General features: G+C 43.2%; 2 protein-coding genes across 4 annotated transcripts; both read left to right on the forward strand.

Annotated features, from left to right (window-relative positions):
- The first annotated feature begins 1,382 nt into the window (after positions 1 to 1,382).
- LOC129810983 (dual specificity protein phosphatase CDC14AB-like) lies at positions 1,383 to 46,699 on the forward strand. Of its 3 annotated transcripts, XM_055862033.1 has the most exons (16): positions 1,383 to 1,867; positions 2,329 to 2,419; positions 2,846 to 2,921; positions 6,755 to 6,847; positions 16,256 to 16,335; positions 24,937 to 25,003; positions 30,198 to 30,260; positions 30,833 to 30,920; positions 31,279 to 31,509; positions 32,054 to 32,192; positions 33,159 to 33,336; positions 35,605 to 35,708; positions 36,710 to 36,757; positions 39,969 to 40,103; positions 41,058 to 41,460; positions 46,170 to 46,699. In XM_055862033.1, the coding sequence occupies exons 1-16, from the start codon at positions 1,771 to 1,773 to the stop codon at positions 46,197 to 46,199; spliced, it is 1,923 nt and encodes a 640-aa protein (XP_055718008.1). In that variant the 5' UTR covers positions 1,383 to 1,770; the 3' UTR covers positions 46,200 to 46,699. The 3 variants fall into 3 exon arrangements, with proteins under 3 accessions (XP_055718008.1, XP_055718009.1, XP_055718010.1); XM_055862034.1 differs by lacking the exon at positions 41,058 to 41,460; XM_055862035.1 differs by lacking the exon at positions 46,170 to 46,699 and having other exon boundaries at positions 40,216 to 41,146.
- Positions 46,700 to 52,119: 5,420 nt separating this feature from the next.
- On the forward strand, positions 52,120 to 53,792 carry LOC129810984 (probable G-protein coupled receptor 88). Its single transcript, XM_055862036.1, has one exon. It carries the CDS (start codon positions 52,349 to 52,351, stop codon positions 53,393 to 53,395), a length of 1,047 nt encoding a protein of 348 aa, XP_055718011.1. The 5' UTR covers positions 52,120 to 52,348; the 3' UTR covers positions 53,396 to 53,792.
- Positions 53,793 to 72,089: the final 18,297 nt, after the last annotated feature.

The raw sequence follows: 72,089 nt of genomic DNA on the forward strand, positions 1-72,089 counted from the left end.
TCTGGGGTTTGTGATATATGGCTAATATATCACTGCTAAGGGCTGTGTCCTAGCACTCCGTCATGCCTAAGCACAGACCTTAGCCGTGGTATATTGGCCATATACCACACCCCCTCGGGCCATGTTGCTTAATTAATCTCTGTTAACTCACAAGTAAAATATTGTGTAATTTTGTCAGTTGCATGCAGAATCTGCTCACGGGAGATTTAATAGCATCTCATTCGCCGCCAAACTTACCCTAGTAAAACTGACTATCCTACCGATCCTCGACTTCGGCGATGTCATCTACAAAATAGCTTCCAATACTCTACTCAGCAAACTGAATGCAGTTTATCACAGTGCCATCCGTTTTGTTACTAAAGCACCTTATACAACCCACCACTGCGACCTGTATGCCCTAGTCGGCTGGCCCTCGCTACATGTTCGTCGTCAGACCCACTGGCTCCAGGTCATCTACAAGGCTATGCTAGGTAAAGTGCCGCCTTATCTCAGTTCACTGGTCACGATGGCTACACCCACCCGTAGCACGCGCTCCAGCAGGTGTATCTCACTGATCATCCCTAAAGCCAAAACCTCATTTGGACGCCTTTCCTTCCAGTTCTCTGCTGCCTGCGACTGGAACGAATTGCAAAAATCTCTGAAGTTGGAGACTTTTATCTCCCTCAACAACTTTAAAAATCTGCTATCCGAGCAGCTAACCGATCGCTGCAGCTGTACATAGTCCATCTGTAAACTACCCACCCAATTTACCTACCTCACCCCCCATACTGCTTTTATTTATTTACTTTTCTGCTCTTTTGCACACCAGTATCTCTTCTTGCACATGATCATCTGATGATTTATCACTCCAGTGTTAATCTGCTAAATTGTAATTACTCGATTTATTGCCTACCTCATGCCTTTTGCACACATTGTATATAGATTCTCTTTTTTTCTACCATGTTATTGACTTGTTTATTGTTTACTCCATGTGTAACTCTGTGTTGTTGTCTGTTCACACTGCTATGCTTTATCTTGGCCAGGTCGCAGTTGCAAATGAGAACTTGTTCTCAACTAGCCTACCTGGTTAAATAAAGGTGAAATAAAAAAAAATAAAAAAAATTCTCATGATGTTATTTTGCATTTCCTATCAGCTATAACTTTGTTAACAATTCACTAATTCACTGGGCCATGCTAAACAGGCATACAAAGTGTCTTACTCATATAGGCCTGTTTATACAGTGTTACTTACACATACTGTTATAGAGGTTTTATTATACTATTTACTGTGCCCTTAACTCCATTGTTGAGTATAGGCACAGTGATTCTGATCGCTGATTGGTTGAGCTAGACATGACCTGGAAACGTGCCTTTGTGTGGTGATTGGATGGTTACCATGTGACGTCCCTATCCGCAATCATGGCAGGGAAAAGATTTGTGCGGTGTCGGAAATAAGTCTGTTGTTCGTAATGCATTGATATTTTCCTCAGTTAACGCAACGCGGAATGAAACCAAGAGGCATGCAAATATTTTTTTTGCTGCAGGGCTTCACTTTATCCTTGGGCATGGATTTCGAATTGGAATGTCCAAATGACGTCTAATTTATTCTTTCAGCCTAGATAGAGTAGAGCAAAGTGCGTGGCTAGCAACTAGGATAGCTTCTGTCTATCCAGCTAACTTAATTACTGTACTTAAAAAAAAAAATATATATATATAGATAGTCTGATACCGTTATCTAGCTAACGTTAACTTTTTCCCAGTTTAGTCGGTATTTGCAACTTGTCTGTGTCGATGCCTCTCGACAGTCTTAAACATTCTGCTATTCTTTCAACTTTGTTTAAAATGGCAGACGACATAGAATTGATAGGAGCTTCTGAATTTATAAAAGGTAAGTGGAAATTAGGTAGTTGTGTAAACTTGCTAACGTTAACTAACAGTTATCAAGCTAGCCAACTCAATAACGTTAGTATTTCGCCAACCTGGCTACTAACTAGTTAGCGCGAGCGAGCCTTTGCACCTCGCGAGCCAATGTACTGGTCAAGCTCCTCTCTGTCTGTGATTTACACATGCGTTCGAGAACTGCTAACTTGATTACTCATATTTTCAAAGTAAATTTAACTAGCGAATTAATCTGCCATTTTGAGTTTAAATTTACATTTGATTGAACGTAGCAAGCTTTGTACGGCAAGTCAGCTACTTTTTAATGACAGCTTGCGGGAAGCAAGAGAGACAGTCGCATGAGTAAACAATGTTGCTATAAACGCCTTCTTCCTTTGTAAAGTGTGTTGTGGATGGAGGTTTTTATGGTCCCGCAATGTTTGTTGTTAAGAGTATCCATGTTTTTTTCAGATCGATTATATTTTGCTACCCTAAGAAGCAAACCAAAAAGCACTGCAAACACGCACTACTTCTGCACGGATGACGAATTTATCTATGAAAAGTAAGATTTGTTCTCCCTCCCAGAATCTCTTCTCACTTCCATTCGCTTCAGTGCATTTGATTAGCTACACTTTATTGGACAGCGGCAACAAGTCGCTTGGGCTGTTGAGGAGCTTTCATTGCAATTATGTAACAGCTTTTCATTATACGTTTTCCAATTCAGATTAATAAAACCGTTGTGTTCCACTCGGCTTGGGGATGAACAATGGTTTGCTTAAGTTTAACCCTCCCAGCTGAACAGAAAAGTAAAACAAACTGTCTGTGGTTACAATACACACATATTTAATTGATAATACATATAGCAGATGGGGTTAATTACTGAATAGGATAGCTTAGTTATCTCTGTATTAGACATTTCTATTTAGAATATCAAGAATTTAAATATGTTTAAGTAGTCTGACATTTTTAAATGTTCATTATATTTCAGCTTCTATGCAGATTTTGGACCCCTCCACCTAGCCATTCTGTATAGATACTGTTGTAAACTCAACAAAAAGCTGAAGGTAAGTCCTGTGCCTCTATCTCAAGCCTTACCTCCCTCAGTAAGAATGTGCAGTATGCATCTGTGACAACAAAACCACTTGTGGAATTCTACCTCCCCACACCCTAATTGACAACAACTGCAAGGTTTGTGACATTTGAAAGTATGGCAACACATACAGTAGTGTGCTTTATGGGGTTAGTTATTAGATAATTACAAAACCCACACATTTTTCCCCCGCCTAGAGTTTAGTTACTTGCAAGGACAATAATAAATTCATAGGCCCTACCAAACATTTTTCTGTTTGGCAGTGCCTCACATTGGGAAACTTGAAGGGTATGAATGGAATGATTGGACAAAACAAAGTCCTCAGACCGTGTAAATTAGGGCTTTGGCGAGGTTATTGGTGTTTTGCTTTTAGCCACCCTACACCTGTCCCAAAGCTGCGTTGTCACTTTCCCTCGGGCAGAGAGAGTCATTGGAGATGCCAGGATAAGCTGGCCTTCATTGCTCCCCGTTGCTCAGCAGTTTTATTGGGCTGACACAACACCACAATCTAGTCCAACTTGCAGTATAAGCTACAGCTATATTCCTGTCTATTCTGGAGCCTCCCAAAAGAATGATTAGATAATACTGTTTGTCATGTTTGGTGCAAGTGAAATCAGGAGTGTTATTACCACTTTTGGTAACAGGAGAGGCATTTTGTTTATAGATCTACCTTTGTTATTATTTGTTGATGTGCATTAGAATTTGAGTTCAATCAGGGCCTGGCTTTTATCTAGGAGTCATTACATTGTTGCGGTTTACGATTTATAACTCAATTTTATGCCAAGATTTTACATGAAGTTAGTTTGTTAGGCTCACCTGAGTATTTATGAGTTCTTGTTGACATTCAGGGTACATAAATTCTCCAGATATGTTGCTTGCTCAGCCATCTCAATTATCTTCAAATCTAAGTGGGGTCTAGGAGATGTGAAGCTCTAGCTAGGTCTGCTCAATTTTAGCTTTCAATTGCCCTTTTATAAGGCCCACCAGGCCAAAACCTTCACAAGACCCTAGTCAAGGGGAGGTCCCATCGCTTTTGTCTAACTTGGTTATTCTCAACTGAATGGGTCCAGGGTGTCTGAGTAAAAAACAAAAAAATACTCCAGTCTGACCTTAAATTACATAAACCAGGTAGAAAATGTGTAGAAATTATGAATTTAAAAAATTTACCTCAGACTTTTTTTCTTTCTTCATTCACAGTATTTTTAATATAGTGCTGTTGGCAGTGCTATTTTGGTTGATTTTGTCGTCTCAAACCAGAGTTTATTAACATTCTTCATCAAGAATATTAGTATTGTTTAATTATTGAACATTAAAGAGATGGGAATGTTGTTCCGTTGACATATAATTGCTACATTTACTATCAATATAGCATTAAAAATAGTTTTTCAGATTGTATTTTGGTGATTATTTTTTGCGACTGAAACAACTTGGTACAATTTGGGTCCTGAGGCAAAACCAGTTGAGAACCACTTGTCTAACGCATGTCTCTCTACCACCTTGTGCATGTAACTCTCAGATAGTGTCATTAATAGAGGTTCTGCGTCTGTCTTTTTGTCCTGTCAATTTTCTGTCGATGCAGACAGTCTGTAGGTCTGTCATATGTAGATGTTGGTCAATGTTGAAGGTAAAGTCTCAAGCAAGCATGATGTTTTTACCACTGTCACCCCCCCCCCCCCCCATTTCTGCCAATGCCACCGCGCTTCGCCCTCCAGTGTTTGTGTTATGAACAGCTTGTTGCCTTAGGGACGGCATTCCTTTGAACCTCACTGGTTTGGATCTGCTGCATGACAAGCTGAGTATCGTCTGGAAAGAAAAAGACAAGGAAAAGTGGACAACCCTGATTTGAGAAATGCTGAAATTATACAGTTTGGAGGCTGAAATGTCTGTGAAATGAGCCAGGTTATCCCTTTGACAATTACGCTTTGACCATACCACACCTGTTGGACTTGAGTCCATTTGATTTGTGTTTTTGCCCCCACTCACCTACCCTGTTTCCACATCCTCTCACCACTCATGCATGTGTCTGGCCTGGCCTCAGTTTTGTCTAACTTAACCTGTTTAGTGATGCATTTCATTTTTTTTTACCCTGACCTTTACCTAGAGAGGATCTAGGAAGTGTAAACATCTTGTGTTCACTGCTCACTACATTTGAAGTTGAGTAGATTCAATCCATTTCCCAAATAATTTCATAAACATTACAAAACCATAAATCAAATCCATCCACGTGTATTGCTTCAATATCTTGGAGGTTTAGGCCTATTTTAGGTCTAGGCCTACATCTTCTAGCAAACCTTGTTAGATAGTCTGAAGTATTTTACATATAAAGTGAAAACATTACAGCAGATTAAGTCTGTTTTCCCCACAATCCAATATAGGCTATGTTTTCGTGGTTACATTTCTCTGTGATATAGCAATTTACTTTCTCTATTAAGACTAGCATATTGGTGCCATGAATGCAACAAGTAGGTCACTTCCCTCCAGGCCTAGATGATGGTATTGATTCATGACCAGGCCCGATGTCTTTTTCTATGGTAAAATATTCCTCCCACGCGCGTCCAATGGAGGTTGCTGCCTATGTTTTCCTCTTGGAGGAAAAGACTGAGGTCATCCTTACAAGCCTCTGCAGTTTCATTTCCATACGACACTTCAATTAGTATAGAGACTTGAGCATGGTGCTCCTCACATTTCTGTTTAGGCTTATATAGCAGCGACTGGATTTGTGTCTATGGATGTGTCTATCTTCAAGCTTGCCTTTGCTGCTTCCAAGTGCTTTGGCCCCTTCGGGCAGTGATTCTGAATGAAAACACTGACAGCGGCACACACGCTGTCTCACACACCTGCAGCCCACCTGTCCTGCCAGCGGTGGCGACGTCCTGTCTGCATCAGTACATATCAGGGTTTTTCTGGATCAAAAATGGGCTTAGGTGGTGGGCGCTGCAATGGGCGTGTGGCAATGGGCGTGTCGGCCCCTATCTTGGAGGATTTAGTGACTTTTTAAGCCACTTTCCTGCAATTCTACAAATTTCTCCATGGCGCTGAGAGATTTGTGCAGTTTTAAAGCAAATTTCCTGCAATTCTATGCATTTTGCCATGGCTAATGCTGTTCTTTTGCTGAAACATAAAATCAATACTGCAATTCATTGGTTTTGTATTTTTTTCAATTTTCCCTGACTGTCTAGCTAGTGATTGTTAGTTTCTCAAAGATTATATTATAATAATTATTTTTTTTTACATCTAATTTCAGTCATTTTAAGTTTACACTGAAAGATTTTTTCCATCCTGAAAAATAGAATTTTTTATTTATAAAAAAAAAATATATATATATATATATTTTTTTATGTTTATCTATATTTTTTACACAGTTTGTCCTGGGCGGCCCGAAAACACTTAGGCGGCCCGCCCAAGGATTTCAATGGCAGAAAAAACCTTTCATGTAATGTAATATCATATACAAGCCAGAACTAGATGTGCTTTCAGGTCTATTAATTAGCTCCAACTGCCATGTTCTTGCATCTTTCTCTTGAGTAGAAAATAGGAAGCTGACGAGTTCATCGTTGTTGATTTCTATTTACTGCCACTAACTGTTATATAGGCCTAGCGTATGTTTATGCCACACATAAATACATGATCATGCATAGTACTGTACAACCTATGGTCACCTAACCATTGTTGTTTAGACATGGTTTAGTAGAGTTTGACTCATCCAGTGTTTGAATATCTAGTTCAATTGTTCTAATCTAAATAGCTTTAATGTGATGTTTTAATTGTTGTTTTTTTCCTTACGTGTTTTCTCCTTTTTGTCTGCAGTCCTTCACACTGACCAGAAAGCGAATCGTACACTACACCAGCTTTGACCAGCGGAAAAGGGCCAACGCTGCTGTTTTAATCGGTGCCTATGCTGTGAGTATCCTCTCTCTCGCTCTCTGCAGGGAAAGGAAGTTATGCAAGGGGAATAGTGTATTTTGGGACATTATGTCATGCTGCACCTCCTGAAGTAATGCAGCTCAAATCATTTTGCATTAGTATCAATATACCCAGATGTGCCGATGCACATTTCCCCTAGCGTATTGTTTTTATTTTGTTTTGGCGCTTTTGTTGTCAATCAAGGCCTTTTTTGAGTGCTTCTTTCAGCCAGTGCTGACTTCCTTCAAGGTGACACAACCCCTGAAAGTTTTAACCATGCCAGCCAGGTCTCTGACTCCCTTGGAGTCAGAACAGAAACGGATGGGAGCTGCTGATATATATAGTCAGCCCTATTGTCCTCAATGTCCTGCCACAATGGCCCTATCTTCCAGCCCTTTTGAATGCCCAGCAGCTCCTGTTGCACTAGACCCTATTCATTTGGCCCCTTGCTGCCATCCATGGTTGAAGGCTGTCCTTTCGCTTCCAATCAGATATCAGCCTTGACTGTAATGTGTGACTGCATCCCCTGCCAGCTGGCTGCTCTGTCACGTGGCAGTAAACGAAAGGATTTATCTGGTGCTTCTGTTGCTGTGATGATGACATGCCTTATGACAAATGCCGTAGATGACATGATTATCTCCGGCAATGTGGGTCAGTAGTGTTTCACTCAGTGGACTGTGCCCAGTCCTTACCCCAAGGGAACAGACGGAGGGGTCAGCATCGGTCATGACAACCTTGTATGTAATTTAAGGCCCTACTCAGAATATTTCCATTGTGATGCCCAGCATCTAGAAGCTTTAATAAACATGGACTTCCTCTAAGGTAAGCACGATATAGGCTATATCAGGCTTCATTCTTGTTTCGGCACTTAATGGCTAAACGCATGATTGATAAACCACAGTTGTTGTGTATCTCAACCATGTTTACAGTTTCTTAACTAGCTAGCCTATCTAAATCCCCAAGTAATATTGTATTGCTGGCCTGGGTTAGATTGAATAGGGTCTTTTCTCTATAGCACTATTTGTCTAGCTAGCAGCCCAGGCAGGCCACATAGCTCTGGGAGGAGATATTAATAAGCAGCGTTGCAGCAGGGGGCATGCTGGATTATAATCTGGATTTGGGTTCCTATCCTGGATAACAGTGGCAGGAGGATGGTTGCATGCCATAATACACCCCTGGTCCTCCCCAAACAACAGACACCCCTGAAGTGAACCCTGTATAACATACTGTCCTATGCACAGCTGTACTTAAGGTTCCATGCTAGCTTTGTCCTCTCAGCATGTCTAGACACTAGCCATATTGATGCACACTAGCCATATTGACACATGGTCAGATGCTCTTCAATATTTATCCATGCTCGAAAGAATTTGATGTACTGCACTTTCTAACAACAAATAGGATTTGATCCACTCACCTTAAAAGATAAGTTTACCCAAAATCCACAAACTCCCAAGGGATTCCGTACATTGAAACTAGTTAAGTGGAGTTAGCCCTCTCCCCCTCTCTCTCTCCATGTAGTGCTGTACTGAAACAGCTGCAAAAAAGGGTCACGTGACTCATGACGTTGCTGGATGCAGGCCTCGCTCTGCTCCGTTGCCAGTGAATTGATGATTCAGAAATTGTGTACTGTTTTATTAGCTATTTTTGTCAAATGTACTAGCGGTTTTGAGTCAGGAAATGTGTACTTTTCCACCTGAAACATTTGCCCTAATTCATATAATTGTTTTATGTTGGCTACTGCCACAGTAGCTGAAATGGATAACAACTGTGCATGTGTGCTCTCGGGGCAGTCCCTGCTATGTAGAAACTTCACATTATGACCTTATTCCCAGATGTTTTTTTTCCTGATAAGTGTAGACCGAGTTACACATTAGTTATACAAGGTAAACAACAACCTACAAATCTGTCTGACGACAAAATACTCACAGGTTGTGAAGAACTCTACTGGAAAGTCGTCGAACCGTATTAATTTGAGCCTGAGTATTTGAATGAAGAATTGAGGCAAATTGAGCTTCAGTTGGCTGTCGATGCCCTAGCTGCCGCAGCAGTAGCTGCACCACTGACCCAACCCATGCCCAGGATCAACACAGGCTGGTGGTGCAGTTGTGGCAATTATGCTCCAATACCTCGAATGAGGAATGTTTGTGCTGCAGAGAATTTGAATACGTTACAACAATTCTTACAGAAATGGAGGAACGTAATGATTGCTTTTGCGATCACAGGGATTTTGATGCCCACAAACTCTGATGTCCTGGATTTCCCCCCCCCCTCGTATCTAATGAGTAAGTAACTTAACTTTACTTTATTGAATGGTTATCACAAACATTTGAGTGGAACCCTTAGTCGGTTTCTGTTTTCATATTAGCCCAAAACATTAAATAGTCTATGTCTATTTATCGCAATGTGAGGTGGCACAATGTCTGTTGTCTCTCACCCCCCGTCATAAATGAGTAGGGTATATACAGTGCTTTCGGAAAGTAATCAGACCCCTGGACTTTATCCACTTTTTTCCCCACTTTTTTTTTTACGTTACTTATTCTAAAATGGATTTAAAAAATATATATGCTAATCAATCTACACACAATACCCAATAATGACCAGGCAAAACAGGTATTTAGATTTTTTTTGCAAATGTATAAGAAACATACCTTATTTATGTAAGTATTCAAACCCTTTACTCAGTACTTTGTTGAAAAAACTCCGGCAGCGATGACAGCCTCGAGTTTTCTTGGGTCTGACGCTACAAGCTTGGCACACCTGTATTTGGGGAGTTTCTCCCATTCTTCTCTGCAGATCCTCTCGAGCTTTGTCTGGTTGGATGGGGAGCGTCGCTGCATAGCTATTTTCAGGTCTCTCCAGAGATGTTAGATCGAGTTCAAGTCTGGGCTCTGGCTGGGCCACTCAAGGACATTCAGAAACTTGTCCCAAAGCCACTCCTGCATTTTTTCTTACGGTCATTGTCCTGTTGGAAGGTGAACCTTCGCCCCAGTCTGAGGTCCTGAGCGCTCTAGAGAAGGTTTTCATCAAGGATTTCTTTGTACTTTGCTTTGTTCATCTTTCCCTCAATCCTGACTAGTCCCTGCTGCTGAAAAACATACCCACAGCATGATGCTGCTACCACCATGCTTCACCGTAGGGATGGTGCCAGGTTTCCTCCAGACGTGACGCTTGGCATTCAGGCCAAAGAGTTCAATCTTGGTTTCATCAAACCAGAGAATCTTGTTTCTCATGGTCTGAGAGTCCTTTAGGTGGCTTTTGCCAAACTCCAAGTGGGCTGTCATGTGCCTTTTTACTGAGGACTAGCTTCCGTCTGGCACTCTAGAGCTCTGTCAGCGTGACCATCAGGTTCTTGGTCACCTCCCTGACCAAGGCCCTTCTCCCCCGAGTGCTCAGTTTGGCTGGGCGGCCAGCTCTAAGAAGAATCTTGGTAGTTCCAAACGTATTCCATTTAAGAATGATGGAGTCCAGTGTGTTCTTCAATGCTATAAAACAATGTTGGTACCCTTCCCCAGATCTGTGCCTCGACACAATCCTGTCTCAGAGCTCTACGGACAATACATTTTGACCTCAATGCTTGGTTTTTTCTCTGACATGTACTGCCAACTGTGGGACCTTATATAGACAGGTGCGTGCTTTTCCAAATCATGTCCAATCAATTGAATTTACCACAGGTGGACTCAATCAAGTTGTAGAAACTTCTCAAGGATGATCAATGGAAACAGGATGCACCTGAGCTCAATTTCGAGTCTCATACCAAAGGGTCTGAATACTTCTGTAAATAAGGTAGTTCTGTTTTTTTATTTAGAATAAATGTGCAGAAATTTAACCTCTTTTTGCTTTGTCCTTATGGGGTGTTCTGTGTAGATTGCTGAGGAACATGTTTTATTTAATCCATTTTAGAATAAGGCTGTAGTGTAACAAAATGTGGAAAAAGTCAAGGGGTCTAACTACTTTCAGAGTGCACTGTATGCTAACCTGTAGAGCACCTAGCCCTTTATGTTTACATTATATGGTGCAATGGTAATAACACAATAAGAACACCTCGAACTTCAAGAATTAAACTCCACTGAACTCGTTTCGATGTATGAAATCACTTGTGAGTTTCTGGATTTTGGGTAAACTTTCCTTTTAAAGGGGATACAGCTATTTAAGGGATTTATAAATGAATGATATGTACCCATTTGATTCTTGAAGAATATAACTTATAAATGACTCATGAGCTTAGTTTAACTGTTGTACTCCATCAGAAGCCAAACTATATAAGCTGTTTTACTCTGTTAACAAAGCAGGGGTTGGAACGAAAATTATTTTTCAATAGTTTCGTTCTGAATGGAACAATACATTTTTTCCCCTTCCACTCCACATTTCCAACAAGCAAAAAGTTCTGAACCAGTTCAAACCATAAAGTAACATTTTATATCGTTCCTTTTTAAACCAGTTTTTATATATAGCTCAACATTAATCAATTAGTGCTTATAGAGCACCAATCAGTGACTTGCATCCTTCAGAGCGTTGGCTTAACGTTGGACCAGAGATAGCTAACAAGCTTGTGTGTGCAGAGCGGCAGCAGAATACATTTCCTGTATTGGCCAATAGGAAACTGATAACGTTGTGGGAAGAGTATTGCACTGATGGTATGTCTAATCTGTCACTCGGTGACCCTCATTAAAGCTGCTATCACTTATTCCTTCCTAGACAATCTCTCCAGGGTAGATGCACAAAACGAAGCGCTGAGCTAAATTTTGCCTGAACCTTGACCGATGCCCAAGATGAACTTTTCAGTCATTGACACTGAAATATCACGTTCTCTTTCAAAACCAGGCCATATAGTTTCTCCCAGCTGCACAAGTCATTAGCTCTCAAATGCACACTGAGAACATAGCATTCAGAAATCAATATCGTGCCTGGTGAACTGCGTTTAACCAATTTAGATGGGATACGGGATGTGATGTTTGTCTGCGTTGTTATAACATCTGTAGCTACATCATGTGGATTGTGTTGACTTTAATAAGGAGAGAATGTGCTGGGAACACGGCAGGGCGGTCTGCTACTCCCTGTGTTTTCTTTCCAAGTGGGTCTCCATTGATCCGATCACGTGATTGTGTGGGCTCTGTTGAGCCCTCCTGGCCCTGCTCTCATTACAGAAGTTTGGTGCTGCTCTTCAATACAAATGACCCGCTTTCAACCCGAGAGGATTATATGTGGGACAAACAGCTGGCCCACATTCTGTATGATGGATCACGTGGGACAACACACTCCCACACCAGCAGAATAGTTTAATCTGGTGCGTTTTTGATGGATCCAATTGTCTGACTGGTGAATATTTCATGAAGCGGGAGCAGGAATAACAAAGCTCTGTTCTGCTTGCTGAGAAGACGCTGGCTTCATGCACTGTTTGGCCTCCGTGTCACCAGACCCACTGACACACAAGCTGCATTCACAAGCCCACTCTCCCATACATGCCCCTAGTCGAGACAAATCATCCAGTCAACCTTTGAAAATTGGCACTCTAGGCCATATGTGTTAATTGTTTACGCCATGGTCCTGTTACAGCAGTTGGGTGTAAGAAAGTTGGTCTTAAACGCTAGGTCGGTGGCGTAGCTACGTCCGACTTTGGGATCAGAATTGACACCTGTTGCACCAACCAAAAATAAGACTAGTCGTAGCTAAGTCTGGCTTAAGCAATGTGCGTTCATGCGATTTAATGCTTCATATTGATGGTTGCTGGGCAGCGGTCATTACTGGGCTGTTACCATCCTTGTGGCAGTTCTAAACTTTGCGAGGCATGTCCCATCACTTTGCAAAGCCCACCACTATGCATGACCTTTCTTAACCACAACTGTATGGATCAATCAGTAATTACTATCACTGAATTACGAAAATAAGTAGACTGCCATGAAAGGCATTTATCGTGTTGTTGCTTACTGAAACTCCCAAAGTCATCCAACCGTTTTAGATACTTTAAAGCGACAGCCGTGTGTTGTCAACTGTAATTTCAGCACCGTTATGATTGGGACAGCGTTATCGCGCTGCTTTGAGACAACCGTGGGGGGACTCCTCTTGATAAATCCATCAATGTCAGATTTCTGTTTTCACAGAATCTTCGTTTTGAGTATTTGGTTCCAATTAGGCTGGGTTCCAATTAGGCTTTCTTCTTTCTTTTAGGGGTGGATCAGCTTAATGTTGCGGAAAGAATGTTGCTTCCAATGTAATTGTCTGCATCATTTCCAATCCCCCATATTTTTTGGGGTAAATATATATATATCCATACACGTATGCATACATATACACATATATACATACACATACCTATATAGACATACATACTTTTTTAAAGAGTATACCTTTATTATTATTCCCCGCAAACCCTACCACCGATCCCCCAATTGGAGTAAACTGATAAACATTTCTGTTTTTACCTTCAATTTATACATCTTATACACATTTTACAGACACAGTCTACTTTATAATAGTTCTCTCTTGTTTGTTCTTAGTCCTTCCTCTATTTCTGTTGTCCATCCAGTTAGATTTCCACTTGTAACTGTGCTATTTCACAAAAGCTCCGCACCTATACACATTTCACAGATCCCGTATGCCCTACATTGTTTATCTTGTTATTAGTCCCACCCTTCAGCTCCACTCAACCCTTCCCATCTATCTTCCAACATCATCCATTTCGGATTTTTATTTGCCATATATTTTTCAACTGTGCTGTGATGCTTCACAAAAGATTTGAATCTTCCTATTCTCATAGCTTCCACAGATTGTAAATTAAAAATAAACATTTTTGCTAAAATAATTATTATATTATTGATTGATTGACTATGGCTTTTCAAATCCCCTAGTATTGCTATCTGTAGCGTTAGTTCTACGCAAATGTTGCAATTCTTCAACCATTCCTGGACCTGTGACCAAAAACGAGCTATATACGGACAATACCAAAATAAAGGCTGGGAAAATGTTAGCCAAATTCAGGTGCGTGGTCATGATGATAATCTAGTTTGTCTATCAGTTGTCAGAACATTTTGCTTGCATGTAAAGTAGCCTACGCTAGCCTAGTATAACAGGTGGGTCGTTTTGCTCCTCACTCATGTAGTAGCCTGGGCTATATTCTGAGTAAAAACCCTTGTCTGATAATCAATCAACCTGTTTCTTTTTCACTGAATCTCCGTCTGTGTATTTGGTTATTGGATCTATTAGTCTGCTGATATCTGATCAGACACATTTAGCGTGCTGTAATGTAGAGTATAAATCAAGTGTGTTATTTTTGTGATTGACTCGCGTATAGGCAACTCGAAAAGCACACAGTGGTTGTGATATATGAACACGAAACTCACGTCCTTTTGAAAATATATAGATAGCTATTTTCTGTGCGTGTCAGGAAAGAATGTCCCAGTTGAACGCCATATGGCTTTTCTCTGCTAGACATACAGTGAGGGGGGAAAAGTATTTGACCCCTCTGCAAAACATGACTTAGTACTTGTTGGCAAAACCCTTGTTGGCAATCAGAGGTCAGACGTTTCTTGTAGTTGGCCACCAGGTTTGCACACATCTCAGGAGGGATTTTGTCCCACTCCTCTTTGCAGATCTTCTCCAAGTCATTAAGGTTTCGAGGCTGACGTTTGGCAACTCGAACCTTCAGCTCCCTCAACAGATTTTCTATGGGATTAAGGTCTGGAGACTGGCTAGGCCAGTCCAGGACCTTAATGTGCTTCTTCTTGAGCCACTCCTTTGTTGCCTTGGCCGTGTGTTTTGGGTCATTGTCATGCTGGAATACCCATCCACGACCCATTTTCAATGCCCTGGCTGAGGGAAGGAGGTTCTCACCCAAGATTTGACGGTACATGGCCCCGGTCCATCGTCCCTTTGATGTGGTGTCCTGTCTGCTTAGCAGAAAAACACCCCCAAAGTATAATGTTTCCACCTCCATGTTTGACGGTGGGGATGGTGTTCTTGGGGTCATAGGCAGCATTCCTCCTCCTCCAAACACGGCGAGTTGAGTTGATGCCAAAGAGCTCCATTTTGGTCTCATCTGACCACAACACTTTCACCCAGTTGTCCTCTGAATCATTCAGATGTTCATTGGCAAACTTCAGACGGATATGTATATGTGCTTTCTTGAGCAGGGGGACCTTGCGGGCGCTGCAGGATTTCAGTCCTTCACGGCGTAGTGCGTTACCAATTGTTTTCTGGGTGACTATGGTCCCAGCTGCCTTGAGATCATTGACAAGATGCTCCCGTGTAGTTCTGGGCTGATTCCTCACCGTTCTCATGATCATTGCAGCTCCACGAGGTGAGATCTTGCATGGAGCCCCAGGCCGAGGGAGATTGACTGTTCTTTTGTGTTTCATCCATTTGCGAATAATCGCACCAACTGTTGTCACCTTCTCACCAAGCTGCTTGGCGATGGTCTTGTAGCCCATTCCAGCCTTGTGTAGGTCTACAATCTTGTCCCTGACATCCTTGGAGTGCTCTTTGGTCTTGGCCATGGTGGAGAGTTTGGAATCTGATTGATTGATTGCTTCTGTGGACAGGTGTCTTGTATACAGGTAACAAGCTGAGATTAGGAGCACTCCCTTTAAGAGTGTGCTCCTAATCTTAGCTCGTTACCTGTATAAAAGACACCTGGGAGACAGAAATCTTTCTGATTGAGAGGGGGTTAAATACTTATTTCCCTCATTAAAATGCAAATCAATTTATAACATTTTTGACATGTGTTTTTCTGGATTTTTTTGTTATTCTCTATCTCACTGTTCAAATAAACCTACCATTAAAATTATAGACTGATCATTTCTTTGTCAGTGGGCAAATGTACAAAATCAGCAGGGGATCAAATACAGCAGGGGATCAAATGTCTTTTTTTTTTTACATGTAGAAATGAGCTAAATCTGGTCCTCTACATCCAAATGTTATGAACACACTTTGTACTCTGGCTGATAAATTAACTTATTCAGTGGAAATGAAATGGCAGACGTGCTGCTCCACTCTGTCGTTGCTACTCCTTGTATGGATGTGGGATGCTGAGGTGTTGAGTTCCGCAGTGTTTCGTTTTTAGCGTTGATTCAGATGAGCTACCTGCGTTGCTTACACGGTTGGGAGAGCAACACGTTCATGAATGGAGGACGTAACTAGCGTGTGCTTTTTATGTCCTCCATTTGGAGAGCCCGTGGTGCTGAGACGTGGCCTACTGGCCTCTGCTGTTGCCTGTGGAATCTCATCTGTGTGACACATTCTGTGTCCTTGTCTCCCGATCATGTTATATTAGTGCTCTAAGAACCTATCTTTTCAAAACCTGAATAAATCGGGAAGCTGGAGGATGACCAAAATCATGGAATGAAAGCTGTGTGGCTTCAGTAATTCAGTCATGGTTTATGAACTGCTTCCCTGTCTCTCTCCCTCCCTCAGGTCATCTACCTTAAGAAGACTCCAGAGGAGGCCTACAGGGCTCTGATCTCAGGCTCCAATTCTTCATATCTTCCCTTCAGGTAAGACCAGCCATGTCCACACTATCACACAGTAGCATGGTTTCTTGCCACAGAAACCATCATTGGATATTTGCCTTGGAAGCACATCTTGGCTAATTCCCTTAACTTTGTATCATGGTTGAGCTTACAGAGGTGTTTTTGTTTTACATTGTGTCTCTGCAGTCCATATTGTGGGGCTTTAAGCAGCTCGCGTACCTTTTGTACCGTGCTTGCTCTGCCTAGTGCATAGGACCTGTTCATTGGTCTGTTTCCCTGCCTTGTCTTGTTTCCACCTCCAGAGGAGACCGACACCAGAGGCTTCCCCAGTTCCCGTTTTTGTTTGTGTCACCTGAAACGGTGACGCCCTGTCTGTCCCTGGGACATATGATACTCTGTAATAACTCTGCTATGCAACCCGACAGCACAGCTCCACAGCACAATTGGTCTCCTGTGACGCCTCCCTTTCTGTCATCCTCGTCGTCATTTTCCCTTAATCCTCTTATTAACAGGGTGTATGTCTTACAATAGATTGGGCCTGTGTGTATATGTATGACGCATGACATGTGAGGCTAAAATAACTTCCGGAGTGTCTCGTGTCTATCAAAACCAGTTATTAGACCTGAAAATGCAGACGAATTGGTGTGCTCTCTGATTGTAATAATACTTCATATAGTAAGGTCTTTTGGTAGTCCCAGGCTTGTGGCATTGACAAAAAAAATCTAGATTCTACAAGTTTAGCCTCCAATTGTTTTTAGTCAGTTATTATACCTGCCTTACTCCAAAACAGAACTTGTTTGTTTTACTCTGCATATTCCACCCACTCCATGAACACACACATCCTCTCTCTCCCCAGCATAACATGGAGTTAATCTGCTTTCTCGTGGCATAAGATATCAATGCCTGTTGTGGATCAGCAGACTCACTCTTTAAAAGGATTGGGCTACATTTTTAGAGTGGGCGTGACAAAAATTGAATAAACAAATATTTTCCCATCACTCGCCATTGTTAGGTGTGTGAAATGGTTTAATCTTTGTTAGCCTGGTTGCTTTCACTTGTCATATAACACAAACAAACAAGCAGTTTGGAGGGAGTGTACGGTTTAGAGTGTACGGTTTAGAATGGATAGCTGGATTAGATTTTGCCTGGCTACCCAGACTCCTTGCTCAGGCCAAACGCTACACCACGCCCATGGACATTAGCTTTTTCTCCGCAATAAGTCTGGATCAGACTACGTTCCCGACCTTCTGACCGTCTGGTTGGCCCAGAAACGGATGGGTCGGGCCAGACCCAGAACACGTGGGTGACGCAGCGGTTTTAAAAATTCATCATTGGCTTTGATACTTTGATTGGTTAGAGACAATCCAATCGCTGATGACTGATTTGTAAAATGCCCCTCTTCACCTTAGTCAGACTGCCTTAATTGAAGTAATTTGGAGTGTGTAGTGAACCCGCAGAGCAGTGGAAGAATTTAGTGTGAGTCGTCAGGCTAGATTAGAGCTGCTTTAATTTTGTATTATTATTTATTTACCTTTATTTAACTAGGCAAGTCAGTTAAGAACAAATTCTTATTGTCAATGACGGCCTAGGAACAGTGGGTTAACTGCCTTGTTCAGGGGCAGAACGACAGATTTTTACCTTGTCAGCTCGGGGATTCGATTTTGCAACCTTTCGGTTACTAGTCCAACGCTTTAACCACTAGGCTACCTGCCACCCCACACTGGGTCAGGTGGGGCTTCTGTAATCCCAGCTGGTAATTTGGGGTCAGTCGTGTGGTGTAGACGTTGTCACAGTTTGTTGATGGAATTGTCCATTGTTAGATCGTCTATGCATTGAACAGGCCACAGATAACAGGAACAAGGCTATAGTGTGTACGTGCTCCGTAGCGAATAGCCTTACTTCATCAGCTCCTTCCTATTGAACTGTGGAGGGAGTCACACCCTCATGATCAGTCCCATCAGCATTCCAACTCAATTTCACATGGTGGCGAGGAATTAGGGATGTCGTTGGGGATATATAGATGTGATGTGTGGGAGCAGGAACGGGACAGAGGGTGGGGAAGTAAAGTGAAGGCATGTCAAGAGCTGTTGTATCTGTTTTCTGCCCCTACATTGACCTGTGATTGAGTTCTGTGCCTGTCTTGTACACATGGTCTGCGATTCATTGCTTTGTGACGTGGGTCAGCAGCCAGGCTCTATGGTCGATTTTTGGCCATTGTTGGCCTGAGTTATGATTGTGACAGATATCCACCTTTAGGGCTTGTCTCAACCTGCCGGTGGGTTTGGTAAGTTGAAGCTGAATAATATCATATAGTCCCATGGACTCTCCCTATGTTGCTAGCAAACGGATGAGAGATTAGGATATCTCACTGAACCCAGTTGTCCTTGCTGACTTCTCTCTCGTCAGTGCTTGGTTACAATTTAGGCCTATCGTCACTACATTCCTATGTTCTCCGACTACTCTTCCACTCCTTTCTTTATTTACTCACTAACTTACCACAAAGCATTGTATATATCCACCAAAAGAAAATAGCGATCTGAATACAATGTGTACGACTTTGGAGTCTTCCTGGTCATAGAAGAATCATAGGCGCTGCAGTGTTTGCAGTTAGCCCTGTTGTCTCCTCTCTGTGGCGATGCCTCTATTGGCGCTCTTGTTTAATTGGGGCCTTGTGTGGCCCACAAAGATGGTCTTCTTGCCGGGACCACGGGGCTGTGTGAATGGAGAAGAATGGAGCTTTGTCAGTTTACTTGACCAGCTCTAATGGCCCCTAGCTAAAGGGATGGCACTTATGTAACTTGTTGTGTTGGGTGGAGAATGAACGAGTAGAGATTGGTGAAGAGGGGAGATGGTGTTCTCATTCGATCATTATGCTCTCTTGTCCCGCACTTTAAGCTATGGGAGCATTCCCAACTACGCTAGAGCCCTATTTTTACATACTTGTGTAATGAAGGCTGGACAATCCTCCTCCCACCACTCTGCGTTGCCAGCACAATTTAGTTTCCTTTGAACTTGATTTGATGGATATCGCTGGGCTACTTTTAGAAAGTCTATTTCTAACTGGGCCTTTGACCTTATTCGTCCCACCTCTCCCCAGTGGCTCCCTCCAGAGGGTCGTGTGTGTGTGTGTTTAGAGAACAGTTGGACACAGATGCTTCCCTGATCCTCACCTCCCATAGTTAGTAGCTGACTTATTTTAATTGTGCGGACTGGAGTTTGGTTTTTGGATGGGGTTGTTACAATGTTATGAGAGGGAAATGGGCGGACCACACACACTCACAGTAGTACATAGACACACATTACGTCAGGGGTCTCCAACATTTTCTAGCATGGGCTACTTACATTTTTTTTTTTAAACATGTCGCAAGCTACAAATGTATTTTTCTAGCTTTCAAATAGGCACGTTCCTCTCTTCTCCCCTGCAACTCTTCCCCGGGTCCTTAGTGCACTACTTTCTCTTGTACAATGTTTTCTGTCAATAAACCTGGTAAAAGAATGGTTAATAAACCACTCTAAGTGGTATTTTTTTCCCTAAATTGTCTTTTCTCAGTTGTATATTTCCTGGTTTTAGAGTTGTTGTTTTTCTCAATTACAATTGTTCGTAAAGGAACAATGAAATTGGATGTTCTGAGGCCATGTCAATTGTTCATTCAATCTTTTTTCGGGGGGGTCTGATTTTTATTTTTTATTTTTTTAATAGCAGATTGTTTTGGTGTAATCCCTCTTTTATTTTAATTTTATTGTGAATCTAGCGAGTGAGCAATGTGCCTGTCTAGTGACGGATCTGTACTGCTGCTGCTCATTTCATGGCAGAGTTTGCAAATAATGGATACAAATTATATACTTACTTATGATATACTTCTGCTAGGTAAGCCTACTTTGCAGTTAACATTTAATTTGAAAGGTTTTGGGGAAAGTATTTCTGTCAACCCACAAGACAGTTACATGATAGACAAATGCACGCACCATGTGTAGACAGACGGCGTCAATGTTGCTGGAAATGAATTTGCAGATATTGTGTTAGGTTTTTAAGCCAATAGTGGCTAACCAGCGGTGGGATAAAGCCAATATTGTGTTGATTACACGGTAGCTTGCGGTGTCTGATAGTTGTAATATTTGTTTGACGGTTTGCAATGGAACACATGAAAAATGTAGTATACTTTCATAATTGTTTGGCGAGCTGCTCGTAGGTGGGCTGCGAGCTACTGGTAGCTTTCAATCAACCTGTTGGAGACCCCTGCATTACGGTTTGTAGGCACACATTATGGCAGGGGTCTCCAGGCATTTTCAAGTTTTGCCGTACATTTAAGTCAAAACTGTTACTCGGCCACTCGGGAACATTCACTGTCTTGGTAAGCAACTCCAGTGTTGTATATTTGGCCTTGTTTAAGATTATTGTCCTGCTGAAAGGTGAATTTGTCTTCCAGTGTTGGTTGGAAAGCAGATGGAACCAGGTTTTCCTCTAGGATTTTGCCTGTGCTTAGCTCCATTCCGTTTATTTTTTTAACCTGAAAATCTCCCTAGTCCTTGCTGATGACAAGCATATCCATAACATGATGCATCCACCACCATGCTTGAAAATACAGTATGACGAGTGGTACTCAATGATGTGTTGGATTTGTCCCAAACAACGCTTTGTATTCAGGATATGAAGTTCATTTTTTTGCAGTCTTACTTTAGTGCCTTGTTGCAAACAGGATGCATGTTTTGGAATATTTGTGTTCTGTACAGGCTTCCTTTTCACTCTGTCAATTAGGTTAGTATTGTGGAGTAACAACAATGTTGTAATAACTTCAACAATGTTGTAATAAATTAATAACTTCACCATGTTCAAAGGGATATTGAATGTCTGTATTTTTATTTTTAACTATCTACCAATAAGTGCTCTTTGCGAAGCATTGGAAAACCTCTCTGGTCTTTGGTTGAATCTATGTTTGAAGTTCACTTCTCGACTGCGGGACCTTACAATTTTATGTGTAGGGTACAGAGATGAGGTATTCATTCAAAGATAATGTTGACTATTATTGCACACAGCGAGTCCATGTAACTTATTATGTGACTTGTTAAGCAAATGTATTACCCCTGAACTTATTTAGGCTTGCAGTAATAAAGGGGTTGAATATTTATTGACTAAAGACATTTCAGCTTTTCTTTTTTTAATTGATTAGTAGAAATGTCTAAAACATAATTCTACTTTAACATTATGGGCTATTGTATGTAGGACAGTGACACAATCTAAATGTAATCCATCTTAAATTAATGCTGTAACACAAAATTGATGGTTTTCTTTTTTTCCCAGTTAGCTTTCTCCTGTTCTGGGATTTTTTTCCTATTTTATTTATTTTGACTCAAGATTACAATTCTTCATAGAGAACAACAAATTAATGTTTTTTAGGTCTGTTTTAAATTTTGTTATTCCCCTTTTAATTGCCTATCTAGCGAGAGTGGAATGTGCCGGTCTAGCAATGTTTCTGCTGTTAGGCCTATTGCTGCAGCACATGTTACTGTAAAACAAACATGTTATGCAAAAGAATCGCCACCCAATTGATACCAATAATCACGATATACAGTACCAGTCAAATGTTTGGACACCTATTTATTCCAATTTTTACTATTTTCTACATTGTAGAATAATAGTGAAGACATCAAAACTATGAAATAATACATATGTAGTAACCAAAAAAGTGTTAAATAAACCAAAATATATTTTAGATTCTTCAAAGTAGCCACCCCTTTGCCCCGATGAAAGCTTTGCACACTCTTGGCATTTTCCCTCGAATGAGTAGATGTCCAAACTTTTGACTGAAACTGTAGTTCTGTCAGGTAAGCCTACTTTGCAGTTAACACTTAATTGAGAAGGTTTTAGGGAATGTCTTTTTACCAGCAAGGCTGTTATCATTAGCATCACTAATTGGCTACACACAGATTGATAGACAAATGCGTGCACCAAACAGACAGATGGGCAATATTGCTGGCAGATATTATGTTTAGCTTTTTAAGCCAGTATGGGCTAACCCGGGGGGGGGGATAATGTCAATGTGGCTTTGATTGCGTAGTAGCCAGGAGCTTGAGGTGTCTAATACTTGTGAGATTTGTTGATGACAGTTTGCAATGGAAACCATGAAAAATGCATGTACTTTCAGAATGATTTGGTGAGCTACTCATAGGTGGGCTGCAAGAAACTGGTAGCTCTCAATCTACCTGTTGGAAACCCCTGCATTACGGCATATAATCACACACACGTACAGAAATAGTTTCAGCCTTTTGTGTCTGAAACACCTTGTTTTGTGTTTGTGAGTGGTGTCACGGTAACTGAACTCCTCATGTCTCTGACACACCACTTTGTATAGGTGGCCTCTTGAAGGCTCTTGGTTGAAGTTCTGCCATTTACTTTGATGCTCCTGTCAGTAACAGAGCGCTCCCAGCCTGCAGCAGCACTCCGACCAAGAGAGAGGAACGAGAACAAACAGCTGAATTTGACCCAGATTCTTCTGCCAGCTACAATATGCCTATGAAATGAGGAATTAAGTACATGCGTGCATAATGTGCTTTCTGAGATGTTGTGCGTGTGAAATCGTGTGTTTTTGAAACAGGGAAGCTGTGTTTATAGATTAATTTTAAAAAGAATGTCAGCATTGGAGAATGCCAAATTAGCTTAGGCCGAAATGCAAGTGATTTGATTTCATGAAAAGCTGTCTCTAGAAAGATATGTCTTCCCACATTCGCTGGTCTCCTCTCTCAGGGCCAATTCTCTGCACGCAACATCTCCTTAAGGACGTGATGAACGTCTTACGTGTTCAGTTTTCACCATGAATATATACATATACATCGATCTCCCCATTGCCCTGTTTCAAGTGTTCTTTCCAAATGTAATTTTTTTTTGTTCTCCTTTGTCGTTGGCATATCTAGTATCCCAATTATATCCAAGGTCACTGTCTGTCACCTGAGAAGTGGATGGTGACATCACTTGTCCTGGCTCAAGGACTTATTCAATTGGAGCATTCCTCTTGATGCCCATGTCCCACAAAAGATGAGATGTTTGGATTCTATGTTCGGATATGGACCAGTGGTTTCTGATTTGTGTGTGTGCAATGGGGATGTTTGCTGTGTTTTGATAGGGGTGAGTGCATGGAGGGTACCTTGTTTCGTAGCTGAGGTTTGGGGTCACCTTGTTTTTGAAAGATGATATATTTTTTTGTCCATTAAAATAACATCAAATTTATCAAATACAGTGTAGACAGTGTTAATGTTGTAAATTACTATTGCAGCTGGAAATGGCAGATTGTACACCTACGTAGATATTCCTTCAGAGGCCCATTTTCAGCAACCATCACTCCTGTGTTCCAATGGCACGTTGTGTTAGCTAATCCAAGTTGATCATTAGAAAACCCTTTTGCAATTATGTTAGCACAGCTGAAAACTGTTGTTCCGATTTTTAAAGAAGCAATAAAACTGGCCTTCTTTAGACTAGTTGAGTATCTGGAGCATCAGCATTTGTGGGTTTGATTACAGGCTCAAAATGGCCAGAAACAAATAACTTTCTACTGAACCTCATCAGTCTATTCTTGTTCTGAGAAATGAAGGCTATTCATTGCGAGAAATTGCCAAGAAACTGAAGATCTCGTACAACGCTGTGTACTACTCCCTTCACAGATCAGCGCATACTGGCTCTAACCAGAATAGAAAGAGGAGTGGGATGCCCCGGTGCACAACTGAGCAAGAGGACAAGTACATTAGACTGTCTAGCTGAGAAACAGACACCTCACAAGCCCTCAACTGGCAGCTTAATTAAATAGTACCTGCAAAATACCAAAATTCACATACTGAACAAATATAGAAATGCAACAATTTCAAATATTTTACTGAGTTACAGTTTATAGAAGGAAGTCAGTCAATTTAAATAAATAAATTAGTCCCTAATCTATGGATTATGCATGACTGTGAATGGGCACAGCCATGGGTGGACCTGGGAGGGCATAGGCCCACCCACTTGGGAGCCAGCCCCCCTCAGACAGTCCCGCAGGTGAAGAAGCCGGATGTGGAGGTCCTGGGCTGGCATGATTACAAGTGGTCTGCAGTTGTAAGGCCAGTTGTATGTACTGCCAAATTATCAAAAATAATGTTGGAGGCAGCTTATGGTAGAGAAATGAACATGACATTTTCTGGTAACAGCTCTGTTTGACTTTCCTGCAGTCAGCATGCCAATTGCACGCTCCCTTAACTTGAGACGTCTGTTGCATTGTGTTGTGTGACCAAAATGGCACATTTGTGGCCTTTTAATGTCCTCAGCACAAGGTGCACCGGTGTAATGATCTGTTTAATCAGCTTCTTGATATGCAACACCTGTCAGGTGGATGGATTATCTTGGCGAAGAAGAAATGCTCACTAACATGGATATGAACAAAATTTGAGAAACTTTGTGCGTTTTGAACATTTTTGGGCTCTTTTATTTTAGCTCATGAAAATGGGACCAGCACTTTACATGTTGCATTTTTATATTTTTGTTCCGTATAGTTCCCGTGTTTGGACTTCAGCATATTGTCTTTCCAATCTCTCCAATGTGGTAACACTTAACTAATTTTTGAATTAATCTCTCACTCACTTCTTAATTTCTTTGATTTTCAGAGACGCCTCATTTGGAAACTGCACATACAACCTGACTATTCTCGACTGCTTGCAAGGAATCCGGAAGGTGAGTTTTGTGTATTTATGGACTTAGTGAATTTCCAGTAAATCGTAATGTTAAATAGAAAGCCATCTTTTGTGTAGCTGATTTTGATTGCTTTCCTTCTGCGCCCTCTTTTCCTCCCTCTTTATCACCATTCTACAGACTTTCTTATAGCCAAGGCCAAGCCAACACTTACTTGCTGACTACACCGGCCACTAGCTTGCGTCCATCATAACCAACTGTATTCATTTGTGGGCAGGTCCAAACAGACAAGTAACATTTAGCTAGCTAGCTTTTGCTGGCTAGTTTGTTCTGGGAGATTAACACTAGGTTGTTATTTTACCTGACATGCATATGGTCCCCTTTTTTTTAGCTGGTTCTTTGTAGAATTTTGATCCATAGTCATACAAAGTTGTGTGTTTCTTTACTCCGATTAATCCACAGGTAAAAAGGGAAACCTAGTTAGTATCCAATACGGAGGGGAATTGTGGCACATCTCAAATAGATCCAATTTCTATTTTAGCGCTTGGCTACACAGACGCTTGTTCGCTTGCGGGTGAAAGGGTTGAATAACATGTATGTGTTCATTTTGCTTTTGCGACGCTAGTGCACTCAACATGGTCGATAAGGTTGGCATGTTAGCAGTTGTCTGTCTCTCTGTAGCATCCTGACCAAGCATTTAGATGGCAATCTCAGACTGAGGGCAGAGTTTTGTAGTCCGGCAGCGGGAGACTTATGTTGTGCAGTTTCTGAGTGATGAAGGGAGTGTGCTAGTTTGTCTCTGTATGGGGGGGACAGTTATGTAACCTTGTAGGTGAGCTGTAGGAAGGTAGCACAGTCTCACGTGGCACTGCAGGTACAGTAGACAAAGGCAAACGCCCACAATAACCACTCTTTAGGTTACATCAGCCATGCTGGGGACTTAGTGTGCCAGCAGTGTCATTCTGGAAAGACTTGTCAGACAGCCATCATATAGGAATGTCTGCGATTCCATGGCACATTCCAGTATTTCCTGTCAACTTCCACAAAAGGCCCTAGTACACACACACACACACACACACACACACTACGTCACTCCCCGAAGACCCTGGGAATTTCCCTTCCCATTGTGAGAGGCAGGGAATAATAACAAGTTAGTCTGTGGCACTATTGAAACCTTAGACTCCAGTCCCATATATTTACAATAAGGGTTTGGGGTAATTTAAATTCACTTCCTGAGTGAAATTGGCACCAATTCTGGTATATAGCCCTCAGAACAACTTGCCTACTTCTGCTGTTGCTGTATTGCTGGTTCTTAAACACTAGAAAAACCTGGCCTCTTTGGACCCCCCTTCAGGCCAATGAGGAGTCATTTTGACTCAACATTCTAACAGCCTAATAAATACATTGCATGTATGCTATCAGAAAAATATTTGGTTCCATTTATGGAGGTCTTGGGTAACATTAGAATACAAAAAAAAACATGATTTCGAAGACACAATAGTCTTTTTATTTGGCTAATTTATGTTAATGTAGGCCATCTGTTGCCATGTGGTCACATGTGGAGTGCATGGAACAGGGGTTATTCTTGTAAAGTATTCTTTTGCAAAAATCAATTGTTGCTATTTGGCAAAAGTGTTTTGGAAAGCTCAGAATCTGCTCTTTCTGATACTATATATCAAAACGTCTTACCTGCATGTGACTCTCTGTAGGAGGATTTGAAAAAGTAGCCTTTTGCCCTCTTAACTGCTTATAACACATTTGAAATTCTAACAACATACGTGTGTGAAATATAGACGTATTTAGGATAAGTCCAGGAAGGAGTGGGGCATAACTTAAAAAATGTCAGAGCTATTTAATTTGTAAATTCATAATTGGGTCAAAATGATCCCCTTGGCCATTCTAGTGTTAAGCAGCCATTTCCCCATCTCTTTATGGCCCTGTAATGCTACTAAGTGAGTGAGTCTCAGTAATGTATGGTGTTGGATCAGGTGGCTGCCTACTGTGTTAATTACAGGCTGTTTCTGTTCTAATCACTGTGATCTGTTCCATGGTTCACTGTTTGGCTGTCTGCTCTGCTCTAGTAGAGGGACCCGGTGCCCTCGTTAGCATGTCACTGTGCTAATGAATTCATCAGTTGACACACACACTCTTATGTGACAGGTGTGCAGGGCGCGCACACATAAAGGTACATAGTGTATTCAGACCCCTTGACTTTTTCCAAATTTTGTTACGTGACAGCTTTATTCTAAAATTGATTCAATTTAGATGTTTTCCTCATCAATACACCATAATGACAAAGTGAAAGCAGGTTTTTAGACATTTTTGCAAATGTGTTAAAATAAAACACATTATTTACATAAGTGTTCAGACCCTTTGCTATGAGACTCGAAATTGAGCTCAGGTACATCCTGTTTCCATTGATCATCCTTGATGTTTCTACAACTTGATTAGAGTCCACCTGTGGTAAATTCAATTGATGGATTTGGAAAGGCACACACCTGTCTATATAAGGTCCCACAGTTGACCATGCATGTCAGAGCAAAAACCAAGCCGTGAGGTTGAATGAATTGTCCAAAGAGCTCCGAGACAGAATTGTGTCGAAGCACACATCTGGGGAAGGGTGCTAAAACATTTCTCTAGAATTGAAGGTCCCCAACAACACAGTGGCCTCCATTCTTTTATTAATGTTTTTTTTTAATCCCTTCTCCCCAATTTTGTGGTATCCAATTGGTAGTTAGTTTTGTCCCATCGCTGCAACTCCCGTACGGATTCGGGAGAGGTAAAGGTCGAGAGCCATGCGTCCACCGAAACACACCCCAGCCAAGCCACACTGCTTCTTTACACAATGCCCACTTAACCCGGAAGCCAGCCGCACCAATGTGTCGGAGGAAGCACCGTACACCTGGCCCGCCCGCCACAGAGACGCTAGTGCGCGATGGGACAAGAAGCATGGTGGTGGCAGCATCATGCTGTGGGGATGTTTTTCAGAAGCAGAGACTGGGAGACTAGTCGGTATCAAGCGGGGGAAAATGTACGGAGCAAAGTACAGAGATCCTTGATGAAAACCTGTTCCAGAGTGCCCAGGACCTCCGACTGGGGCAAAGGTTCACCTTCCAACAGGACAACGGCCCTAAGCACACAGCCAAGACAATGCAGGAGTGCAGCGATGCTCCCCATGCAACCTGATAGAGCTTGAGATGATGTGCAGAGAAGAATGGGAGAAACTCCCCAAATACAAGTGTGCCAAGCTTCTGGCGTCATACCCAAGAAGACTCGAGGCTGTAATCGCTGCCAAAGGTGCTTCCACAAAGTACTGAGTAAAGAGTCTGAATACCTATGTAAATGTGATATTTCAGTTTTTTTTAATACATTAGCAAAAATTCTAACCTTTTTTGCTTTGTCATTATGGGGTATTGTCTGTAGATTGGGGGAGGGGGGGGGCAATTGAATAATTTTTAGAATAAGGCTGTAACGTAACAAAGTGGAAAAAGTCAAAGGGTCTGAATATTTTCCGAATGCACTGTAGGTATGTACCCTCACAGACAGGTGGGTTGGGTGTTCACCACAGTGTAAATGGTTCAAATGGATTTCCTTCTTTATAAACCTAAGCGTGGTACAGAAAGAGGCCATAGTTAACCCTGGTTTGCTGAGAGGTTAATTGTCTATTAAACCTGCTGCTCAGGAGAACTGAGAAGAGTTGCGTAACACAGACCTGGGGGGAGAGCAGCTCAGACAGTTGTCAACACTACAGACCTGAGAGAGAAGAGGGGATGGAAAGAGGCTGTCAGCGCAGTGTGTGCGTGCAGTGAACATGCCCACTGCACGCTCACGTGTCCAATGTTTGTGTGCATCTCAGTTTCCCTGTCTCAAATGGATAGTCTCCTGCTCTCTGCCTGTCCATGGATTTATTTTACTATATAGTGATTTTAAATGCAGTCGGATACCAAGGACAGACCCTGAACTTAACCTTGAAAGAGCGCGTACACAATATATTCTACTTGGACAGTATCGTATTATTGTATGCGTTATGTGAGGGGCGTGGAGGTTTGTTTGACAGTAGCTGTGTTACTTTGATTTACTGTTAATTCACAGGCTGGAGAGCTGGATCGGGTGGTTTCTTTAGAACTCAACTGGTGACATGAAATGCGATAATTAGTTTAACCGGTTTTGATTTAAGAATAAAGGCCTGGACAGTAAAGACCAGATCTCTCCCATCTATCTGACTTTGTTTTGAAGTAAAATAGATCAAATAGTTTTTAATATCTCTTCTGGCTTTAGAATCTGTGACTGATCTAGACATGGGAATCCAGAACTATGAACTCAGTGGCTGATCAATTAAACCAGTTGAGACTTGATTTCTGGTGGATAAAGAAAACCAGTCAACTCTTCTGGGACACTAACAGGACTGGAGCTGAATAGTTCTTTGGCTCGCTGCCTTGGAGAAGCAAAAATAAAAACTTTTAAACTTTAAAAAAAGATATATTGGCTCAGCCGAACTATATAAAATTCACTAAATAATTTCAACTTCATTTTACAATTCTGCGAATCACAACCCCCTAATGCTTACCAATGATAGCTCTACAGTGTATGGCTGGTACAGTGTAGTACCGACTTCACACACATAATCAGACACTCCCTATTTGACACAACTGCTGCAAATGTCACAGGCCTTAGACAGGAGACACACAGTGGTGTGGGGTAGAATACTGGGAAGGAGCACGGTGGTTCCACGTTCTCTACTCACAATGACCCTCAAGGCTTTGGTTGGTTGCTGACTGTTCACTATGCATCAATCCTCACCAACGCTATAATTGAGTTGGCGGGTTAAAGTGCCCACATGTAGTAATTTAGTAATTAGTCATTTAGCCTTGCACCTAGCAAACGCGTCACTTTGTCATGCCAGTAACCCTCTTATGTTATTGTTGCTTTATTATCCCTATCCTTGTAAGCCCACATTATCATCAACATGGCTTAGTTTGATGCAGCTGATAATGACTGTCTGGGTCACTTTGCCGTCCTCCGCTGTAACAGTATCTGTTCTGAGCGACGCAGATTGTAATCGGTCATCATGACCCTGCATAGGCTTTTGTGCGTCAGGCTTTCCGGTGGACCGCAGGCTTGAGGTGAATCTAGTTCTAAGGCTGCCTGGGTCACTTCAGTTTTGCTTGGTCATGAATGAATTGAGACACACACATACATATATTAAACTGTCTCTGTTCTTTTCTTTCCTCTTCAGGCCCTGCAGCATGGATTCTTTGACTTTGAGACATTTGATGTGGACGAATACGAGCACTACGAGGTAATGATGACATGTTGACCTTGGACCTGCTCCAATAGTAAGCGTCCACCCATCAGTTTGAACGGCAGAGCATCTGTAAAATGCAAATGGAAGCACCCCTACAATATTCACAATCCCACTCTGTTACGCAACGCTGCGCTCGACTGATGAGCTGACGTGACCTTTTAGTTTAATGAAAACGTCTTGTGTGAGTGACATCAGTTAGTTTGACCCGACTAGGCAAAACCGGGCAGACTATTGTCGTCTACTACTAAAGTGTGTGGCACATAGTCACAAAATTACTTTTTTGATAATGTTGTGGCAGTCTAGCCTGGTCCCAGAGCTGTGTGTGCCATGGATTAGCAATGACAATAGGAGTAGGCAAGGCGGTACAAACCGATCTGGGACCAGGCTAGTGGGAGCCATCAGTTTAGGTTGATACTGAAGATGGCTACTAACTGGCCAGCCTGGAAAGTCTGAATAAAGCATTTAGTGTTGAAGTAGAATTTTCAGTCAGAGCAAAATGTCCATATCCCTTTTCTTCTGGGCCCCTGTTGGATATGTTGAGTCTTCTCTCTCTCTCTCTGTTATAGCGAGTGGAAAATGGAGACTTCAACTGGATCGTGCCTGGGAAATTTCTGGCCTTCAGTGGACCCCATCCCAAAAGTAAAATAGAAAATGGTGAGATGAGTTTTGGATTCTCTCCGTGACCTTTTATGGACCCTTTTTCTTTCAGAATCAACAGCCGTTCCAGAGTAATTTAATAGTGTTGTCTCGACCAATGAACCTTGACAAGGTTCGGGTTTAGATTGGAGGTTTAGATAGACTTTCCCTATGCATCTGTTTTCCCTTGTCTGTTCTCTTCTGTAACAGCAGATGGAGTCATTGGCATAGTAATAAGTTTGACAACAAACCAAAGATTGCTCTGAGCTTAACAAGGCTTTCGTTACTTTTTGTCTTCACCGGAAAGTCTAGAATTAGTTGTCCGTACCTAAGTTTTACACAAATTAACTGTTCTTAATCTCCCCCCCTAAACCAGGCTACCCTCTTCACGCTCCAGAAGCATACTTCCCCTACTTCCGACAGCACAACGTTACCTCGGTCGTCCGGCTCAACAAGAAGATCTACGATGCCCAGCGCTTCACGGATGCCGGCTTCGACCACTACGACCTGTTCTTTGTAGACGGCAGCACGCCAAGCGACGTCATCACCCGCCGCTTCCTTCACATCTGCGAGAGCACCGACGGAGCCGTGGCTGTCCACTGCAAAGGTGAGACATGCACGCGCACACACTGCAGTATATGTTGAGATATTTCAAAAATCTGATATACCTGAGGTGTGCTTGATTTGGCTTGCCTGGCATATGGGGTCTGCACTATTTGGACTGTTTCCATTGTGTGCCTGGCAAGCTAAATCAAACGCACCTTACGTATTTTATGTTTGTTAAGAGGGATTTTAAAGAGTTCACTCTTCATTGGAATGTTATTTGGCTGCCAAGTTGATCAGTAATGCAGCGCTCAACTGTAGGCTGTATTTTTGTATTCTTTGCCACCGAACGCAGGTCTGTAGGTCTTACATTAGGGGGCAGTGTTGTTTAATGTATGCCTCTTGTCAGCCGTATTACTTACCAGTGTTACTGTAGTGCTCTAGTATTACAGTGATACTGTACCCATGTCTTATGTGATGAAGCCTATGTTCCTAAAAGTCTTATTTATAGAACAAATCTGATAACATTATGGTCATGTCTTTATCTGTCTCTTTATCCCATCTCTTTTTATTTATCTCTTATCTATCTCTCTCTCTCTATCAATCAGCTGGCCTTGGGCGTACAGGCACTCTCATAGGCTGTTACCTGATGAAGCACTACCGCTTTACAGCAGCAGAGACCATCGCCTGGATCAGGGTCTGCCGACCAGGCTCCGTCATCGGCCCTCAGCAGCACTTCCTGGAGGAGTAAGTATTCCTTATAGCTGGTCCTAGATCATTTTCCTCTAGCTACTTGTCATTCATATACATTATAAGCCTTTGGAAGAGCAATTGTTAGAATCCACAGTTTCTCAAGCAAGGAACTGTCTTGACAGTCTTTGTGCCCTTGATTGGCAATTTGTCTTGTTCATTCAGAGTTGAGGGGGAATTTATGGGTGGGTATGGAAATCTTCAGAGCCAATGAAATGTTTGTGCCTCAGGTTATGGCCTGATAACACGCTCTGCTGTAGATTTTGTCAGGGGAGAATTTATGTTATTTTTCTTAAGTGTTCTTTAATCTTTATACCAGTTCATCCAAATGTGTTGGCTGACCACTTTTTATTCAACTTGCTGACTAAACCAGAAAGTCTGGCACTCGTGTGTGTTGTGAAGGGGGATAACATACTCCTCCATGGGGGAGAGTCTAACAGGAAATGCAAGGACAGATGAAAGATCTTACACATACCAGTAGGATGCTTTAAACAGCTTTTCAGGCTTGCTCAACTGCTGTTTTGTGGGAAGAGTGTGTGTTTTAAATAGTGCTCGGGACTTGTTCCCAGTCCATCCATCATCTGTGAAGCTGAACAGATTCCTGTCCTGGTTATCCACAGCTTGTTGTTGGTCCTAGTCTTTCCAAAGCTGTCTGCCATGTTCTGGGTGAACAAAGGGGTAAAGATTAAATGGGGTAAATTGTTGGTCAAATCTGCCCCCCCCCCCCCCTCCATTCAGCCCTTCAACAGCAGTTGTAGTATTATCTCTTAGCATCGATTCCATTGTCCTGGGATATAAACTGTCTCTCTCTGGTCAGGCCACAAGTGACATGGTCTTATAGACTTAAGGTCACACGGTCGGTGAGTGTGTCCTAATGCAACCTCTCACTCCCCCACACCTTTCCATATTTCTCTCCCTTTTCGTCTTCCGCTCATCGCTTTCTCCGATCTGTTTCTATGTCAGGAGGCAAGCAGCCATGTGGATGCAAGGAGACGTGCAGCGTTCGCAGCAGAAGCAGCCGAGGGGCGTGTCTCGCCTCACCTCCAGCATGGACGACCTCACCCTCAACCCCACCCACACCACCATCACCACCAGCCCTGCTGGCATCCTCAAGTCCCACAGCATCGACCGCCTCCAAGAGGTCAGTGCCACCCCACAACACTTCCCAGGGTCCTGTTTGTTAGGCACTAAAATGAATTTAAAAAACTGAAACAGGGAGGGAGTATCTGAACTTGTCCAATAAGAAACACTTGTTTCACCTTAATCAATACATCCCTGTGTTCACTTAGGAAATTGCAAATTGTTTCAACCCTGTTTTTAATAAGTTATTTTCTGTTTGGCGCCTAATGAACACGACCCTGATAATGCCCCATTTCCCTGTGGATGTGAAACATCTGAGGCTACAGCTATTCCCCCACTTTTGATGTAAAACCATTCTAGTGTTCCTTCTAGAATGTTCAATTATAGGTGGCCTACTCCCCTTACCCTCACACACCCTTACCCTCTCTTGTTTGGAGCTGTAGCGTGGGGATGACTAAGTATCGTCTACTCTTGTGGAGGCTGACTCAATTTCCCTGCGGAGAGTGTGTGTGTGTGTTCACGTGCGTGTCTGTGCGTAGTCGGTGGTTGTCCGTAAGTTCTGGGGGCTGTGAGGACAGACAGTAGATGTTTGCTTCTAAAGGCTTCTGATCTTGTACTCTTATCCCAGGGTCAAATTATTTATATCAAATGAATCACACACAAGTGTTGACCTGAAGAAAATCTGAGACGTCTAGGGTGTATTATTTCGTACCTAATGTATACTCAGCAAAAAATGAAACGTCCCTTTTTCAGAGATAATTCGTAAAAATCCAAATAACTACACAGATCTCTATTGTAAAGGGTTTAAACACTGTTTCCCATGCTTGTTCAATGAACCATAAACAATTGTGGAACCTGTGGAACGTCGTTAAGACACTAACAGCTTACAGACGGTAGGCAATTAAGGTCACAGTTATGAAAACTTAGGACACTAAAGAGGCCTTTCTACTGACTCTGATAAACACCAGAAGAAAGATGCCCAGGGTCCCTGCTCATCTGTGTGAATGTGCCTTAGGCATGCTGCAAGGAGGCATGAGGACAGCAGATGTGGCCAGGGCAATAAATTGCAATGTCTGTACTGTGAGACGCCTAAGACAGCGCTACAGGGAGACAGGCCAGACAGCTGATTATCCTCGCAGTGGCAGACCACGTGTAACAACAGCTGCACAGGATCGGTACATCCGAACATCACACCTGCGGGACAGGGACAGCATGGCAACAACAACTGCCCGAGTTACACCAGGAACGCACAATCCCTCCATCAGTGCTCAGACTGTCCGCAATAGGCTGAGAGAGGCTGGACTGAGGGCTTGTAGGCCTGTTGTAAGGCAGGTCCTCCGACATCACCGGCAACAACGTCGCCTATGGGCACAAGACTGGACAAGACAGGACTGGCAAAAAGTGCTCTTCACTGACGATTCGTGGTTTTGTCTCACCAGGGGTGATGGTCAGATTCGTGTTTATTGTTGAAGGAATGAGCGTTACACCGAGGCCTGTACTCTGGAGCGGGATTGATTTGGAGGTGGATTGTCCATGGTCTGGGGCGGTGTGTCACAGCATCATCGGACTGAGCTTGTTGTCATTGCAGGCAATCTCAACACTGTGCGTTACAGGGAAGACATCCTCCTCCCTCATGTGGTACCCTTCCTGCAGGCTCATCCTGACATGGCCCTCCAGCATGACAATGCCACCAGCCATAATGCTCGTTCTGTGCGTGATTTCCTGCAAGACAGGAATGTCAGTGTTCTGCCATGGCCAGCGAAGAGCCCGGATCTCAATCCCATTGTGCACGTCTGGGACCTGTTGCTTAGGAGGGTGAGGGCTAGGGCCATTCCCCCCCAGAAATGTCCGGGAACTTGCAGGTGCCTTGGTGGAAGAGTGGGGTAACATCTCACAGCAAGAACGGGCAAATCTGGTGCAGTCCATGAGGAGGAGATGCACTGCAGTACTTAATGCAGCTGGTGGCCACACCAGATACTGACTTACTTTTGACCCCCCCCTTTGTTCAGGGACACATTATTAATTTTCTGTTAGTCACATGTCTGTGGAACTTGTTCAGTTTGTCTCATTTGTTGAATCTGAAAATACAAATATTTACACATGTTAAGTTTGCTGGGGGAAAACGCAGTTGACAGTGAGAGAATGTTTCTTTTTTTGCTGAGTTTATTTATCAAACCAGCACTAGACATACTATAGGGGTGGGAGAGCTATTTCCGTAGACAGCTGTTCTTCTTGTACACAAAACACGGCCATGTTTTGCTTTGTTTCATTGTGATCTACTGAACATGCTTAGGCGCATATTTTACTGGTTCATGCGTTCTCTCCACAGAACGACTACATTGGAGAGAACGGGCTCTGCATGACCCAAGGAGATAAACTGCGTGCCTTAAAGGGCCGGCGCCAGCCCAGGTTGGCCACAACGGGAGCCCTAAGGTAAGAATTGCCATGGATACCTCAAACTTCCCCTCTAAGATCCTCCCATCTTATTAGTTGGCACCTTTTTGAGATCTCAGGTGAGGAATTCAGCCTTTCCTCCCTTAGCAGTATAGCGTTCCACGTTTTGATGAACTCCGTCCTCTGCACTACGGAAAGTAATGCATATTTAAGGTTAAAACCCACAAGTAAAAATTCTGGGAGGCATGAAAACCACCCCGCTGGCGGACAGTTGTAAACTGTGGAATGATTTGAATTTATCTGTCTAGCGCCGTCTTCTAGCTCAGTGGTTCCCAACTGAGGAACTCTCAGGTGTGCCGTGAAACTTTTCCTTATCGTGATGATTTCTTACTCTATACCACAGCCTCTTGCTATAGAAAGAAACAGAACATGGCTTTGTGTCTGTGGTTGCACCTTTTTATAATGAAGAAAACTGATAGTCTCTAGCATAAACTGTTAAAAACGAAATACTTATTTTACCTGACCTAAAACAAAATAAATTCTGGCGCAGATTTCAGGACACTCTTGAAGAGGTACACACATTAACCACTATAAAAAAAAGTTAATTAATTAATTGGGACATTTTAGGTGTACTGCAGAATTTTATATCGCGTCATGGTGGGCCACGGTTCAAAAAAGATGTGGGATCACTGTTCTAGCAAGTAAGACAGTCTGTGGCTCTGTGATCTGATTCGGGGCTCAGGTTTCCATGGTTATCTAGCTGAAATAACACAGGCACTGCCAGGCAGCGCAGGATTTTCAGGATAATGGCTCTGTTTCACGCTGGGGTTTCTGTTGAAAAATACTCGATTTGGTTTTCCTCTAGAAAGTCATTTTTAAGCTTTCGTTTTAGTCATGTAGCCTACTGCATGCTCTCTTCCAAAATGCCTTAGTAATCACTACTTTCCCCCTTCCCTGTGCTCGAAGTAAATATACATGTGCAAACATGCTGCCTTTGGACATGTAAACCCTCCATCTTTGTCTCCCTCTTTCTTTTTCAGACTTGAAGACATGAAAATGCACACCAGGTCACCATCCCAACCTTTGAGGTACCATTACAATAGTGTTGACTTTGCTGTTTGTCTGTTTGCCCAGTTTTCACTCACACAGAGTGAACTGCTGTCACAAAACACACAATTCACACATTCTCATCAATATAAGTGGCATTAACATCTCGGTCTCTCTCAAGTCATTCAATTCAGTGCAAAGTAAAGCACAACTCAACTCAAGCTGGAACTAGGCTACATCCAGCACAGTGCTGGATGGACAGAGAGGTAGTCCTTGATGATCTTTTTGGCCTTCCTGTGACTTTGGGTGCTGTAGGTGTCCTGGAGGGCAGGTAGTTTGCCCCTAGTGATGCGTTGTGTGGACCGCACCACCCTCTGGAGAGCCCTGCGGTTGTGGGCAGTGCAGTTGCCGTACCAGTGATACAGCCAGACAGGATGCTCTCAATTGTGCATCTGTAAAAGTTTTTCAGGGTTTTAGTTAACAAGTCATATTTCTTCAGCCTCCTGAGGTTGAAGAGGCGCTGTTGCGCCTTCACCACACTGTCTGTGTGGGTGGATCATTTCAGTTTGTCGTGATGTGTACGCCGAGTAACTTTTTAAGATGGTGCCAACAGAGGGGGCTGCCTCGCTTCTGGTTTTTAGGAAACTTTGCAGTATTTTGTTTTTTTCTTTATTATTTCTTACGTTGTTAGCCAAGAAAATGTTGTGTTATTACATACAGCTGGTAAGAACTATTGGATATCAGAGCGGCGGTAACTCACCAGCACGACCAGGAATACGACTTTCCTGAAGCGGATCCTTTGTTTGCACCACAATGGGCAATTGAACTGATTCCAGAGGCCGACCCAAAACAACGCCGGCAGAAAAGGGGTACTCGGAGCGGTCTTCTGGCACGACTTAGTTGTTATCCAGGGACTTAATGTTCAGTCCCTGGATAACAAAGTTGACAAGATTAGGGCAAGAGTTTCTCTCAGAGAGACATCAGGGGGTGTAACATACTCTGTTTCATGGAAACATGGCTCTCTCGGGATATACTATTGGAGTCGGTCCAGCCATCTGGATTCTCAGTTCATTGCGCCAACAGGAATAAACATCTCTCCGGGAAGAAGGGCGGGGGTGTGCGTTTCACAATTAACAACTCATGGTGTAATTGTGATAACATACAGGAACTCAAGTTCTTTTGTTCACCCGACCTTAAATACCTCATAATCAAATGCCGACCGTATTACCGTCCAAGAGAATTTACTTTGATTATAGTCACGGCCGTGTACACCTCCCCTCATGCCGATACCATGACGGCCCTCAAGGAACTTCACTGGACTTTATGCAAACTGGAAATCATATAGCCTGACGCTGCATTTATTGTAGCTGTGGATTTTAACAAAGCAAATTTGAGGAAAAGGCTGCCTAAATTCTATCAGCATATCGACTGTAGTACTCGCGCTGCTAAAAAACTCGACCACTGTTACTCCAACTTCCGGGATGCATACAAGGCCCTCCCCCGCCCTACTTTTGGAAAATCTGACCACAACCCCATTTTGCTACTCCCTTCCTATAGGCAGAAACTCAAACAAGAAGTACCCGTGCTAAGAACTATTCAACGCTGGTTTGACCAAACGGAATCCACGCTTCAAGATTGTTTTGACTGGGATATGTTCCGGGTAGCTTCCGAGAATAATATTGACTAATTCACTGAAACGGTAACTGAGTTTATCAGGAAGTGTATAGGAGATGTTGTACCCAATGGGATTATTTAAACCTACCCTAACCAGATCATCAAGGACAACACCCACCCGAGCCACTGCCTGTTCCGCTATCATCCAGCAGGCGAGGTCAGTAAAGGTGCTTCAAAGCTGGGACAGAGAGACTGAAAAACAGCTTTTATCTCAAGGCCATCAGACTGTTAAATAGCCATCACTAGCACAGAGAGTCTGCTGTCTATATACACAGACTTTATTGGCCACTTTTAATAAATGTAACACTAGTCACTTTATTAATATCACTTTAATAATGTTTACATATCTTGCGTTACTCATCTCCTATGCATATGCTGTATTTTACACTATTCTACTGTATCTTACTCTATGCCGCTCTGACATTGCTCGTCCATATATTTATATATTCTTAATTCCATTTCTTACTTAGATTTGTGTGTGTTGGGTATATGTTGTGCAATTGTTAGATATTACTTGTTAGATATTGCTGCACTGTCAACTAGAAGCACAAACATTTCACTACACCCGCAATAACATCTGCTAAGCACGTGTATGTGACCGATTTTGATTTAGAGGAGGAGAGGCGGCTTGGAGTGTGAAAAGAGGGGATGGAAATTGAACTCCCTCTTTTGTGCTAGAGTACGACCCTTAATAAGTGTTCCTCAAAGAGGAGCGAGCGAAGAGTGCCCTTAGACATCTCTCTCCTCCCACTACTTTAGCCATCTTCCTTTCACCTACTCAAAGGTGTGTGTATCCGTGTGTGTGTCACTGAAAGGCAGAGGCTACTCAGGCTAGCACATCTCCTGTAATTGTTGTACTCTCCTGAAATAAGAGTCCTTCAGTACAGACTGATAGTTCACGGATGACCACGAGCAGCAAAGATGGACTGCTTTTATGAAGGAGCTGGGAGTGATGCCTCGTAGCAGAACCAGCATTTTTCTGTCTACTATTATCTCATTCATTGCCACTCCCTTCACACTTCAGTTATATTATACTAATATCAAAGATTCAACTATGGTGCTGTTAAAGCTCCTTACCTAATAAATAGTCCTTTAGATACCGTTCTGTAGCGTCTGGTGTTACTGGATACATCTTTCACTGGGTGTCGTCATTGAAGTCTTGCCCATACGTTGTTTGTTTCTAACAATGAGATTTGTACTGTAGGTCCTTAATGTCTTTAAGGGGTGTACACTATCCAATTTGTGTGCCCGACAAGATGATGGTTTCTATGTGTGTAGTAGAAGAAACTATTGTGTATGTTGGCAAAAGTTGTTACTGCTGTTAACAGCTGTTACGTTTGTTACTCCACCTCACAATATGTAAGTCCAAATCATCTTAGGAGATGTAGTCACACGGGATGTAGGTCCCGTGTGGCTCAGTTGGTAGAGCATGGCGCTTGCAACGCCAGTGTTGTGGGTTCATTCCCCACGGGGGGACCAGGATGAATATGTATGAACTTTCCAATTTGTAAGTCGCTCTGGATAAGAGCGTCTGCTAAATTACTTAAATGTAAATCTTTCTTTCTTTCTCTCTCACAGCAGGATGAACCTCGGAGTGGGCACTCAGGGCACCATCTCCCCTCTCAAGTCCTCCAAAGTCCCATCATCCTCTGCTTCGGCCAGCGCCAAGAGAATCGGCAGCAGCTCCTCCTCCTCGGCGTCCAACCTCAAGAGGTGAGCCTGCACCCTCCCCCCTACGCACCCCTCCCCGGAAACTTCTTACCCTTTACTCCTCTTTTAAAAAATCTAAACACTTCTTTCTTTCTTCCCTTTTCATCCTGTGTAGCCTCCCATCCCTCCATTTATCCACTTACCCTTTCTCTTGCCTCCTGTAGATTGGTTTATTCTATAACCTTTCTCTCTTCCCCCTCTTTCTTGCTCTTTCCTGTTCTGTCATATCTTTCTTGGCTGTCTCAGTCCCCTGGTTGTGTTTCTGCCTGTCTGTGACTACCCAATGCCCTGAGAACCAGTGGAAGGATACACAAGGCAGAACTGTGTGTGTGTGGGGCTCCCTAGACCGATTCACATAGAGGGTTGATGTGCTGCAGGCAGTGCGCTTTCCCAACAGACCAAATCTAAATCCCCCGCATTTTGCTGTGCAAGAGACCGGCACAGATACACACAACTGAGAAAATATGCATCATCAACCTCTCCCCCTTGAGCAGTACCGGATCTACTTTGCTCTGTGGAGGATTTGTGAATGTTTCTTTTTCTATTCTACTGCGTGATATAACTGTGAATGTGTAGGTAGGTAGCCATGGCAATGAGAACTCCAGATCCCCCCCCCCCCTTCCCCGGTGAATCTGGCAAAATGCCTGCAGTGCCCCACTAACATGGGGTAGTCAGTCTCCTGTATCAGACTGCACATTGACAATATAGATTGTCTATGTCTGACTCAATCCCCTATTCCACTGTTAGCTGATTATATAAACCGGTTGTGTGTTAATCAGTCTCCTATCAGAGCCAATGTACCCAAAGGCAGCTGCCCTCTCCTTAGCCTGTGAAAGCAAAGGCAGTGGCTATCCCCTTGTCATTGTGTTTGTTTGGGGTGTGTCCCTGTGTATTTACATGTTCCCACTCCTGCTACCTTTCCCTCCATATATTTGTCCACCCCCCCACACATCTCAGCTCCTCCATCAACTCCAGGCTAGCCAGCTCCCTAGGCAACCTGTATGCAGCCAACGGCGGTGAGGACAATAAGAAGCCGCCTTTCGCTCCCACTTCATCACCACCCTCCTCTCCCCCCTCGTCCATTGTCACCATCACTCCATCGGGCCGGACGGCTCCTGGTCCCCGCTACGTGGCTAACGGCACGCGTGGCACCATTTACCATCACCACGAGGCCAACAACAATCAGTATAATTCCTCCCCCGCCGGGATCTTCAGCCACGGTGGCCTCGCGGGGGCCCCACACAACGCTGCAGGCAGGTTGGGGCCCAGGCCTGAGGAGTATGGCCCCTACAGATCCCAAAAAGGGGGCTACTCCGGCCTGAGCGGATCCTCTGGCCGCTACCTCAGTCGCTCAATCCCCGTAAGTGTGTGTGCTCACCACCTGAAAAAACAAAACTCCAACAGTAGCATCTTTTTGGAATTTCCACTGTGACCCTTTTTTGACCTCTTGTGTTTCCCCTATGCACTTCTCCGTCACACAAGTTTCCTTCCTTTTTGTGTGGATGTTGTCTTATGATCGTAGCCAGTCGTCCTCTTCCTGCTGCTGCTCTAGCTTCTCCACTGTCTGTGTGTCTAACTCTCTGGCGGCTCCACTGAACTCTATTCCTTGTCTGTTGGCTTCATGGTGCTGAATAAGGACCTACAATGGCCTAGTTCCACTCTAAATGCCTACTTCATACATACCAACTACGGCTATTAGGCCATTTCACACCAGCCATGAACAATGAAGTTTCTCTTACATTGTGTATTGGTGGGGAGACATTTTGCTAATTCACTCTGTTCTTTCCTAACCTGTTAAATGGATACTTGGTGATTTTGGCAATGAGGCCCTTTATCTACTTCCCCAGAACTTGTGGATGAAAATTGTATGTCTCTGCCCACAGTTGATGGAAGTTGCTAAATAACGCTAGTGCAATTGCTAACTGGCTTTAGCACAAGCTAGTTTGCATTGGCTTGCAAAACAACCTCTAACTTTCTTCATACTGGACACAGACATAAGAATGGTGTACATGAGTTCATCAGACACTGGTGAAGTAGATACCACATCGCAAACTATCCCTTTATCTTATTCACCTCTATTGAGTGGATCCTAGCATCACATACCAATTAAAAATAATAAAGCTCTGCAACAGAAAAAACACCAAACAGGAAATGCGCTTTAACTACTAACCAGGTTGATTCTGTGTAAACAAAGGGCCTTTGTGCACTGGCCTCATTGGCTGTGGCAACAGTCATGTGATTCCTCCTGGTTGGGTGATTGGCTGGTTCCTCCTGGTTGGGTGATTGGCTGGATGTCAATGTAGTTGGGTGATTGGCTGGATGTCAATGAGGTTCCTTCAGGTTTCTGGCTTTAACATAAGGAAATGTAATAACTGAGACATCAAACAACACTTTTTAAACATGAGACTAACTTCTAACACGTGCTGCTGTTCGGTAGACGCAAGGGGAGTGCAATTACGCTGTGGATCTGTGTGACTGCAAGCTTAGTGTGGCCAAATGTTTTTTCTCTCAACAGCCCACATGTGTCCCCCCTCGAAAGCGTTCCACAGGGGTGCTGGCCCATGTTGACTCCAATGCTTCCCGCAGTTGTCAAGTTGGCTGGATGTTCTTTGGGTGGTGGACCATTCTTGATACACACGGGAAACTGTTGAGTGTGAAAAACACAGCAGCGTTGCAGTTCTTGACACAAACCGCTGTCCCTGGCAGCTGCTACCATACCCCATTCAAAGGCACTTAAATCTTCCTTCTTGCCCATTCACCCTCTGAATGGCACACACGATCCATGTCTCAATTGGTTAAGGGCTTGTGAGTAAGCATTTCACAGTATGGTCTACAGCTGTTGTATTCGGCACATGTGACAAATAAAATTTGATTTGTCTCCAGGCTTAAAAATCCTTCTTTAACCAGTCTCCTCCCCTTCATCTACGCTGATTGAAGTGGATTTTAATGGTTGACATCAATAAGGGATAATAGCTTTAACCTGGTCAGTCTGTCATGGAAAGAGACGGTGTTCCTAATGTTTTGTACACCGTGCAAATTCTAAACTATGTTGTTATCCACTTGTAGAAGCTATTATTGGAGTAAAGGGCATTCATCCATCCCTCAGAAGATAGCATCTCCCTCGGTTTTGTCTTAGCCCAACCCAGAGGCAAATCCTAACCTCCCTTCCAAAAAGCAGTTGTTAGTTGTGGCTCAGTGCCAGACTCAGTCATATTGTAGAGCTCACTCATTTCCTGAGAGGTGAGCCCAGTAATCCTTATAGGCCCTGACCACGAGGGCCTGACATCTGAGGCTAGTTCCCGGAACTTCCCACACTTGCGCCAGCAACGCCAGTGCCAGAATTCTCACCCACTGCTTCTCAGCCAACCTAGATTGTTGCACCGTTATCATTCATTTAACATTTTAGGATTGACTGGCTCAACCTGCTAATCTTGCACAGATATCAAGTTAATTCATGTTCAATCACCATCACCTTGCCTATACTTACTAAATAAGTAAAGGATAGATGAATTAATGAATAACATCTTCCAATATACTCCCCTCACCCTTCCTAGGTGATGGAAACACACATACCATACTAGCAGCCACCAGCCCGCAAACGGTGTGAAAAGAAGGTAACAAGTGATGTGACAGACAGTGCTTATGACAGTGGTGGAAAAAGTACCCAATTTGTCATGCTTGAGTAAAAGTGAAGATGCCTTAATAGAAAATGAGTCACCCAGTAAAATACTACTTGATTAAAAGTCAGTATTTGTGTTTTAAATATACTTAAGTACAGTGTATTCAGACCTCTTGACTTTTCCCAAATGGTACGTTACAGCGTTATTTTAAAATGTATTACATTTTAAAAAAATCATCAATCTACACACAATACCCCATAATGACAAAGCAAAAACAGTTTTTGTTTTCATTTTTGCAAATGTATTAAAAATAAAAAACATACCTTATGTAAATAATTATTCAGACCCTTTGCTAAGAGACTTGAAATTGAGCTTGTACATTTTATTGCCATTGATCATCGTTGAGATGTTTTTACACCTTGATTGGAGTCCACCTGTGGTAAATTCAATTAATTGGACATGATTTGGACAGCTGTCTATATAAGGTCCCACAGTTGACAGTGCATGTCAGAGCAGAAACCAAGCCATGAGGTCAAAGGAATTGGCCGTAGAGCTCTGAGACAGGATTGTGTCGCGGCACAGATCTGGGGAAGGGTACCAAAGAATGTCTGCAGCATTGAAGGTCCCCAAGAACACAGTGGCCTCCATCATTCTTAAATGGAAGAAGTTTTGAACCACCAAGACTCTTCCTAGAGCTGGCCGCCCAGTCAAACTGAGCAATCGGGGGAGAAGGGCCTTGGTCAGAGAGGTGACCAAGAACCCAATGGTCACTCTAACAGAATTCCAGAGTTCCTCTGTGGAGATGGGAGAACCTTGCAGAAGGACAACCATCTCTGCAGCACTACACCGATCAGGCCTTAATGGTAGTGGGCAGACGGACGCCACTCCTCAGTAAAAGGCACATGACAGCTCGCTTGGAGTTTGTTGAAAACAACCTAAAGGACTCTGACCATAAGAAACAAGATTCTGCTGTGGGGATGTTTTTCAGCGGTAGTGACTGGGAGACAAGTCAGGATTGAGGGAAAGCTGAACGGAGAAAAGTACAGAGATCCTTGATGAAGACCTGCTCCAGAGAACTCAGGACCTCTGACTGGGGTGAAGGGTCACCTTCCAGCAGGACAATGATCCTAAGCACACAGCCAAGACAACGCAAGAGTGGCTTCGGGACAAGTCTCTTAATGTCCTTGAGTTGCCCAGCCAAGGCTTGGACTTGAGCCCGATCGAACATCTCTGGAGGGAGCTGAAAATAGCTGTTCAGCGATGCTACCCATCCAACCTGACAGAGCTTGAGAGGATTTGCATAGAAGGATGGGAGATACTCTCCAAATACAGGTGTGCCAAGCTTGTAGCGTCATACCCAAAACTCGAGGCTGTAGTCACTGCCAAAGATGCTTCAACAAAGTACTTAGTAAAGTGTCTGAACACTTATGTAAATGTGGTATTTCAGTTTCTTTATTTACATTTTCAAAATGTATTAACCTGTTTTTGCTTTGTCATTATAGGGTTGTAATGTAACAAAAATGTCAAGGGGTCTGAATACTTTCCGAATGCACTATATCCGAAGGAAAATATACTTGAGTATCAAAAGTAAAGTAAATTATTTTAATGTTTTTTTTTTTATGTACAGAGAGACAGGGTCACACTCCAACACTCAGACATCATCATTTACAAAGAAGCATGTTTGTTTAGTGAGTCCACCAGATCAGAGGCAGTAGGGATGACCAGGGATGTTCTCTTGATAAGTGTGTGAATTGGACCATTTTCCTGTCCTGTTAAGCATTCAAAATGTAACCAATAGTTTTGGGTGTCAGGGAAAATGTATGTAAAAACGACACTATTTTCTTTAGGAATGAAGTGAAGTAAGAGTTCTCAAAAATATAAATGAGTAAAGTACAGATACCCCAAAAACGACTTAAGAAGTATTTTTACATCGCTGCAGAAGGGGTGGTTGAGAATGGAGAATATTGTATTAATGTCTCCTTGTTTTGCCAGTCAGTGGAGTTGCTCCTTTATCAGAATTCATATACCCTATCAGAATCCCATGTCCTTTTCTCCCTTCTTGCACAATTCATCTCACCCCCATCTGTTTGCCAGTCCTGCTAATTCCTGCTCTCTACCTTGCAGCTTCCTACTCTTGCCCACACCCTGTCTGTCTTGTACACCATAAATATATTAATTAGTCCAGGAAAATGCATTTGGCATTTAAATTATTGTCTATTTTAATGGCTTTTCTATACCTTTGTAACCAACCGTTCAAGTGTAACCTGTTAGGAATAGAATATTTCACGCAGGCTTGTTAGATAAGAACCTTCACCCTTCATGTTTTTTTTGTCGTCAACACTTGAACAATTAGATGCAGCGATTTGCTTTTCTATTTGCATCAGAGCCAGAGTCTGTGTTATAATCCATTGTGATTCACTGTCATATTTTGTCTCTCCGTCTCTTGCAGTCCCTTCAATCTGAATATGTTCAATACTAAAGCGGTGGTTCTGCGTTGACCAAGACCGGACAGACACCTTGACACTGAACTTCTGACCTGGATGGGATGGAGTCTCCCACCCCCTTTTTTTCTCTCTCAATATCTCCCCCACTCTCTCCCACATACTGAAAGGAAAATTAATAAACCTTGGCATCTGAATGGGTGTGGTCTTTGGAGACAGGCACATCGACAGCCACAAACTCCCAAGGGCTCATGGAACTTTGAGTTTTGGGCTTCTTCTGTCAGCCTCAGACGGCCTCGATCCACCCTAACTGCAGTCACTGTTTGGATAATGCTTACAAAGGGTGATTTGTTTACCCAGCTTTTTTTTCTTTTTTTTCTGGTGAGCTATGATTAGGCTTGGCCAGGCTGTGACTGTGAGTGCTCTTTCTTTAAAGCTTAGATCTGGCCATATAGACTTTCCTGCATCACATATCTCTGTTTTATTTTATATGTTTATGTACTAATACTGTGTACACATGACTTGTACTGGGGGGGGGGGGGGGGGGGGATTATTATAATTTTTTTAGATGAGAAAAGATTTTATACATGAAATATGACAATTTTGTTGCCTGGATAAAGAAATGTTTATTTAGAAGTGGGTTAAAGAACATGTTTTGGGTTATGACAATTCTATTTTTGTCTCTGAGTGTAACTACTTCACTAACAATATATCTAGATCAAAATATGTGAGATTAAAGGAGAGGCGGCGTACGGTATTTTGCGAGCCGTGTTCCTTATCAACAAAGTATTTACAGGACCAGGCTCAGGGTAAAGTGCTCTACTATTTACGATTGTGTTTTGTGCGTGCGCGAGGGTGTACGTCCGCGTGTAGTAGCATGTACGTACCCATAGACAATGAGAATATGTACGTATGTGAGCGAGTGTTTTGCACGTGTGCATGAAAGAGATTGAGTGGTGACCGTGTGTGTAGGGGGTTGTCTAGAGATCATGTGTGCAGTCCTCTGGTGATGGGCTCTAGAGAAGAGATGTGAATGGAAGATAATTACATATAGGGAAGAAATGAATGCTGTCTCTTCACTATTCTAAAAGTAATTTTTTGTTTGTTTTTGATGAAGTCAGTTCAATCGACTGGGGGATTTTGGTACCCCCTTTTTCAATTGGAACGAATTAATATGTTCTCCTCTGTCGCAAGCCTACAGGAGATTTGCATATCAATGGGACAACTATAGGATAAATACTAAAGTCATACCTGCAACCAGCGTTGTGTAGGTCTTGTGACTGTATGTTTAGCATGACGAACCAAACGGCTGATTCCAACCGTGGTCATTACTAGAGGAAATTTGAGTTGCGGTGGTGGACTGACACCACCCACAACACAAGTCTCAGTCCCTACAGTATACTGTTCATGCCAGGCAGCTCAGAAACCCTCTCCACAGACACAGGATCCCACTGCAATCATGCTCTTTTAATGGGAACATTTTTGATTTTAATGAGCAGATTTTCAGTGTTATTCAACCCACATTGACTCGCTGTAGATTACGAAACTTGATTTCGTGGCAGCCTATTTTAAACACACACACACACACACACACCCTACTGTAGAACCAATTATGTTAGTTGTTTTATAATTAAGGCGCAGTGGAAGTTCATCGCTATTACTGAAATATTTCCATGTTGTGTTTGTGTTGAATGTAAAAAGTCAGAAACTGTTTTTCCTGGCTTGTGTGTATTATAATTAGTCCAGCTTGTAGATGGAGAGAACTTTTCAGCTTTGCAGGTAGAGGTTCCTTAAAAAAAAAAATGAAAAGCACAACTGTCCCCCAAAAAATGCTCTCTTTAGAATGTCATGCTGGATGTCATTGGGTGCACAATGCAGCGGTCATTATCAAAGCTGGTTTTCTACCAATGAGTATGGCCTACTATGGCCCAACTAAGTACATTTTCTGTTCGAACTTGTAACAATGGATCCATATATTTGGATGCTTCTTATTTTTTTATTTTATGTATTTGAATATTGAAGTTGATTTGGGGAAGAAGAAAGAAATGGGTACGGAAGCGTCTGTTTATCACTGATTTTATTATTTTTGTTATTATTCTAGACCTCTGTACATTCCTGGCAGTGAAATTATTTTGTTTCAAAATGGGAGAATCTTAATGCAGGTATTCTACCTCCATGAAATGTAAAATTTTAATAGCAGAAAAGTTCTTACTTGCATATATTTTTTCAAGCAGTATGTAAAGAAAATGTTATAACTGTAGATCAGTATTTTTCAAACAGTAAGCATACTAAAATGCAAATGTGTCAACTGTATGTACACAGAGCAAAAATATAAACGCAACATTTTAAAAGATTTTACTGAGTTAATTTAAGGAAATCAGTCAATTGAAATAATTGCATTAGGCCCTAATCTATGGATTTCACGTGACTGGGGATACAGATATGCATCTGTTGGCCACAGATACTGTACTTTAAAAAAAATAGGTAGTGCCGTGGACCAGAAAAACAAGTCAGTATCTGGTGTGACCACCATTTGCCTCATGCAGCACGACACATCTCCTTCGCATGGAGTTGATCAGGCTGTTGATTGTGGCCTGTGGAATGTTGTCCCACTCCTCTTCAATGGCTGTGCTGTGCGAAGTTGCTGGATATTGGCAGGAACTGGAACACGCTGTCGTACATGTCGATCCGGAGCATCCCAAACATGGTCAATGGGTGACATGTCTGGTGAGTATGCAGGCCATGGAAGAACTGGGACATTTTCAGCTTCCGGGAATTGTGTACAGATCCTTGCGACATGGGGCCATGCAGTATCATGCTGAAATATAAGGTGATGGCAGCGAATGAATGGCATAACAATGGGCCTCAGTATCTCGTCACAGTATGTCTGGTCATTCAAATTGCCATCGATAAAATGTAATTGTGTTCGTTGTCCATAGCTTATGCCTGCCCATACCATAACCGCACCGCCATCATGTGGCACTGCTCAAAATGTTGACATCAGCAAACCGCTCACCCACACAATTCCATACACGCTGTCTGTCATCTACCCGGTACAGTTGAAACTGCGATTCAGCCATGAAGAGCACACTTCTGCAGCGTGCCAGTGGCTATCGAAGGTCACCATTTGCCAACTGAAGTCGGTTACGACGCTGTTCTGCAGTCGGGTCAAGACCCTGGTGAGGACGACAAGCACGCAGATGAGCTTCACTGAGACAGTTTGTGCCAAAATTCTTAGGTTGTGCAAACCCACAGTTTCATCAGACGATCCCGCAGGTGAAGAAGCCCTATGTGGAGGTCCTGGGATGGCATGGTTACACATAGTCTGCGGTTGTGAGGCCGGTTGGATATACGGCCATATTCTCTAAAATGAGGTTGGAGGACATTCCTGCAGTCAACATGCCAATTGGCATGTGTTATGAGACACAACTGCATATTTAAAGTGTCCACAGCACAAGGTGCACCTGTGTAATGACCATGCTGTTTCATCAGCTTCTTGATATGCTCCACCTGTCAGGTGGATGGATTATCTTGGCAAAGCAGAATTGCTCACTAAGAGGGATGTAAACAAATGTGTGCATAAAACTTCAGCAAAATACGTTTTTGTGTATATAGCACATTTCTGGAATCTTTTTGTTTCAGCTCATGAAAATGGGACCAATACTTAACATATTGCGTTGTATATTTTTTGTTTTGTGTATATATCTTACATTTACAGTTAATGCAGGTTTCTAAAGGAAGTAACAAAATAAAAACACATTTTAAAGATTATTGCCTCTGTACATGATTTATTCTACTTGCTCTTTTTTTCTCTTCAGAACTTGCCATCTTGACCGATAGGAATACATTTGTATTTTAAGGAAGGAAGGAACACTAGCTCTGACTGATTCTGGTTGTCTTAGTTTCACAGCTGTATAGCCTTTCAGCTGTCAAACTGTTGAATAATTTGTTTGAAAAGGCTAACCGAACATCTTAGGCAGGGGAGTTCACCTGAATTTATTATCTTGAAAGGGATTGGAAACAGCCAGAGACAATTGTTATCTTCGATGACCAAATACAAAAGTGTAAAATATTACACGAAGAAACTAACTTTTTGGAAGCATTGTGTCTAGTCTAACTATATTTGCCATATGTGTACATATGGTGATTTTAATTTGATTACTAAATAAATCAAGAGTCCGTTTCTTATGGTTCATGAAGACAAATTTCAAGATAAGGAAGCATTGCAGTTTTTTTAGGTGAACGTTCCCTTTATACACCAGTGACAGAGTTTAAAAATAAATATTTTTTATTGTTTCTGCCTGTCCTTTTACCAATTGGTACTCCTGTGTGTGTGTGTGAGCACAGTCTATAAAGGGACAAGTCAGTAATGAATTCTGCATGTGTTTGAATTGCTAATGACATTTAGTTTTTCACAGCTTCATAGCTTGGTGCCAAACAGCCCTGTTTTGATTACATAACAAAAAAAACGGTGAAATTGACATTTCTTGTTCTTTCATGTTTTCTCTCTACTTTTCTCCCTTAATAAAGTGGTTGTTTTGTTTATTGGTTTTGTAGAGAACTATAGTGAGAGTTTAGATAATTTCCTGGGTGTGATTTGGACAGTTTCTTTGTCTCATTGCAGCATGTTTAGAAATTCTTCCTGTGTACGTGAAACTGCCTTGTAAATGAATCAAATCAAATTGTATTCGTCACAAACACCGAATAGAGCAGGTGTAGACCTTACAGTGAAATGCTTACTTACAAGCCCTTAACTAACAATGCAGTTAAGGGAGAAAAAAAGTGTTAAAGTATTTACTAAAATAAACAAGTAACATTTATTATATATATTTTTTAATGGAAAAATAATGATGTTGCAACAATAAAATAACACTAGCGAGGCTATATACAGGTGGTGCCTGTACACATAATAGGACTGTTTTTTTTTTTTGAGAATATAATTTGCTCTAAATCAGCCATTGGATATTGTGTAAGGTGTAACCTATAATGTACACTACAGTATGATTTATTTGTGTAAAGTTTTGTGTAAAGTCCTGTGTGAGCTACTGTATGGTTCGAAAACCCTTTGTAGAATCATTTCAAACGGATCCAAATGCATGGGGCTCTTTCCATTTCAGTTTGTTCCAATCCAGGCCATGTTGATTCTCTTTCATATAAATGTCTTGTAGCTATTGAAATGCTCCAGTCATGGTGGATAATAAGAGGAATGCCATTGACTGGTATGGGTTTTGGCTTTGTATACACCCTTCAATGATCTATCAAAACGGTGGTGTTCACATTTCTTGCCTGTTATAGGCTGCGTTTCAATCTGGCAAATGGTGCATTTCAAATTTTTCTCTTTCATAAGTGCATTAGATTTGCACAGCAGTTAGTCCAGTATGGAGGGAGAGTTAGGTATTCGGGTCTGTCTGATTTTTGTGCACTGGATGAATTCTCAACCAGGTTTGCCATCAACTGAACAGGTTATGCCCATTTCTAAATCAAGTGTTAACTCCCCTCAGCCTCCTTCCAGGACATCCTGCTGTATCAAATCAAACACTCTTCAAAACGCTTTTTGGAAATGGCCAATCTACAATTGATTGAATACCAGCCTTGGTGTTGGTGGAAAGACATTTTACTAATATTGTAGGCCTATAATAAAAAGGGATTACAGAAAACTGTCAATCTCCGTATTATTATATTCAAGAATATATTATTTTTCAACAAATGGATGTTTTGGCTAGATATTCAAAAGGCTTCTCTGACTCCCATCACATTAAATGTCAGGCAGCCAGCCATTCTCTTCAGATGCATTGGTTCTGTGACTCTTAACTCCTATATAATCACATATTATGGATTTTCCTTATTCAAGTTTAGTAGGATAGTCAATGCTATATTCCTTTATAATCCTTTTCCATCATAATTATTGGAAATAACACATGGAAATCATTCAATATTTATTAACATGCCACATGCAGTAGGCTAGATGTTTGGGGTAGGTGTTATCATGAACCTGCTCTCTGCTCCAGTCTTCTCATACGTCTTTGTTGATCAAGTATCTGCAGCATCACCACAGGCGCTCAATGCAACTGACTGCTGCCTCAATATGGAAACTAATTTCCACTGAGGGAGAACAGAATAACATCAACAATATTGCAAAATGACTCCTTACTGTTTTTTCGTATGAAAAACATTTGATTCTTCCAACATGCAAAACGACTCGGCGCAACTGGAAGACTGCGATGTGGGACACAATGCCAAAATCAGTCTTGCGGCACTCTATTCTCTCATGTGCCTGTTTGGGACCATTTTAAACCTTTTGGTTGTTTACCTGGTCGTGACATTTAAGAAACTTCGGACGGCTAGCAATGCGTTTATTGTGAACGGCTGTATAGCCGACCTGTTGGTGTGCGCATTTTGGATGCCGCACGAGGCGGTGGGAATTTATTCTGGAAGCCCTTTCCCGGCTGGGTACCAAGCCTTCAAAGATGCGCTCTTATTCCTCGGCATCACTGTCTCTCTTCTCTCCCATTCCCTGGTCGCCGTCAACCGATACGTGTTGATAACCAAATCACCAGTGACCTATCTGTCCATATACCAAAAAAGACGCACAGAATGGATGATAAGCGCATCGTGGCTTTCGGCGCTGGGATTTATTTTACCCTGGATCACATCTTTACGGTACCCACAGGAAGGATGCTCATATCTCCCGGCTTCCGCAGCATCACTGCTCAAAGGAGGGAAGCCCATTTTCTCTGACCCATTTGCAGCTGGTACCCTGGCGTTGACTATTATTGGTCAGACAATGGTTGTTCTGTATTGCTATTTAAAAATCTTTCGAAGGGTGCAGATCAGTGTGAAGAGGGTCAGCATATTACATTTTCCTATCGTGAATAACCTTCCATATTCGTTCCCCAGAAAGGACAAGCGTTTGGGGTTCTACGTGTTGGCAGTGTGTTTCATATTCATACTCACTACACAGCCTCTTTTCTGGGTGTTATCAATAGCACTTTTTACCACAGTGCCATTGGCACTAAGGACTTGTTCGTGGATGTTTTTCTGCACTCTCTTTGTTACAAACCCATTTCTCTACACGTGGAAGAACGAGGAGTTTAGAAAATCTTTCAGATCCGTGCTCAAGGGAGAATTTTGGAGAGGGTCTACAGTTGGGGTTGAGCCCATCACAATTAATACAATATCTCACCTTCTGCCGAGACAAAACAGTAGAAGGGCATTTTTGGCTGAGATAAATTGAACAGCATCTGAACTGCAATGACATTGGTCCCTGTAAGGATACATCCCTACAGTGTTTTAGAAAACTTACCTGGCAACTCAATTGAAAATTACGCTATTGGTTACTCAGCATTGTAAAATGTTAGTGATGCTGTTAAGGTATTATTATTATTAATAGTATTATTATTATGTAGTGCCATTATGCAATACATTGTAGGTCAACCAGAAGAACACTCAGAAAATTAATAAATAGTTTGTAAAACAGTGTGTAACAAATTAGTTTATGTTTATATTCATGTATTTTTCTATATACATTTTTATGGACCATGGTTGTAATAAGCCTTTATGCAAATTGTACATCCGCTTATGTGTTCATTTTAATAAAGCTGAAAATTAAAGTGCAAAAACGTTTTGTCACATTTGGCTATTACACTTGACTAGGTGCAGTGTCCTTGTGTGTCCAGATGCACCTGAGGTCACCATCAGTGCTTTCTCATCTGGGAGCAGCAGGGATGGCCACCCCCCTTTTACCATTGAGTGGGAGAGAAAAGGGAATCACTTGTCCCAGAATTTTCACCGACACAAAAATTGAACTTTCACGGGCTGCCTTCAATAGTTTTACCAGTGTGTGGCCAAGAATGTGTTGTCCGAGTCAAGGAAGAGATGACACTGGAGGTACAACGTAACTGTACAACTACTTACTACTTTAATCAGTGCAAACATCCAGGGGTGCAACATCGCTAAGCTTATGCATGCCTCATCTGATGATGGTATTGGAAATAATATTCCTAATGGTCGTTGTTTACGACAGTGCATCTTTTGATGAATCATTTTACAATTTGCATTTTAAAGTGACAGCATTTTGACAGGTGTATGCTTCCATATCACTTATGTTGTTTTTCACAGCCTGTTTGTGCTCTTTGTAGACGGATCAGCGAACACGAGTATCCAGGCCTACCCGTTGGAGACCATTTCCTACAGGTTCGGCTGAACCTGACCTGCTTGTCGGACATGCACCCCAAAGCCAAGCAGTACACGTCTGGACCAGGATCCCAGATATGATACTACCCAAAGAGGCCATGATTACAAACAGCCATTCAATCTTTGAGAACTTCCAAAAGCACCACAAAGGCATCTGGGTGTAGAGTGAGTCACCACGGTGGGAATACAGAGGGAGCATTTTATAATGCCTCTGTACAAGGTACGAAGTAGCTACCAGTATATTGTCATACTGTATTTGCTGCCTTGTAATAATTTCCTCAATCAATACATTGATATAAATTCATTTAAGCACAGCATATTATACAAATGTATAAGTATTATGATAGCAAATGTTATCAAGGAAATAAGTGGTCAAAGAGTACTGATTTATGAATTGTTAGTCAATTGTAAAAAGGAAACCGGTTTTAACCTGGAAGACTAACAAGTCAGAGTGTAATGCTGTTAATCTTGCCTGTTCTACATCTTCAAACAGCTTAGTAATACAGGCTTGTGCATGTTTTGCACCACATTCCCTGAAATGCCATGTTATCGAACTGTGGTGTCCCTCTTTTGTCCCTGCAGCGTAGCCCGAGTCTAAGGTGTCCACTCAGTTGGCAGCTACAATGACTGGCTGTCTGGTCAGCAGAATCACTGGAGGGTCCGTGGCAAGATTCATGCTGGCTAAATGGCTCAACTGATGTTCCCTTAAATCACCTCATTGTGTGGGATTTATTCTTGAGCCATTCAGTCTTATCCATAGTGCCTACAGTCAAATCAAACTTTGTCACATGCACCGAATATATGTGTAGACCTTAACGTAAAATGCTTACTTACAAGCCCTTAACCAACAGTGCAGTTCAAGAAAGAGTTAAGAAAATATTTACCAAATAAACTGAAGTAAAAAGTAACACAGCAAAATAACGAGGCTATATACAGGGGGTACCGGTACCGAGTCAATGTGCGGGGGTACAGGTTAGTCAAGGTAATTTGTACATGTAGGTAGAGGTAAAGTGACTACACGTAAATGTAAATAATCCGGTGGCCATTTTGGTTAATTGTTCAGCTGTTTTGTGGCTTGGGGATAGAAGCCAAAAAACTGCTGAACAATTAACCAAAATGGCCACCGGATTATTTACATTTACAATTCATACAGCGAAGAAGCATAAAGGCCCAATGCAGCCGTTTTTTATATCCATATCAAATAATTTCTGAGTAAGAATTTTAAGTGCCTTACTGAAATAGATTTCCATTCAAATTAGCAAAAATATATTTTTTGCAAAAAAATCAAGCAATAATTTTGCTAGGACTGTCTGGGAGTGGTCTGAATTGGGAGAGGGAAACTGAAAACTATCTGTTATTGGTTGAGAGGTTTGGAACTCTTTGTTTTTGGTCTATTAACCAATTTACCGCATGGTGATGTTACCACGGAAAGCCCAAACTCCTGCCCATGCAAACCTGATGATTAGAATCTCCTTTGTAGATTGTACACCGAGTGTACAAAACATTAGGAACACCTTCCTAATATTGAATTCCACCCCTTTTTGCCCACAGAACAGACTCAATTCATTGTGGCATGGACTCTACAAGGTGTTAAAAGCGTTCCACAGGGATGCTGTCCCTTGTTTACTCCAATGCTTCCCACAGGTGTGTCAAGTTGGCTGGATGTCCTTTGGGTGGTAGGCAATTCTTGATACACATGGGAAACTGTTGAGCGTGGAAAACCCCAGCAGCGTTTCAGTTCTTGACAGACTCAAACCAGTGCGCCTGGAACATACTACCATACCCCCATAAATCTTTTGTCTTGCCTTTTCACCCTCTGAATGGCACACACAAATAATCCATGTCTCAATTGTCTCCAGGCTTTTAAATCATTCTTTAACCTGTCTCCCCTCCTTCATCTACACCGATTTGAAGTAGATTTAACAAGTGACGTCAATAAGGGATCATAGCTTTCACCTGATCAGTCTGTCACAGAAAGAGCAGTGTAAATTCTAGACTGTTGTTATACACTTGTACAAGATATTGTTGGAGTAAAGAGCATCCATCCATCCATCCATCCCTCAGAAGAACGCATCTCCCTTGGACTCTGCCGTAACCCAACCAAGAGGGAAATCCAAACTTGTTTTGTATACTCAATGTCTTTTCAAACAGCAACTATCAGGAACAGTGGAGGCTCCTGAGAGGAGGAAGGGGAGGACTATCCTCAGTGAATTTCATAAAAATTGTGAAACTTTAAAAGTTATCCTTTTTTGATAAAACTATACTAAATCTGTTCACATGTCAACAAATAATTTATTAAAACACAATTAAGGTCTATATTAACCTCAGCAGCACTCTGTAGGTTAGCACCATGGTGTAGCTGGGTACATTGACTTCAGTACAAAATCTAAGAGGCTCATGGTTCTCACTACCTTCCGTAGACTTAAATAGTAATTATGACAACTTCCAGAGGACGTCCTCCAACCTATCAGAGCTCTTGCAGCATGAACTGACATATTGTCCACCCAATCAAAGGATCAGATAATGAATCTAGTACTGAAAGCATAAACTACAGATAGCTAGCACTGCAGTGCAAACAATGTGGTGAGTAGTTGACTCAAAGAGAGAGAAAAAGAAAACCGTTTTGAACATTATTTTCTTCCAAAATTAATAAAAGAGAGTGAGACCGAGAGCTAGCTATATATATATTTTTAATTAAAAAAAAAAAATTACCCCCTTTTTCTCCCCAATTTCGTGGTATCCAATTGTTAGTAGTTACTGTCTTGTCTCATCGCTACAACTCCCGTACGGACTCGGGAGAGGCAAAGGTCGAGAGCCATGCGTCCTCCGAAACACAACCCAGCCAAGCCGCACTGCTTTTTAACACAGCGCACATCCAACCCGGAAGCCAGCCGCACCAATGTGTCGGAGGAAACACCGTACACCTAGCGACCGTGTCAGCGTGCACTGCGCCCGGCCCGCCACAGGAGTCGCTAGTGCGCGATGAGACAAGGATATCCCTGCCGGCCAAACCTTCCCTAACCCGGACGACGCTAGGCCAATTGTGTGCCGCCCCATGGGCCTCCCGGTCGCGACCGGCTGCGACAGAGCCTGGGCTCAACCCCAGAGTCTCTGGTGGCACAGCTAGCACTGCGATGCAGTGCCTTAGACCACTGCGCCACCCGGGAGGCGAGCTAGCTATATTTGATTGTATTTTTGTGTTTAAACTTTCACTTAGCTAGCAAATGCAGCTAACTAGTTTAGCCTACTCTAACACCCGGCTCAAACCGAGGGGGATGCTATGTTAGCTAGCTGGCTATGGCTATCCATGACAAGTCAAGGTAAGCTTTTGGTTTGATTCATTTATTGCCACTGGGGCCCACCGGTATAACTGCTAAACTAATTTCTGACTGTACACTGTACTGCATGATTGTAGCAGGTTTACTAACACGTTAGTTCTAGTAGTTCTAGTTGACTATGATGTGACAACGATGTAGGCTGTGTGTAGCTGTTAGTGGTCATGATAGGAAGGTTTGGCTAGAAAGCTTTTTTTGGCTGACGAGTTGTGCATCGAAGTCCACAAGCGAAGGGAAAACATGAGAGGAGGAAAGCGTATAGATAGTTGCGAGAAGGAATTATATATAAAACAAGCAGTGATCATGCTGTTTTTGTGGCTGCTATGAAAGTGAACTGTTGCGTGTGATCAGGTGTGTTTTCATTCCGACGATTCTGTTGGAAAACGTTTCTTAAATGGAAACAAACAATAAAACGAGGATAAACATACCTGCATTTGTCAAATATAAACACTTGTTTGCAACTGTTGGACTAATGATTACACCCTAGATCAGCTAGATGCAGGCAAGAGTGTGCAAGGAGGTGTTGAATGTAACATGGCCACCTTGATTACTCCATATTCTCTCAACATTTGCACCTACGTTGTAAACTTTCATTCATTGGCAAGGTTGTAGCAACCTCATGATGGGTACAGGGAACATTTTAGTATCATGTTGTAGCCTAAACCTATAGATGTTACATTGAGTAGGGTGAATGGAATATGAATGACAGTCATCCAATATGCTGTAATAGAAATATGGCCATGCTCATAAAAAAATATATAATCCTCTCTCATCTTAAAAGGCACCGATCGCCACCGATCAGGAAATAACTCTGATCAAAGGTTGGCATACTTTTACAGCGTTCGATTCATCAGCTGTACGATATGATATAACAATTTGGAAAAACTTAATTTTGCCTGCAATGGGCAGCTATGCTTGTAATAAGCAATGTATATAGGCTAATACTGAAAGTACATACGTCTAATCCTAGTTATTGTACTACACACACTACATGGCCAAAGTATGTGGACACCTGTTTGTCGAACATCTCATTCCAAAATCATGGGCATTAATATGAAGTTGGTCCCCCCTTTGCTGCTATAACAGTCTCCACTCTTCTGGGAAGGCTTTCCACTAGATGTCGGAACATTTGCTGCAGGGACTTGCTTCTGTTCAGCCACGAGCATTAGTGAGGTCGGGCACTGATGTTTGGCGATTAGGCCTGGCTCGCAGTTGGCGTTCCAATTCATCCCAAAGGTGTTCAATCGGGTTGAGTTCAGGGCTCTGTGCAGGCTAGTCAAAGTCTTCCACACCGATCTCGAAAAACTATTTCTGTATGGACCTCGCTTTGTGCACGGGGGCATTGTCATGCTGAAACAGGAAATGGCCTTTCTCAAACTGTTGCCACAAAGTTGGAAGCACAGAATTGTCTAGAATGTCATTGTATGCTGTAGTGCAGTCCCGTTCCGTGAGCTTGTGTGGCCTACCACTTCGCGACTGAGCTGTTGTTGCTCCTAGATGTTTCCACTTCACAATAACAGCACTTAAGAGTTGAACCGGCTGACTTGTTGGAAAGGTGGCATCCTGTGACAGTGCCACGTTGAAAGACACTGAGCTCTTCTGTACGGGCCATTCTACTGCCAATGTTTATCTTTGGAGATTGCCTGGCTGTGTGCTCGACTTTATACACCTGTCAGCAACTGGTGTGGCTGAAATAGCCGAATCCACTAATTTGAAGGGGTGTCCAAATACACTTGGCCGTGTAGTGTATATGGTTACCAATCACTGTGGGTGGAAGAGTGAGCCAGGAAGCCATTTGTTTGTTTAGTTGTTCGAAGAAACAATAGATATTGCAATGGTCTGCACGACTAAGGACCGAAGTCCTTTTCAGATGCCCAGCTTCATTAATTAAATGAAATGTTTTTTTGGTCTTTATGGTATTTTCTGTCACGGTTCATGAATCCACTGCCTCACTCTCTCTTTTCTCTCTCTCTCTCTCTCTCTCTCTCTCTCTCTCTCTCTCTCTCGCTCTTTCTCTCTCTCTCTCCTGTGTTTGTGTGGGCGTGGTTCCCAATCTTGGCCTGATTGTCTGCGCCAGCTGGAATTAATTATCTTCCCCTTTATATGTTCTGTAACCTGTGTTTCTTGTTGTCAGATCGTTGTTTCTTCCCTGAGGTTGTGTCGTGTGTCAGTGCTCATTCTCTCTCAGCCCTTGTGGAGATTTTCTTGCTGTGCTTCTTCCTACCCAGCTTGACTCACTCCTTTGGATTTCTCAGCACGCTATCATCAGAGGATGTGCCCTAGGCCCTGGGTTGGATTCTGTCTGAGTATATTCTGTCTGTCCTGTGGATACTGTAAACTATTTTCATTAAACCATCGTTGCTTGCATCTTGCATCCGCCTCTGTATTGTGACAGAACGATCTGACCATATCATGGATGCAGCGAGTTCAACGAGTCTGACCGAATTCATTTCCCGCAGTATCACGAGAATGGACCAACAAGAGGAGAACATCTCCAGCACAGGTCGGGCAGTACAAGCCATGGCGACGCAGGTATCCCAGCTGACCCAACAATTACAACATCTGAAGGGTCTCGCTGCGCCACCTACACCAGCAGTTCCACACGCCCCGCCAGAGCTGGATTCTCAGCTAGAGCCACGACTACCGACACCAGAGGGTTATTCAGGTGATCCGGACTATTGTAGAGCTTTTCTTACGAGATGTTCAATGCATTTTTCGTTGCAGCCACGGACCTTCAACCGTGAACAGTCTAAGGTAGCATTCGTACTCACACTGCTATCAGGCAAAGCAGCTCTTTGGGGAACGGCGGTGTGGGCGAACCAGGACCCATGCTGCACCTCTTTCCAGACACTATCCGAGGAGATGAGAAGGGTCTTCGATCGGGCCGTGGCGGGTAGGGAGGCGGCCAGACTACTCGCTGACCTTCGCCAAGGAGACCGTTCAGTATCGGAATACTCCATCCAATTCCGCACTCTGGCCGCAGAGTGTCAGTGGAACGAGGAGGCGCAGTGGGACATGTTCCTGCATGGGCTGGGGGACCGGATCCAGAAGGAGATCTATGTTCTGGACCTTCCCAGGAGTTTAAATGGACTAGTGGAACTAGCCTTGAGGGTCGATGCTCGTCTGAGTCGTATTGGCCGCCGAGCATGCCCTAACAGACCGTATAACGACACGGAGGGCTGGCATACCAGCGGCGGGAACACGGTCAGTTCAGCCTCCGCTCACGAACCCATGCAGCTGGGGAGAGCTCGCCTCTCCCGGGAGGAGAGGGAGAGGCGGAGATCACAAGGACTCTGTCTCTACTGTGGTAGAGCGGGCCACTTTATCCACTCACGCCCGGTAAAAGATCAGGCCCGGTAGTAAGTATGAGGCTACTATCGGGTGGTGTCACCACAGAGAAGACCTCATCATCTACTCTCCTCCCGGTAAGACTAAGATGGGCCACCCACACGCACGACACCCAAGCTTTACTGGACTCAGGAGCAGAGGGTAATTTCATGGACTTCAAGCTCGCTCACAAGCTCCAGATTCCTATCACCTCACTCACGCACAAGATATCCGTCAACGCTCTCAATGGTCAAGAACTCCCCAACATATCTCACACCACTGAACCTATCACACTCATCACTTCTGGCAATCACACTGAGACACTATCATTTCTACTCATGGACTCACCCCTTGCACCATTAGTTCTCGGCCACCCTTGGCTCACCCAACACAACCCCAGAGTGGACTGGGGTCATAACTCTATATCCATGTGGAGTAACAAGTGTCTTGAGTCCTGTTTAGTGTCTGCTTGTTCATCTGTGTCTGATTCTGTGTTTCTAGAGGAGGCAGTGGATTTGTCTAACGTGCCCGTTGAATACCTCGACCTGAAGGAGGTGTTCAGTAAGTCCCGTGCTGCTTCTCTTCCTCCGCATCGTCCCTATGACTGTGCAATAGAATTATTGCCAGGTGAGTCTCCGCCTAAAGGCAAGTTATATTCACTCTCTGTTCCTGAGAGGGAGGCTATGGAGAGATACATCTCTGATTCTCTGGCATCTGGATTCATTCGTCCTTCCTCTTCTCCAGCGGGGGCGGGGTTCTTCTTTGTGGGAAAGAAGGACGGATCTCTGCGTCCTTGCATTGATTACCGTGGGTTGAATAACATCACAGTGAAGAATACCTATCCCTTACCGTTGATGTCCTCAGCCTTTGAAAGGTTACAGGGAGCATCCGTGTTCACTAAGTTGGATTTACGTAATGCATATCATTTGGTTCGCATAAGGAGGGGGGACGAATGGAAGACCGCGTTTAACACCCCCAGAGGGCACTTTGAATATTTGGTCATGCCTTTTGGGCTATCCAACTCCCCAGCGGTTTTCCAGGCACTCGTCAATGACGTGCTGAGAGATATGATTGATCAGTTCATATATGTTTACCTGGATGACATACTGATTTTTTCTTCTTCTCTCCAGGAACACGTTCAGCACGTCAGACGAGTGCTCCAGAGGTTGTTGGAGAATGGACTTTTTGTCAAGGCGGAGAAATGCATTTTTCATGCACAATCCGTTCCATTCCTAGGTTACATCGTCTCGACTGAGGGTATTCGCATGGATCCTGACAAGATTAAGGCTGTGGTGGAGTGGCCAAGCCCAGATTCCCGTAAGGCCCTACAGAGGTTTCTGGGATTCGCCAATTTCTACCGGCGTTTTGTTCGCAACTTTAGCCAGATAGTCGCTTCCCTTACCGCCTTAACCTCCCCCAGAGTGACGTTCAGGTGGACCGATACAGCCGAGGCTGCATTCGTCAAACTCAAGAGCCGCTTTGTTTCGGCCCCCATCCTTATAGCTCCCGCTCCCTCGCGTCAGTTCGTGGTGGAGGTGGACGCTTCAGAGGTGGGGGTAGGTGCGGTACTTTCCCAACGGGCCGCATCTGACAACAAGATGCACCCTTGCGCGTTCCTTTCCCATCGGTTATCACCTGCGGAACGCAACTACGACATTGGCAACAGAGAGTTGTTGGCAGTAAAGTTAGCATTGGAGGAGTGGCGCCATTGGTTAGAGGGTTCGGGGGTACCTTTTATAGTTTGGACCGATCACAAGAATTTGGAATATATCAGAACAGCCAAGAGACTCAACTCCAGGCAGGCGCGGTGGGCACTCTTTTTCGGACGTTTTGACTTCTCTCTCTCGTATCGCCCGGGTTCCAAGAATGTCAAACCCGATTCCCTTTCTCGTATTTTTGACCATTCCGAACGCCCATCCACTCCCGAGTGCATCCTACCCAGGACCCTAGTGGTCTCCACACTTATATGGGAGGTTGAATCGAGGGTCAGAACGGCCTTAGAAGGGGTAACGCCTCCGCCCGGTTGTCCGCCTAATCGGTTGTTTGTGCCGGAGGGGTGTCGGTCCGATGTTATTCGGTGGGGGCATTGCTCCAACGTAGCGTGTCATCCAGGAGTCAGCCGTACTAGCTTTTTAGTGAAGCAACGCTTTTGGTGGCCGCTGATGGCTCGTGACATTCACAGTTTTGTCTTGGCTTGCTCGGTTTGTGCCACTGGGAAGAGTTCTAATCGACCCCCAGATGGGTTACTCCAACCGCTGTCGGTCCCTTCGAGACCCTGGTCCCACATCGCGCTAGATTTTGTTACCGGTCTCCCGCCCTCCCAGGGCAAGACGGTTGTTTTGACTGTGGTGGACCGGTTCTCGAAGGCGGCTCATTTTATTCCCTTGCCTAAATTACCATCTGCCAAGGAAACAGCGGTAACGGTCGTGGATCATGTCTTTCGCTTACATGGCCTGCCGATGGACGTAGTTTCTGACCGTGGGCCCCAATTTGTGTCCAAGTTTTGGCAGGAGTTTTGTAGGTTACTGGGAGCAAGTGTCAGTCTCTCTTCAGGGTTTCATCCCCAGAGCAACGGTCAAACGGAGAGGGCCAACCAAGATTTGGAGAGAGTGTTGCGATGTTTGGTTTCTAAGAACCCCTCTTCCTGGAGTCAACAACTCTCTATGGTTGAGTACGCTCACAATTCGTTGCCAGTGGCAGCCACGGGTCTCTCTCCGTTTGAGTGTAGTTTAGGTTACCAGCCACCTATCTTTCCCAGTACAGAGTCCGAGGTCACTGTTCCCTCCGCTCACGCTTTCATCCAGAGGTGCCGTCACGTATGGAGCAGAGCCCGTGAGACTCTCCTCCGGGTGGGGGCGCGCACCAAGGCTAACACCGATCGCCAGCGGTCGAAGCCTCCGGTATACGTTGTTGGACAAAGAGTGTGGCTTTCCACGAAGAACATTCCACTCCGATCCGTTTCTAACAAGCTTGCCCCCAAATTTATCGGGCCGTTCAGGGTCACCAGGATCATTAGTCCGGTGGCGGTCCGGCTCAAGCTTCCTCCGGCGTATAGGAGAATTCATCCTACCTTCCATGTGTCCAAGATAAAACCGGTGTTTCAGGCACGCATTAACCCGCCGGTCCCGGTTCCCCCGCCGCCACGACTTGTTGATGGGGAGACCACCTTTTCTGTCAATCGGATTTTGAACTCGAGAAGGAGGGGACGCGGATTCCAGTACCTGGTAGACTGGGAGGGTTACGGTCCGGAGGAGAGAAGTTGGGTACCGGCTAGGGACATTCTGGATCACTCCCTTATAGATGATTTCAATCGACAGGTAAATTTGTCTGGGAACGCCAAGAGGCGTTCCTAGGGGGGGGGGTATTGTCACGGTTCATGAATCCACTGCCTCACTCTCTCTTTTCTCTCTCTCTCTCTCTCGCTCTCGCTCTCGCTCTCTCGCTCTCTCGCTCTCTCGCTCTCTCGCTCTCTCGCTCTCTCGCTCTCTCGCTCTCTCGCTCTCTCGCTCTCTCGCTCTCTCGCTCTCTCGCTCTCTCGCTCTCTCGCTCTCTCTCTCTCGCTCTTTCTCTCTCTCTCTCCTGTGTTTGTGTGGGCGTGGTTCCCAATCTTGGCCTGATTGTCTGCGCCAGCTGGAATTAATTATCTTCCCCTTTATATGTTCTGTAACCTGTGTTTCTTGTTGTCAGATCGTTGTTTCTTCCCTGAGGTTGTGTCGTGTGTCAGTGCTCATTCTCTCTCAGCCCTTGTGGAGATTTTCTTGCTGTGCTTCTTCCTACCCAGCTTGACTCACTCCTTTGGATTTCTCAGCACGCTATCATCAGAGGATGTGCCCTAGGCCCTGGGTTGGATTCTGTCTGAGTATATTCTGTCTGTCCTGTGGATACTGTAAACTATTTTCATTAAACCATCGTTGCTTGCATCTTGCATCCGCCTCTGTATTGTGACAATTTTCCATATATATTTGTATCTATTTTAATGATAACAAGCTGTTATGAATTAAATGAAATATTTTTCATTAAATGAATGAACTGACTAAATGTAATGGTTATTGCTGCTTGTTTTCAACAGAAGTAATTAAAACTCAGTCTACGACAACATGCGCATGGGTGTTACTTCAATGCTAGTTCACATCTTTTGCAAGTATGATAGGCGCCCATCCCCCCAACCCAAACATACACTTCTTATATTTGTATATGTTTCAAAGCAAGAATATTATAGGCACGTGGGTGTATGAAGAGTAATCCAGATGCACAAACTTTGAAGGAAGAGACTTTCTCAGAAGCAGGACATTCAAGGTGTCCTTTTCCTTTCAGTTGTTTCCTACCAAGTAGCAAGAGATCGAAGTGTCTTTTCTCCCAGATGAGCAACTGTATTTTTAGCTGCCAGTGTTTTGTTATTTGATATTTATACACAAAAATATAAACTCATCATGCAACAATTTCAAAGATTTTATTGAGTTACAGTTCATATAAGGAAATCAGTCAATTGAAATAATACAGATATGCATCTGTTTGTCACAGATATCTTTTTTTTTTCAATTGAAAAACCAGTCAGTATCTGGTGTGACCACCATTTGCCTCATGCAGCGTGACACATCTCCTTCGCATAGAGTTGATCAGGCTGTTGATTTTGGCCTGTGGAATGTTGTCCCACTCCTCTTCTAAGGCTGTACGAAGTTGCTGGATATTGGTAGAAACTAGAACACGCTGTCGTACATGTCGATCCAGAGCATCCCAAACATGCTCAATGGGTGACATGTCTGGTGAGTATGCAGGCCATGGAAGAACTGGGACATTTTCAGCTACCAGGAATTGTGTGCAGATCCTTGCCACATGGGGCCATACATTATCATGCTGAAACATGAGGTGATGTCGGCAGATGAATGGCACGAGAACGGGCCTCAAGATCTCGTCACGGTATCTCTGTGCATTCAAATTGCCATTGATAAAATGCAATTGTGTTCGTTGTCCGTAGCTATTGCCTGCCCATACCATAACCCCATCGCCACCATGGGGCACTCTGCTCACAACGTTGACATCAGCAATCCGCTCGCCCAACCGTCTGCCATCTGCCCGATATCTAAAAATGGTACCGACAGAGAGGGCTGCCTCGCTTTTAGTTCTTAGGAAACTTTGCAGTATTTAGTTTTTTTATGTATTATTTCTTACATTGCTAGCCCAGAAAATTGTATGTGTTAATACATACAGCTGGGAAAAACTACTGGATGTCAGAGCGACGGTAACTCACCAGCACTACCAGTACTACCAGCATTACGACCAGGAATATGACTTTCCCGAAGCCGATCCTTTGTTCGCACCACTCAGGGCAATTGAACTGATTTCAAAGGCCGACTCATGACAACATCGGTGAAGGAGTGGTACTTGGAGCGGTCTTTTGGTCCGACTTAGGAAGCGCGCACACCACCCACTGCTTCAGAGTATCAGGGATTGTAACATGCTCTGTTTCACATGCTCTGTTTCACTGCTCTCTCAGGATATACTGTTGGAGTCTGTCCTGCCATCTGGATTCTCAGTTCATCGCGCTGACAGGAATAAATATCTCTCGGGGAAAAGGGCGGGGGTGTATGTTTCATGATTAACGACTCATGGTGTAGTTGTGATAACATACAGGAACTCAAGTCCTTTTGTTCACCTTACCTAGAATACCTCACAATCAAATGCCATCTGTATTATCTCCCACGATAATTTTCTTTGGTTATAGTCTCTGCCGCGTATCCTCCCTTAAGGCGATACCACGACGGCCCTCAAGGAACTTTACTGGACTTTATGCAAACTGGAACCCACATATCTTGAGGCTGCATTTATTGTAGCTGTGGATTTTAACAAAGCAAATTTGAGGAAAAGGCTGCCTAAATTCTATCAGCATATTGACTGTAGTACATGCGCTGCTAAAACACTCGACCACTGTTACTCCAACTTCCGGGATGCATACAAAACCCTCCCCCGCCTTCCTTTTGGCAAATCTGACAACTCCATTTTGCTCCTCCCTTCCTATAGTCAGAAACTCAAACAGGAAGTACCCGTGCTAAGGACAATTCAATGCTGGTCTGACCAAACGGAATCCACGCTTCAAGATTATTTTAATCACGTGGACTGGGATATGTTCCGGGTAGCTTCCGAAAATAATATTGATGTAAACACTGAGATGGTGAGTGAGTTTATCAGGAAGTGTATAAGAGATGTTGTACCCACTGTGACTTAAAACCTACCCCAACCAGAAACCGTGGATAGATGGCAGCATTTGCGCAAAACTGAAAGCGCAAACTACCGCATTTAACCATGGCAAGGTGACTGGGAATATGTCAGAATACAAACAGAGTAGTAATTCCCTCCGCAAGGCAAACAAACAGGCAAAACGTCAATATAGAGACAAAGGGGAGTCGCAATTCCACGGCTCAGACATGAGACGTATGTGGAAGGGTCTACAGACAATCACAGACTACAAAAGGAAAACCAGCCATGTTGCGGACACCGACGTCTTGCTTCCAGACAAGCTAAACACGTTCCTTCCACGGCTCACTATCAAGGACTGTGGGCTCTCCTTTTCCGTGGCCGACGTGAGTAAGACATTTAAACGTGTTAACCCCCGCAAGGCTGCCAGCCCAGATGGTATCCCTAGCCGCGTCCTCAGAGCATGCACAGACCAGCTGGCTGATGTGTTTACGGACATATTCAATCTCTCCCTATTCCAGTCTGCTCTCCCCACATGCTTCAAGATGGCCACCATTGTTCCTGTACCCATGAATGCAAAGGTAACTGAACTAAATGACTATTGCCCCGTAGCACTCACTTCTGTTATCATGAAGTGCTTTGAGAGACTAGTAAAGGATCATATTACCTCCACCTTACCTGCCACCCTAGACCCACTTCAATTTGCTTACCGCCTCAACAGGTCCACAGACAATGCAATCGCCTGCACACTGCCCATCTGGACAAGAGAAATACCTATGTAAGAATGCTGTTCATTGACTATAGCTCAGCATTCAACACCATAGTACCCTCAAAGCTCATCATTAAGCTTGAGGCCCTGGGTCTGAACCCCACCCTGTGCAATTGGTACTTGGACTTCCTGACGGGCCGCCCTCAGGTGGTGAAGGTAGGAAACAACACCTCCACTTAGCTGATCCTCAACACTGGGGCCCCGCAAGGGTGCATGCTCAGCCCCCTCCTGTACTACCTGGTCACCCATGACTGCGTGGCCAAGTATGCCTCCAACTCATTCATCAAGTTTGCAGACGACACAACAGTAGTAGGCTTGATTACCAACAACGACGAGAAAAACTACATGGAGGAGGTGAGGAATCTGGGAGTGTAGTGCCAGGAAAACAACCTCTCACTCAACGTCAAAAAAAAAAAAGGAGATGATCATGGACTTTAGGAAACAGCAGAGGGAGCACTCCCCTATCCACATTGACGGGACAGCAGTGGAGAAGGTGGAAAGTTTTAAGTTCCTCGGCGTACATATCGCTGACAAACTGAAATGGTCCACCCACACAGACACTGTGGGGAAGAAGGCGCAACAGTGCTTCTTCAACCTCAGGAGGCTGAAGAAATTTGGCTTGTCACCTAAAACCCTCAAACTTTTACAGATGCACAATTGAGAGCATCCTGTCAGGCTATATCACAACCTGGTACAGCAACTGCACTGCCCACAACCGCAGGGCTCTCCAGAGGGTGGTGCGGTCTGCACAACGCATCAATGGGGGCAAACTACCTGCCCTCCAGGACACCTACAGCACCTAATGTCACAGGAAGGCCAAAAGATCATCAAAGACAACAACCACCCGAGCCACTGCCTGTTCACCCTATTATCATCAAGAAGGCAAGGTCAATACAGGTGCATCAAATCTGGGACCGAGAGACTGAAAAATAGCTTCTATCTCAAGGCCATCAGACTGTTAAATAGCCATCACTAGCACAGAGAGGCTGGTGCCTATATACACAGACTTGAAATAATTTGCCACTTTAATAAATGGAAAACTAGTCACTTTAATAATGTCACTTTAATCATGTTTACATATCTTGCATTACTCATCTCATATGAATATACTGTATTCTATACTATTCTACTGTATCTTAGTCTATGCGACTCTGACATTGCTCGTCCATATTTATATATTCTTAATTCCATTTGTGTGTATTGGGTATATGTTGAGAAACTGTTAGATATTGCTGCACTGTCGGAACTAGAAGCACAAGCATTTCGCTACACCCACAATAACATCTGCTAAACACGTGTATGTGACCAATAAGATTTGATTTACAGTTGAAACCGGGATTCATCTATATAGAGCACTCTTCTCCAGCGTACCAGTGGCCATTGAAGGTGAGCATTTGCCCACGGAGGTCGGTTACGACGCCGAACTGCAGTCAGGTCAAGACCCTGGTGAGGATTACGAGCACGCAGATAAGCTTCACTGAGACGGTTTCTGACAGTTTGTGCCAAAATGATTTGGTTGTGCAAACCCACAGTTTCATCAGAAGATCCCGCAGGTGAAGATGTGGCGGATGTGCCGGATGTGGAGGTCCTGGGATGACGTGGTTAAGCGTGGTCTGCAGCTGTGAGGCCTGTTGGATGTACTGCCAAATTCTCTAAAATGAGGTTGGAGGCAGCTGATGGTAGAGAAAATTAACATTGAATTCGCTGACGACTCTGGTGGACATTCCTGCAAGTCAGCATGCCAATTAGCATGTGTTGTGTGACATAACTGCACATTTTAGAGTGGCCATTTTACTGCCCCCAGCACAAGATGCACCTGTGTAATGATCATGCTGTTTAATCAGCTACTTGATATGCCACACCTATCAGGTGGATGGATTCTCTTGGCAAAGGAGAAATGCTCACTAACAGGGATGTAAATACATTTGTGCCCAAAATTTAAGAGAAATAAGATTTTTGTGTGTATGGGAAATTTCTTGTGTTTTGTGTTCTTGTGTTTCACATCCCAGTGTTTTGTATACGTGTTTGTTTTGGGTGTATTAAAAACCCAGATTATGTATTCCTGAGCCTGTCTCCAAATCCTTTATACCTGTGTGACATTTCTGGGAACTTTTATTTCAGCTCATGAAACATGGGACCAACACTATATGTTGCGTTTATATTTTTGTTCAGTATAGTTTTATATAAACTACCCACTGGGCACAGACGTCAGTTCAGCGTGTAGTTTTGATTTACATTTGGTTGAGTTGTCAACAACATGAATTCAACATGAAATCAACATAACATTTCACCATGTCATTGGATTTTGGTTAAAAGTTCGGTGAAAAAAAGACAATGCCCTTACATTGATGATTTTTTGCAAATCCTATACATTTTCCATGTTGATTCAATGTCCTCACATAGATATTTTCGGTTGAAATGACATGGAAACAACATTGATTCAACCTGTTTTTTCCCGCAGTGGGATAGTTCTATAACAGCAAAAATCAAGTATTTCTTAAACTATTTTATCTCAGTAATTTAACAGCATTATTTTCATGAAACCCTTTCTTATTCATCAAAACAACCATTGGTGTGAAATGAGACAGAATCTTGGCAGTATCAGACACCACTGCATCACATTATGACTGTGAGGACAGCCATTTGTTGATAGAATCACAGTGTTCATAGCATATTCCATTCCCGCTTGACCCACGGAACACTAATAGTCATTACTCTGATACAATATGCTTGGACTTTCCTCTGATGCTGTCCCGGTTACATAACTCTGCTTTGTCAAAATGAAAGTGCACTTTAGCCTATATTTAGAAATAGGGGGGTTGAGATGAGGAAGTTTAATCAAGTTGGTGCATGGTTCTGTTTTATACCACCTAGATTAACAGTATTTCCAGAACATTTAACTGAACTATGATGGTACTTATGTTAAATAGAGTTCCCTCCCCCCAAATGTTTTTCAACCTAAGCTCTTTTGAGGATAGTTGTAATTGACTAAATATAATGTTTATGCTACATCAGAGTATAGTCATTGAAAAAATGTACAGTATAAAGTATTCCTTGTTTTAGTATTGTGTGTGTTTATATTACTGTCAGTAACACGTCTGTCCCATTATGGCTGGTGTGCGTAAGGACAGAAAGAATTTCAATGATTTACACGTGATTCAAACTAAATGTGCCCACCATTTCTGATGCATCTATGCAAGTCTGGATCTGGAGGTCCAACTCTGTTGTATTGAATTTGAAGGCCTCTAGATATCAAATAAAAAAATATCAACCACTAATCTTCCCTAATATGCCTTGTTTTATTTGAAACACACACACATCTAGATTTCCAAGGTTGTCCTATTGATTGTTTGTTTCACTGTGACCACACGAACAGCTTTCTTTCCAGGTCACAGTGTTTCAGTGACAGAGTGAAGTGGATTGATCATATGTCATGTTCTCCTGCCTCCTCACGGGACAAGGACTGACCGGCTTCATGTGGTCTCTTCATCACTATGAATGGAGCTGTCATAACGCTCAGGAAGGAGACGCGTTCTGTCTCCTAGAGATAAACATACTTTGGTGTGAAAAGTGCAAATCAATCCCAGAACAACAGCAAAGGACAAAAAAGCCAGACTACGGTTTGCAACTGCACATGGCGACAAAGATCGTACTTTTTGGAGAAATGTCCTCTGGTCTGATGAAACAAGAATATAACTGTTTGGCCATAATGACCATCATTATGTTTGGAGGAAAAAAGGGGAGGCTTGCAAGCTGAAGAGCACCATCTCAACCGTGAAACATGGGGGTGGCAGCATCATGTTGTGGGGGTGCTTTGCTGCAAGAGGGACTGGTGCACTTCATAAAATAGATGGCTTCATGAGGAAGTAAAATGATGTGGATATATTGAAGCAACATCTCAAGACATCAGTCAGGAAGTTAAAGCTTGGTCGCAAATGGGTCTTCCAAATGGACAATGACCCCAAGCATACTTCCAAAGTTGTGGGAAAATGGCTTAAGAACAACAAAGTCAAGGTATTGGAGTGGCCATCACAAAGCCCTGACCTCAATCCTGTAGAAGATTTGTGGTCAGAACTGAAAAAGCGTGAGTGAGCAAGGAGGCCTACAAACCT

The sequence above is a fragment of the Salvelinus fontinalis genome, chromosome 14, assembly GCF_029448725.1.
Source record: "Salvelinus fontinalis isolate EN_2023a chromosome 14, ASM2944872v1, whole genome shotgun sequence".
NCBI lineage: Eukaryota > Metazoa > Chordata > Actinopteri > Salmoniformes > Salmonidae > Salvelinus > Salvelinus fontinalis.

What these genes read in the sequence shown, in the direction of transcription:
- LOC129810983 (XM_055862033.1), top strand. Translation starts at nt 1,771, where the DNA reads ATGCCTCTCGACAGTCTTAAACATTCTGCTATTCTTTCAACTTTGTTT. An exon ending in AGCTTCTGAATTTATAAAAG is followed by an intron (nt 1,868 to 2,328) that starts GTAAGTGGAAAT and finishes TGTTTTTTTCAG; the next exon opens with ATCGATTATATTTTGCTACC. An exon ending in TCGGCGTCCAACCTCAAGAG is followed by an intron (nt 40,104 to 41,057) that starts GTGAGCCTGCAC and finishes CACACATCTCAG; the next exon opens with CTCCTCCATCAACTCCAGGC.
- LOC129810984 (XM_055862036.1), top strand. Translation starts at nt 52,349, where the DNA reads ATGCAAAACGACTCGGCGCAACTGGAAGACTGCGATGTGGGACACAAT.